The sequence below is a fragment of the Gossypium arboreum genome, chromosome 6 (assembly GCF_025698485.1).
Source record: "Gossypium arboreum isolate Shixiya-1 chromosome 6, ASM2569848v2, whole genome shotgun sequence".
In the NCBI taxonomy this organism is placed as follows: Eukaryota; Viridiplantae; Streptophyta; class Magnoliopsida; order Malvales; family Malvaceae; genus Gossypium; species Gossypium arboreum.
This window is the reverse complement of record NC_069075.1, coordinates 8,369,671-8,441,759: the sequence shown is the minus strand read 5'-3', so window position 1 is coordinate 8,441,759 and position 72,089 is coordinate 8,369,671. Positions and strand designations below refer to the sequence as shown.

The following is a 72,089-nucleotide window of genomic DNA, read 5'->3' as shown; positions in this document are numbered from 1 at the left end:
CTTTAAGAACCTGCTGACTGCTGACTTTGTGACGTTGGCATATGAAGCAGCCTCTACCCACTTGGTGAAGTAATTGATGACCACAAAGATGAATCGATGCCCATTAGAAGCCTTCAGTAAAATCAGCCTAATGACGTCCATGCCCCACATTGAGAAAGGCCACGGAGAAGTCATGACATGAAGGGGTGAAGGAGGTACGTAGATCTTGTCACCATAAATAGCTGATGCAATCTCCTTCCATTGTAGACCAGTAGTACTCGAATCTCATGATTTGCCTGGCCATTGTAAACCCATTGGCATGCGTCCCGCAGACACCGTCATGGACTTTTTCCAGGATTTTCTTAGCTTCAACAGCATCAACACATCTTAACAGTACTTGATCTTTCCTCCTTTTATACAGGATTTCTCCATCCATGACATAGTCACTGGCTAGCCTTCTCAACGTTCTTTTATCTGGCTAGCCTTCTCAACGTTCTTTTATCATTTTCTATTACCTGGTTAGGGTATTCATGATTCTTCACATATCATAAAATATCATGATACCAAGGATAATCATCTCTTTCCTCTTCGTCGTTTATATTGCAACAATGAGCTGGAGCCTCATAAATACTCGTCTGGATCGACTTCATATTCTCTTATCCATTTACTCTGATCATAGAAGCTAACGTAGCCAAGGCATCTGCCATCTTGTTTTTGTCTCGCGGGAGATGATAGAAAGTGATATCATCAAACACCTTAATTAGATCCCGAACTAGCTCTCGATAGTTGATCAACTTTAGGTCTCTTGTTTCCCATTCACCTTTGAGCTGATAGATCACCAGTGCAGAATCCTCATACACCTCTAACACCCTAATTTTAAGTTCGATGGCTGCACGGATTCTCATGATACATGTTTCGTAGTCTGCCATGTTATTTGTGCAATCAAAATCCAATTTGCAAGTGAACAGATAATGATCTCCACTTGGGGATATCAAGACTACCCCAATTCCATTACCAACGGCATTTGAAGCTCCGTAAAAATTCAGTTTCCACGGATGATCTTCTAAGGTGTCCTCTTCGGTAGTGGCCACATATATTAGATCTTCATTTGGGAAATTAAAGTTCAAAGGTTCATAATCTTCCAAAGCTCTGCTGGCTAGAAAATCTACTATTGCACTCCCTCTCACAGCCTTTTGACTCACATAAACTATGTCGAATTCGGAAAGCAGAATTTGTGATAAACATGCCAAATTGCATATTTTTTGTGCTTAATTTGGTTTATTGATGAACTGAACCCTGCTAATTAAGTGTTTTTATGATTTAATGCTTGTTAGGGATGCAATTGATCAAAAGCAAGCTGAAAAGGGGCCAAATTAGAAGAAAATTATTGGAATGGGCCAAAGCGAAAAGATGGAGCAAGCCAAGGACTAGTCATAAATTTGACTTTGTAAAAAGCCAAAAATAGGAAATTCTATTTTAAGTTTATTTTAATTTTATTTATTTTTAATTATTATTATTTTAGATTTTATATTAATTTTCTTAAGCTATTTTTAGTAAACTCTATCTATATAAATAGGGGGTTTTAGTTCTTAGGAAAGGATCCATTAATCAATTGTCTTTACATTCCTATTTCATTTTGGAATTCCATTATCCACCTTGTTTTTCTTTTTCTTAATTCAATTGAGCATTAGATTATTTTGTCTTCTTTTTACAAAATTTGTCTAATTCTCTTTGCAAATATTTTTCCTATCCATTTCCACTACCTTTTTCATATAATTTCTATCATTTCCATAACCTTCAAGCATGATTAAATTCATGCCACACTAAACCCCTTTCAGTTTAAGTCGGTGTTAACCCCGTCAAAAACCTGTGAGTTACGAACCCGAGCTGTTTAACTCCTAACTTTTGATATTTATTATTTCTCCGGATTAAGAGTATAACTTCGTCAACTCACAAAGTCAAGACAACACTAAGTCAAAAAAAACATCGTTTGAGTTAGTGTGGCTAGACGTACAGTTGGAATTCCAAAAGGATCGATTGTCTAATTGGTCTTCCGTGAACACATTGGCGTGCCAAGTGGGGATCGCTGTTTGGTTCTGTCAAGTGAAGTAGTAACCGGATTTAAATGCCCCAACGTTTGAGGGCATTGGTTCGAGCTAGGCTCTTCTAGAACGCAAAGTTGCCGGAGTTCTAAATCACGAACGTTTCGTAGGTTGTTCGATCGATAAGGGTTAGTTATAGGACGTTCCATAACTAATTTACACAAGGAAAAGTTGGTGTCCGAGGCGTCCTTGGTAGCTATAACTAGCTCATTGGAAAAGAGGAGTTTACCTAATTTCGAAGAACGGGTCAAAGAAGGGAAAACCCGTACTTAAGGCTGAGCTAAGTTTTATTGATTTTCCTTTAAATTATTTCGTTATTTATTTTTATTTCATCTTTTACTTTTTACTTTTTACGTTTTCTTGTGTTTATTTCAGGTTTCATATTTTACGTAATCTGGTCAAGAAACAAATAATTTTCAGTAATTCCAGTCTCTATGGGATCTACCCTACTCCCTATACTGCTTTAATTTACAAACTAGGTGTAGGTTTATATTGGTGGAATCGACAGCCATCAGTTTTGGACTGGCAACACTTACAATTGTTTAAATTATCTTCATGACCAGATCTTCATCCGAAGATCTTGAATACGACCCAAAGATCAAGAAATCAGCACGACCACAACGAAAAGAGACATAAGCTCTTAAACGTGCAAGTAAAGCAGGAATTGAGCTAGGACAAGGGATCCTAGAATCCGACGTTGAAAAGTTAAGCGAAGTAATTCGAGCAGAGGCAATTCGACGTTGGAAACGAGTCGAAGAGGTTGAACTTGAGACCGAGCCACTTTTTAAAACAAAAGGCAACCTCGGTGAATCAGAAAGGATGGCAAACCGAACCATTCGTCAACTAGCCACTGCTCGCAACGAGCAAACACCATTATGCATTAACTATCCAACCGGAGGAACTCCTTTTAAATTGAAGTCGGGCTTGATTCACCTTTTGCCCATTTTTCGATGCCTGAAGAATGAAAATCCACACATTCACTTGAGAGAATTCTACATGGTCTGCTCAAGCCTAAAACCCCAGGGAGTACACGAAGATGAGATCAAACTTCGGGCCTTTCCTTTTTCTTTAGTTGATACAGCAAAAGAATGGTTATTTTACTTACCTCCCGGTTCTATCACAACGTGGGATGACTTATCTCGTGTATTTCTTGATGAGTTCTTCCCAACACGAAAGGTAGAGCTTAAGAGGGACATAGTGGGAATTCACCAATTGGAGAGTGAATCGCTCTACGACTACTGGGAACGGTACAAAAAACTGTGTGCGAGTTATCCTCAACATGGGTTGACCGAATAATCACTTCTTCAATATTTCTACGAGGGTTTGCTCCCTATGGAAATGAAGATGATCGACGCTGCCAGAGGAGGAGCGCTTGTCAATATGACCCCTCAACGGGCAAGAGAGCTAATATCTATAATGACAGCAAATTCTCAACAATATCGGCCAAATTTGGAACCAACAAGACGGGTTAATAGGGTAAACATTTTTAACTTTAGAAGATAAATTGGATAAGCTTACGAATGTTGTTCAATCTTTGCTTACAGAAAAGAAGATTTGACCCCACTATGTGGAATTTGTACTACGTCTGAACACCCGACGGATTTGTGCCCAATCCTTAACGATAATTCAACGGCACATGTAGATGCTATCAGAGGTTTTCCAAGACCTCCGCAAAGACACTATGATCCTTTCTCCAACACCTACAATCCCAGGTGGAAGGATCATCCCAACTTGAATTACGAAGCTAATCCTCAATATAATCCACCATACCAATCGAGACCTCTGTAACCACCACCACAACACAAGCCGAGTACATCTCTAGAAGCTATCGTGAAAAGACTTGCCGCCGATGCTGCAAAATATCAACAGAGGAAAGACGCATCAATACAAGAGTTAACTAATCAAGTTAGTAAACTCTCGATGGCAGTTAATCGCTTGGAGTCTCAAGGTAAATTACCTTCCCAGACAGAGCCGAACCCTCGGCAGAATGCTAATGCAATCACTCTTCGTAGTGGAAAGGTTCTGGAAACAGTACCAACTAAAAGTCATAGGCAAGACAAGGAACAGGAAAAGCAGATCTCCGATCCAACAATCAGGCCAGAATTAGAAGTTCAGAAACCAGTTGTGATGCCACCTCCTTTTCCAGGGAGGCTTGCAAGGGATAAAAAAGAGAATAAGGAAAAGGAAATCCTCGAGACATTCAGGAAGGTGGAGGTAAATATTCCTTTACTCGATGCTATCAAACAAATCCCTCGTTATGCAAAATTCCTCAAGGAATTGTGTACTAGAAAGAGGAGGTTAATAGGTAATGAAAGAGTAAATGTAGGAGAAAATGTCTCCGCAGTGCTGCAAAAGAAAGTTCCACCCAAATACAAGGACCAAGGTATGTTTGCTATTCCTTGTGAGATAGGCAATGTAGGCATTAAGAAAGCTATATGTGATTTAGGGGCTTCCATTAATGTTATGCCTTATTATATTTATAAGCTGATTAACGCGGGTCCTTTAAAAGAGACAGGAGTAATAATCCAGTTGGCGGACAGATCAGTCATCTATCCCGAAGGGCTGCTTGAAGACGTCCTTGTTAAAGTTAAAGAATTAGTTTTCCCTGCAGATTTCTACATTATTAGTATGGAAGATGATAATTCAACTAATTCGTCTGACATTTTGCTTGGAAGGCCGTTGCTAAGTACCGCGAGCGCAAAAATAGATGTTCGAAGTGGAACGCTGACCATGGAGTTTGATGGCAAAATTGTGAAATTCAATATCTACGAGGCCATGGGTCATCCTAACTCTCTATTAAATATTTCTAGCATTGATATTTTAGATTGTTTAACTCAATCTTATTCTGAATATCATGACTTTGATGAGTTGGAAACTGTCCTTTACAGAAACATTGACATAGATGTTTTACATCATCTCGAAGGATTCGCAGTCATTGAAGATCCGTTACAAGAAATCGTCAATCACTTGGATATGTAACCTTCGTTGACAAACCGAGGTAACCAATTTGAACTATTACCATCCCAAACTAAAATGTTACCCTCGATTTTGCGGCCACCGATCTTGGAGTTTAAAGCATTACCGGACCATTTTAAGTACGTCTTTTTGGGAGAAAAAGACACCCTACCAGTAATAGTGTCAAACAAGTTAACCAAAGACGAGGAGGAAAGTCTAGTTCGAGTTCTGAGAGATTATAAGGAAGCTATTGGTTGGATGATAGCTGACATAAAAGGACTAAGTCCATCCACTTGTATGCACAAAATTTCCATCGAAGACAACACGAAACCAAAGAGGGGTGCTCAAAGGCGCCTTAATACACCCATGATGGAGGTAGTAAAGAAGGAGATCCAGAAACTATTAGATGCTGGAATGATATATCCGATTTTCGACAATAATTGGGTTAGCCCGGTTCACGTCGTGCCCAAGAAAACTGGCGTGACAGTAGTGAAAAACCAGTTAGGTGAGCTGGTCCCTACACGAGTACAGAATGGATGGAGGGTTTGCATCGATTACAGAAAGTTGAATACAGCTACCCGAAAAGACCATTTTCCACTCCCCTTCATCGATCAAATGCTCGAGCGATTAGCCGGTAAGTCCTATTATTGTTGTCTCGATGGGTACTCAGGATTTTTCCAGATTCCAGTGGCTCCGGAGGATCAAGACAAAACAACTGTCACATGTCCCTTCAGAACATTTGCGTATAGACGGATGCCGTTTGGACTCTGCAATACTCCGGCCACCTTCCAAAGATGCATGGTGAGCATATTCTCTGATTACGTCGAGAAAATCATCGAAGTCTTTATGGATGACTTCACGGTATACGGTAACTCTTTTAACGAATGTTTCAATAATCTTGCTAAGATAGTACAAAGATGCCTAGAATTTAATCTTGTTTTAAATTATGAGAAATGCCATTTCATGGTTGACAAAGGATTAATTTTGGGTCATATAGTTACCTCGAAAGGAATCGAGGTCAATAAGGCAAAAACGGATATTATTAACTCGTTACCTTACCCCTCATCAGTGAGAGAAGTTCGTTCGTTTCTTGGCCATGCAGGATTCTACAGACGATTCATGAAATATTTCTCGAAAATCGCGCGACCACTTTGTAGTCTGTTACAAAAGGATAAAGAATTTGAATTTGACCAGACTTGTAAAGACGCGTTTGATGTGCTGAAGCATAAATTGGTCTCCACTCTCATAGTGCAGCCACCAAATTGGAACTTCCCGTTCGAAATCATGTGTGATGCGAGTGACCAAAGTGTGGGAGCTGTTCTTGGCCAAAGAATAGGGAAAGAGCCTCATGTTATCTACCATGCTTCGAAAATTTTGGATGCTGCCCAAAGCAATTACACAACGACCGAGAAAGAATTATTAGCTGTTGTGTTTGCTTTAGATAAATTCAGATCTTACCTATTGGGAAATAAGGTAATTATCTTTTCTGATCATGCAGCTTTGAAATATTTAATAAGGAAGAAGGAGGCAAAACCCCGACTGATCAGGTGGATTCTACTCCTACAAGAGTTCGATTTTAAAATCCGAGATAAGAAGGGAAGCGAAAACCTAGCAGCTGACCATCTGAGTCGATTACCGAATCTAGTAGACGACACACCATTGAAGGACAACTTCCTAGATGAAAATCTGTTTTCAGCAAATGCAGTTCATCCTTAGTATGCAGACATAGTAAACTATCTCGTCACAGGTACTGTTCCTTCAGATTTCCAAGGTCTAAAAAAGATAAGATAAGAAAGGATGCACGATATTACATTTGGTACGACCCTTACCTTTGGAAGCATTGCTCGGATCAGGTAATACGACGTTGTGTAGCAGAAACAGAGGTACAGCCTATCTTAAGTTTTTGTCATTCTTATGCATGCGGAGGGCACTTTGGACCTAAACGCACCGCACACAAAATTCTCGAATGTGGATTATTTTGGCTAAACATATTTCGTGATGCCTTTTATTTCTGTAAAACTTGTGAAAAATGCCAAAAAGTTGGTAACCTTAGTCGTCAAAATGAGATGCCGCTTACTCCTATTCATATTTGTGAAATTTTTGATGTGTGGGGCATCGACTTTATGGGTCATTTCGTTTCTTCTTTCGGTAATTTTTATATACTTTTAGCTATTGATTATGTCTCTAAGTGGATAGAGGCAAAGGCCACTCGAAATGATAATGCTAAGACCGTAGTTGACTTTCTTAAAAATTCTATTTTTTCCAGGTATGGCACTCCACGAGCATTAATCAGTGACAGAGGAACACATTTTTGCAATAAGCTCGTAAGTGCACATATGGAGAAATATGGAGTGACTCAACGAATTGCCACAGCTTACCATCCGCAAACAAACGGGCAAGCTGAAGTGTCAAATCGAGAAATCAAGTCTATTTTGGAAAAGACGGTTAAACCTAACAGGAAGGATTGGAGTTTAAGACTGAATGACGTACTTTGGGCCTATAGAACAACTTACAAGGGATCAATAGGCATGTCACCTTACCGACTTGTTTTCGGTAAACCGTGCCACCTCCCGGTCTAGTTAGAGCATAAGGCTTTTTGGGCAGTTAAGCAATGTAATATAGAAATGGAGTCTGCGGGAAAATCTCGGAAATTAGACATCCAGGAACTCGAGGAAATTAGAAACGATGCATATGAAAATGCTCAAGTTTATAAAGAAAAGATGAAGGCATTTCATGACAAGTTCATCACTAGGAAGCAGTTCTCAATAGGACAAAAAGTGCTCCTATACGACTCCACTTTAAAAATCTTCGTTGGTAAGCTTCGATCCAAATGGATAGGACCGTTTATTATTACTAATTTATTTGCGAATGGTGCAGTGGAAATTCAAAGTGAAGAGACACGAAAGCGCTTTAAAGTGAATGGACAACGACTAAAACCCTTTTTCGAGAATTGTTCTCGATGAGCCAAAAGTTTGAATAACAGGTCGTCGAGCTAACGACGTTAAAAAAGCGCTTTTTGGGAGGCAACCCAAATTTATTTTCATTTATTTTTAGTTTAAGTAAATTAGGATGTAAATAAATAAATTCTTATTTAACTTAGTCAATTTGATGTTTTCAGGAATACTGTGGAAGTAATTAATTTTCAAAAAGACGAGTAAAGAAGGTGGCGTGGGCACGACTTGCTAATGTGGTGATAGTAATAAAAAAAAAACCATCATCCACTAAAAAATTCCTACCCAAACCTATCTACCCACATACCTAAATACCTAAAACCTAAAAACCAAGTTACCCACATAAACCAAAACCTAAAATCAACCCAATAACCAAATCCAAACCCATTTACCCACAAGCTAAAATAACCCAAACCCAAATACAAAACTACCCATTTCCTTTAAACCCATATAAATCTAAACCCAATACCCATACACACTCAACACCCACACAAAACCCAATACCCAAAGTTGGCCCAACCTACACCTAAGCCAATTACCCTACCCAATATCCCAAATAAAAATTAAACAAAAAAATAAAAATAAATTCAAACACTCAAAATCCCTAAATTCCCAAATCCTCTCATATTCTTCCTCTTCTCTACAAACAACACATAACCCGAAACCAACCCAAGCTGCCAACCGTCATCACTCCTTCACACGCCATCCGCCATACCACCACACCTCGCCACCCACCTAGCCTTGCGCGCTCTTTTCGACCACCGCGCCCCATCTCTACTTTCTTTTCTTTTCTTTTCTTTTTTTCCTCCCTCTTACCACCACCATCTGACGCCCTTCCCACCGCCGAACCACCGCTCAGCAGTGACCTCCCACCTGCGACGCACCATCATCGCCGAACGACGTCTTCCACGCGCCGCCGTTCCGCTCCCCCCAACCCTCATTTTTCCATTTCTTTGAAACACCAAAACTCCCACCCCACATTAAACGACGTCAACATCAACACCCCTACCTCCACCCTCCATAAAAACAGTCTGAAATCACCCCACCAACATTCGCAGCCGCTGTGCGCTGCCGTCGTCTGCCGCCGCCAAGTCAACCGTCGTCGAACGACCAGAATTGACTACTCGGGACACTCGCATGGATACCATGGTCTGAACTCGAAACCAAGCGGCAGACAATACCCCAGTTTCACTTAATCAAAATTGACACCGTTTCTCCGTGCCTTCTATGGTTGAGTTAGTCGACGACGACCCTCCTCCACCTCTTCCGAGACGAAGTCTAACCCTGGCCGACACAAGCACTTCGGGCAGTCCAGAGGAAGTCGAAACTTCTAACGTCCATGTCGAGCCTACACCCACCGTTGTTGAACAAGTCTCTCAACACCAAACCCGAAATCATCGACGGTCGACACGTGAGCCATCGACGCCCCCGCATAGCAGTACTGAAGCTGCTGAACGAAATTCCCCACCCAACTCGCCTAACGAGCATGTTCGACCACCCCGAGCAAATCAACGCAACAGACGTAGTCGAGCAAATGTTATTCCTGCCGATAGTCGTTTGCGAGGATTTCTAGAGTTTTCGACATCGGAACAGTAAACACGATAGAACGCCATCCGACAACACTCGCTTCCTGTCTGTAAGCAAATCGATTTCCCTACTCTTGAACTTCTAGATATTCATGATGCAGTGCTCCATTATTTTGATGCTATTGGTTGGACTTTATTTGCTAATATTATTTGTGATGCATATTATGAATTAGTATATGAGTTTTATACCACATTTAGCTTCAATATAAATGCATTGCAAACTGTTGAAACACAAAATATAGTGTGCTTTCGTTTGCTTGGAAAAGACTTTTGGATGTCTGTTTCAGAATTTAACATTGCCATGGGTTTCATCGACGTTAATGACATTCAATCCGATGCCTATCATTCTGCTCTCTTAGATGTTCCCAATGACTTCGATGCTCAGCATGTTTATCATGTTTTAACTAATTCTGACCAACTTTATAATCCAAAAACCACAAAAGATTTATGGGTGCATGAGCCTGCTTTAAAATACATACACCGATTTTTAGCATTTTTTTTTCAGGTAGAAATGACTCATCAGCTGTTTTGACTAAAATTGAACTGTTCTTTTTGTGGTGCATGCATCCGGGTCTTAAAGTTAATTTAGGATATTGGTTTGAGTTTTGAGTTACAACCGTCCACTTATACTTGGATCATTTATTTCAAATTTAGCCTTTCGACTTTTTGAGTCTGAAATTGATTTCGCAACCTTCACATGTGCATATCGTATGGACCACCTAGATATACATTGTTTGGATTCTATGGGATTGCTTGTCGGCACCCCTACTTCATGTTATTTTGTTCCTCTAGGTACACGACCTGCTCGGAAAAATAGAGTTTTTCGCAAACATCCACACACTAATACGAGAGAGCAAGAGGAACACCCTTTGACTGTGGAGGCCCATTTAAGTCGAATCGAAGCTAGACTTGAAACAATGGAAACACAAGTCGCTACCATCCTCAATATCCTACAAAGTCGCGACTCTCAACACCAATGATGTCATTAAAATATACAGGAAGTGTTCTGAACTTTTTCATTTTTAATATATTTTGAGCTGCTGACTTTATTTTACATGCTTGAGGACAAGCATAGTTTAAGTGGGGGGTTGGATTGATATGTTAATTTTTGCTGCATGTCTTTCTCTTTTGCATGTGTTCAATCTTACGATGAATTCTTTCGACAATTTATTCAACATTTGAGCCTTAAAACCTCATACTTAGACGATTTAAGCAATTGGGCAAATTTCAAATTAAATGTTTAAGTATATAGATTGGTCGACATTTAGGTTTTAAAATTGGTATATGTAGCTAGAATTTTTTTTTCGCATGAATTGATTGATTGAATAAAATATGTTTGCTTGTGCATAAATAAATTAATAAAGGTTCGACTATGAATGAAGTTTCAAAACGTGGTGAATTGAGTAACTGTATAGGTGGTGCTTGGTTGTCATCTTGTCTCGCGTAAAAAAGTTCGAGTGACAAAGCTGAACACCCCATAAAAAAAGAAAAAAAAAAGAAAAAAAGAAAAAATAATACATAATAAATAAAGATCATCTCGTTTGAACCGAGTAATCGGGATAGGTGCTTGGGTTGTCATCCTAGTTCGCGTAAAAGGTTTGATCTTGTCTATTAATTTTCGATGCATAGTTAATTAATAATGTCATGCAAATTATGGGATTCAATCTCAATTTAGCGAAATTGTTTAGTTGACATATTTCAATTTTATGACACTTGTTGATTAAAATGTATATTTTGAACATTTATTTCTTTTTGCCTATGTTGTTTGCATTAATTGAGGATATGGAAAAGGGGCTCGATTTTTAATAAATTGTGGAATTAATTCTAATGTTTGAAAGAACAACATGCTTGAGGTCAAGTATGAGCTAAGTAGGGGGGATTTGATAAACATGTCAAATTGCATATTTTTTGTGCTTAATTTGGTTTATTGATGAACTGAACCCTGTTAATTAAGTGTTTTTATGATTTAATGCTTGTTAGGGATGCAATTGATCAAAAGCAAGCTGAAAAGGGGGCCATTTAGAAGAAACTTATTGGAATGGGCCAAAGCGAAAAGATGGAGCAAGCCAAGGACTAGTCATAAATTTGACTTTGTAAAAAGCCAAAAATAGGAAATTCTATTTTAAGTTTATTTTAATTTTATTTATTTTTAATTATTATTATTTTAGATTTTATATTAATTTTCTTAAGCTATTTTTAGTAAACTCTATCTATATAAATAGGGGGTTTTAGTTCTTAGGAAAGGATCCATTAATCAATTGTCTTTACATTCCTATTTCATTTTGGAATTCCATTATCCACATTGTTTTTCTTTTTCTTAATTCAATTGAGCATTAGATTATTTTGTCTTCTTTTTACAAAATTTGTCTAATTCTCTTTGCAAATATTTTTCCTATCCATTTCCACTACCTTTTTCATATAATTTCTATCATTTCCATAGCCTTCAAGCATGATTAAATTCATGCCACACTAAACCCCTTTTAGTTTAAGTCGGTGTTAACCCCGTCAAAAACCCGTGAGTTACGAACCCGAGCTATTTAACTCCAAACTTTCGATATTTATTATTTCTTCGGATTAAGAGTATGACTTTGTCAACTCACAAAGTCAAGACAACACTAAGTCAAAAAAGACGTCGTTTGAGTTAGTATGGCTAGACGTACAGTTGGAATTCCGAAAGGATCGATTGTCTAATTGGTCTTCCATGAACACATTGGCGTGCCAAGTGGGGATTGCTGTTTGGTTTCGTCAAGGGAAGTAGTAACCGGATTTAAATGCCCCAACGTTTGAGGGCATTGGTTCGAGCTAGGCTCTTCTAGAACGCAAAGCTGTCGGAGTTCTAAATCACGAACGTTTCGTAGGTTGTTCGATCGGTAAGGGTTAGTTATAGGACGTTCTATAACTAATTTACACAAGGAAGAGTTGGTGTCCGAGGCGTCCTTGGTAGCTATAACTAGCTTATCGGAAAAGAGGAGTTCACCTAATTTCGAGGAACGGGTCAAAGACGGGAAAACCCGTGCTTAAGGCTGAGCTAAGTTTTATTGATTTTCCTTTAAATTATTTCGTTATTTATTTTTATTTCATCTTTTACTTTTTACTTTTTACTTTTTACGTTTTCTTGTGTTTATTTCAGGTTTCATATTTTATTTCCCCCCCAAACGTCGCGGGCACGACAACTGCCTAAACACTAATCTGGTCAAGAAACAAATAATTTTCAGTAATTCCAGTCTCTGTGGGATTGACCCTACTCCCTATACTGCTTTAATTTGCAAACTAGGTGTAGGTTTATATTGGTAGAATTGACAGCCATCAATTTGCCATCGGGCCATCCTTCCACTCAAAGCAGCTGACTCCATCATGTACTTTAAAGGGTCCAATATTGAGATTAACCAAGTCATATGGTATAACATGTACTGCTTCAATCTCCGAGTGGTCCAAACCAAGACACAACATAATTTCTCAATTGACGATTATCTCATTTCACACTCAGTGAATTTCTTACTGAGATAGTATATCGCCTTTTCTTTCTTTCCTATCTCATCATGTTGACCGAGCACACATCCCATTGAATTTTCAAATATTATCAAATACAATATCAACGGCTTACCAGGGTTAGGTGGCATTAGCACCGGTGAAATATGGGGTCATATTTCTCAGTCAGCTATGAAATGAATCGGGCAATATAATTTAGTCTTCCTAAGAAAACTCGAACTTCTTTTTGAGTGCGCGGCGGAGGCAATTTTTGTATAGCCTTGACTTTGTTAGGGTCGACCTCAATTCTCTTTTTGCTGACTATGAAACCAAGTAGCTTCCCTGACCTAGCTCCAAAAGTACATTTTGTTGGATTGAGCTTTAGCTGAAACTTCTTCAATCTCAAGAACAATTTCCTCAAAACCTGTATGTGCTCCTTTTCTGTTTGGGATTTTGCGATCATATCATCGAAGTAGACCTCAATTTCCTTATGCATCATGTTGTGAAACAAGGTTACCATGGCTCTTTGATACATTACTCCCGCATTCTTTAACCCAAATGACATCACTCTATAGCAAAAAGTCCCCTATAAGGTTATGAATATGGTCTTTTCCATGTGTTCAGGATGCATCTTTATCTGATTGTATCTAGAGAAACCCTCCATAAAGGAGAACAACGAGTTACTTACCGTGTTGTCCACCAAAGTGTCGATGTGAGGCAGGGGGAAGTTGTTCTTTGGGCTAGCCTTGTTTAAGTCCCTGTAATCTACAGTCATCCTCATCTTTCCATCTTTCTTAAGGATGAGGACAACGTTAGCTACCCATTTTGAGTAATTAACAACTTGCAAGAACCCAGCATCAAATTGTTTTCGGACATCTTCTCTTATTTTTACTGCAACATCGGGTCTCATCCTTCGAAGCTTTTGTTGAATAGGCTTGCACTCTTTTTTTATAGGGACGCGATGCACTGCAACATCAGCACTTAACCCAAGCATGTCCTGATACGACCATGCGAAGATATCTTTGAACTCTTATAGTAAATCAATGAGGTCCCGTCTTGTTTCCTCAGTTATGCAAGTTCCAATGTTCACCTCTTTCCCCTCTTCTAAGGTTACATTCTCGATTGTCTCTTTATGGGGTAGAATTTGTTTCTCTTCTTGTTCTACCATCTTTAACAAATCTACAGTCTTCATCATCTTCAAAATCCTGAGATCCCTCCAGACACACGCCTTGCTCAAAAAGGAACTCCGGGTTTGTAACAGTATCACTCATGCCATTGATATCTAGAGACCTATTGTAGGAACGAAAGAATATCCAACAAACAAATGAACCTAAGTATAACTTTATTTGTATGGTATGATTATAAATGAAATCTAAGAAAATAAAGTTTGCTCAAGATAAAAGAATATTTGCTCAGAATAAGACATGAAAGTGTATTTATATTGAAATAAATGTTTTGAACATGACCCTATTTCGCAAAAGATTATTATTGCTTCTAGGCTTTAAACAACAAGTGTGTTTTGAGCATTACTCTGTATTAGCACTAAAAACTACAGGAATTTCCTTCGTAGTGTAGTTGTTTAGATCATTTCCAGGCTCGTAAGGGCGAATGCTTGCTAAATCATGTTTCATCAATTTCTCTTCAGATATGACATTGATATTCAAATTTTCCGTTGCATCTTTAACTGTTCCCTCTCTTTTCATCTTCAATTTAGGATAAATAACTCCACTTAAGACAAATGTATAGGATATATGGGGAAAATTCATTGATTCCCACTCGACTTCTGCCCCATTCAGTCTTACTCTTCGTCTCTTCTACCTCATTTCCATCTCATTTCTTTTCTGCTTTGCATCTGGCCTATACCCTAAGCCAAAGCAATCTTGTTTATCAGCCAAAACCGGTACCTCAACTCGTCCATGAAGATACTTTCCAAGTTCTCTTCCAGGCAATGCTCCCTTTCTCACTGTAAATTGCAAGCTCATCCTCGTAACTTCAAATATTCTTGGCATTGGGACCCTGCCCCCTTCAATGATGAAAGTTGCATTTACAAACTCCAATGACCGAAAGGAACACTCAATTGCTTCATCATCATTTTCTATATACAGTGCACTACTAGTAATGGATGCAATAATGTCATCCTCAGCATTTATCGTTATCAAATGGCCCTCCGTCACCAACTTTAACTATTGCTGCAATGATGGCGGTACTGCCCCTGTCGAGTGAATCCAAGGCTTCCCCAACAAGCAATTATAAGAAGGCGTAATATCCATCACAAGGAAATCTACCTCGTATGTGTTTTGTCCGATCAGCAGAGGTACCTCAATCATTCCCATCACTTTCCTCTCAGTGCCATCAAATGTCCTCACTATGTTCTGGCATGTCTTCATATGAAAGCTGTCTATTGGTAACCTATTTAATGTGGATAAGGGCAAAACATTCAGCGCTGACCCATTATCAATTAATATCTCCAGCAGTGTATATCCTTTGCAGCGAGTGGTGATGTGCAAAGCCTTGATGGATCCCATGCCCATTGGTGGTATTTCATCGTCACTAAGGGAGATAAAGTTATCGACGCTTATGTTGCTGATAAGACGATCTAGCTTGTTCACCGAGATGTCTTCAGCAACATAGGTTTCGTTCAACACCTTCATCAACGCATTACGTTGTACCTTTGGATTTTGGAGCAGAGTTAGTACTGATATGCGTGTCGGCTGCTTGTGTAACTGTTCCACAACACTATACTCACTGTGTTTTAAGAACTTAAAAAATTCTTTAACTTCATCTTCGGTTACTGGTTCATTAACCAATGGTTTTGTCTTCTCTTCCCCTTGTTCAATCATCACAGACTTTCCTTTTCCAGGCTCGTCTTTTATACTTGGCATGCTGACCAGACTCTCATTTCCTGAATATGTCACATTACAGTTGTAATTCTAAGGCACCTTTTTGCTATCCTTATAAAAAAAAGCCGTAGGTCTCTGAATTACAACTTTCGGTGTAATTTTTGCCTCAACTTCATTAATTTTTGGTCGCGTAATAATCACCACCGGGTGATTGACCTCAAAAACCCTCTCTATCAACCCCTCATCCGAGGTGCATACATCTTCCTTCTTAGTAAACTCAAAGAACTCCAGTTCTTTGTTGTCCATTAGAGCTTGTACCAGAGCCCTAAATTCATTACATGTTTCTATCTCATAGTCCTCCTCTTTATGGAACTCACAATAGTTCCCTGCTTCTCGGGATTTTCTCCGAAAGTCTTGCATGACTAGACCTTTCTCTACCATCATCTTCAAAAACTCTCTCATCGGGGTTCTTACTTCTGCCACATCCAACTTAATTCTCCTCCTTATATTCTTGACTATAGTGTTTACCCCTTTATCAGTATGATTGGGTAACAGATTTTTTACACCAGGTGCATCATTGAATTTCACAACACCCATGTTGATGAGCCTTTCGACTACCCTCTTAAAAGAGGTGCAGTTCTCTATCAAGTGTCCCGCTATTCCAGCATGATATTTACATTGAGCACTTGCATCATACCACTTGGGGTATGGGGGTTGCAGTGGTTTAAGTAGAAAAGAGATACGATGTGTGCATCAAACAAACTTTTGTACAGCTCTCGATATGTTACTGGAATGAGAGTAAACTGAGGCTTCTCCGTGTTCTGCTTTGTATTGAGCTCCTGCCTTGGCGAAGCTTGCTAGCCCATGGCTACCACTTTCAGTTGATTTACCGTGATTAGTTTCGTATAACCCATGTTCACATTGCTAACCTCATTTTCTTTTTTTTTCGGGGCCGACCTTCTGGTGCTTTCCCCTGCCTCTATCTTTCCGCACGTTATTGCATTCTCAATCATTTCACCAGATATAACTATATCTGCAAAACTCTTAGTTGCGCTTCCCAACATGTGATTAATAAAAGGTGCGTTCAAGGTATTAATGAAAAGCATGGTTGTTTCTTTTGCCAACAGTGGGGGTTGGAATTGTGTAGCAATCTCCTTCCATCTCTGAGCATATTGCCTGAAACTTTCATTTGAATTCTTCTCCATGTTCTGTAATATGATCTTATCAGGCACTATGTCAGTCACATGGCTATATTGTTTCATAAAGGCCTGTGCTAAGTCTTTCCACGATTTAACTTGGCTACGATTCAACTGATTGTACCATTTGGCTGCAGCCCCAGTCAAACTATCCTGGAAATAGTGGATCAATAACTGATCATTATTGACATGACCAGTCATTCTTTGACAAAACATCGCGATATGAGCCTTAGGGCAACTAGTTCCATTGTATTTTCCAAATTCTAGCATTTTGAACTTCGGAGGGAGTACCAGATCTAGGACCAGGCTCAATTCCTTGGCATCCATTCCTCAATGATAATCAGCGCTTTCCAACGCCCTAAATTTTTCCTCCAACCATTTATATCGGTATTCTAGTCACTTTGGAAATTCTGCTCCTGCCTTTCCTACTTCCGCGACCTCATCAAAGTCAGGGACTGTAGGATTTGCCGAATGGTCTTCGAGGTTAGAACATGAGCTTGTTGGGACATTTATCGGTGCCGAAGTACCAGTCTGATATTAGGATTTGATACTGACAGACACCTTTTGCAGAGGCAATAGGGTATTTCTTGGGGTAAAACCCGGAGGGTAAGTGTAACACCCCGTACCCGAGACCGTTGCCGGAGTCGAACACGAGGTGTTAACGGACTTAATTCATTAATTAAACAGCTCATACAATTCATTTTAAAATTTCCAGACAAGCTGGCTAACTGCATCACAGTCGCTTTAAAAATCATATCTCGAGTTACAAAACTCGAAATATAATTCCGTAAATTTTTGCTGAAACTAGACTCATATATATATCTACTAATTTTTTTCTAGAATTTTTAGTTGGGCCAATTAGTACAGTTTATTAGTTAAAGTCTCCCCTGTTTCAGGGTTCAACTACTCTGACCTCTGTGTATTACGAATCAGATATCTCCCTGTACAGAGCTTCAATGACTATGCCGTTTATCTATAATAAAACTAGACTCAATAAGGAATCTGTACATATAAAGCATGACTTCTAATTATCTTTGTAAAATTTATGGTGAATTTCCAAATTCAGAACAGGGGATCCAGAAATCGCTCTGGCCCTGTTTCACAAAAATTTAAACATCTCATAAAATATAGCTCATATACCTGTTTCGCTTATTCCATATGAAAATAGACTCATCAAACTTCGATTCCATAACTTATTCATTATTTAATTCCATTTCTACTATTTTAGTGATTTTTAAACTCATGTCACTGCTGCTGTCTGAATCTATTTTATGGTAAATTTTACCTATTTCATGGTTTCCATGGATTAGCTAGCAATTTGACATACATAATACCAAATATGATCATGATTAGCCATTCCAATGGCTAATCATTACCAAGCATTTCTATTTCCATACCACTCAATAACCATATCATAAGACCATATATACAAAATGATTATAATGCTATACATGCCATACTCAAAATATACAAGCCATTATGCCAAGATGGTATACGGATAGTGTGAGCGTGCCTCCGACCGTTTCCGATTTCGAGCTGGCTTGTCAACACTACAAGGAATGAAAAGGAGGAGTAAGCATAAATGCTTAGTAAGCTCACATGCAAATAGCAAGTAACATAACCATATAAGCAAACATAAAACATCATTTGCATAATCATCACCAAGGCATTCATATCACCTTTTCATTTATCATCTTACCATATTGTTGTTATATCGAGTTTTCAACCCGAGGGTTAAGTACATACCTGTTCAAAGTATCCATTTCACAACACTTACCAATACGTCCCTTTCATCTTGAGTATTCCTCCATTTGAGTAGAACTTTACCCGTTGAACACATCGAATATAATTCGGATACATGGAAAGTTTGCACATAAGTGCCACATATGTAGCCAAGCTACCATGTAACCCGCCCATAAGTGAACTCGGACTCAACTCAACGAGCTCGGCGTTCGCATCCATAAGTGAACTCGGACTCAACTCAACGAGTTCGGATGCCTAGTTACATCTCACGAACTCGGACTCAACTCAACGAGTTCGGACGCCGCATCCATAAGTGAACTCGGACTCAACTCAACGAGTTCGGATGCCCAAATATCCCAGTGACATGTCACTTGTATCCTAATCCATTCCTAAGGTTCAACGGGACCTTTTTCCCAATCATGTGTCTCAACCATCTTCTACGGAATGCCGATATCGATACTCGGTAGTATTTCATATTTTCCAAGTATATCACATAATTTGACATATTATCAAACAATTATCACAAGTATAATATTTCATAATAATTATCATATCATTTAAAAACATTAAAACATTTAAAATAATAACTATGTTACCAACATTTACATATGAACTTACCTCGTATGCGAAAATGGCTATTTTTACCATTTCGTCCACAACTTGGTATTTTCCCCATTTTAGCCCAATTTCAGTTTTCCTTGCTCTATCATTTAAAATATAGTCTAATTAGGACTCACATTATTCAAATTGACCCAAAATCATATTTTGGAAAAATTACAATTTTGCCCCTAAACTTTTGCATATTTACACTTTTGCCCCAAAGCTCGTAAATTAAAATTCAGCCTATTTTCTTATGTTTTATGACATGCTGATCATTTTTCCTTCTATGGCAACATCAAATTCTCACTCTAACATGTACTTATGACTATTAGGTATTTTTACCGATTAAGCCCTTTTGCTCGTTTTCACTTAAAACCGAGTAGCACAAGTTGTCTAACATAATTTAAAACCTCATATTCTATCATAAAACACCAAAATACACAAATTTCACCTATGGGTATTTTTCCAAATATAAACCCTAGGTTAAATTATTGCTAGCATAAGCTAAATCGAGCTAAGGGACTCCAAAAACGTAAAAATCATTAAAACGAGGCTAGAACGGACTTACAATCGAGCTTGGAAGCTTGAAAACCCTAGCCATGGTTTCTCCTTGCTATATTCGGCCATGGGGTTGAAGATGAGCAAAATTGGCTTTTAATTTTGTATTTTAATTCATTTTACCCTAAATGACCAAAATGCCCTTACTACTAAACTTTCCAAAATTCCATCCATGTCCAATTTTTGTCCATAGACTTAGAAATTGGTAAAATTACTCTTTAAGGACCTCTAATTAATAATCTAATTCAATTTTATGCAAAATACTTCTAGAACACAAGTTTTGCAATTTATTCAATTTAGTCCCAAATTTCAAATTAAGCACTTTATGCATAAAATTTCTTCACGAAATTTTCACACAATCATGCAATCATATCATAGACCTTAAAATAATCATAAAATAATTATTTATATCTCAGATTTTGTGGTCACGAAACCACTATTCCGACTAGGCCCAAAATCAGGATATTACAGTAAGCTAGAATTCCGCTATCATCTTCAGCATTGACCATGGGACTCTTCCCTTGTTCTGGCCTTCCAACTAGTAGCTGAGTCAATTCACTCATCATACTCCTTTGAGATTCTAGCATTTGATCTTTTATATCTTGCTAGACCTTAGCTAATTGCTCTTGCATTTGCGCTTACATCTATTCTTGCATTTCTTTCTGCATTTGCTCCAATTTTTCCAACCTTTAATCTATAGCTTTGGTCTTTTTCTGTGTGTAGTATTGATGTTCTAGGGTAACTATAATATAATTTTTTTAATTAATTAAGGTTCTTTTTGTGAAATTTAATGCACATGATGCAATGAAATGCAAATGTATGAGATAAATGTACAACTAAAGAGACGTCGATTCTGATTCAATTTCATTTAAAAACTTTATTAAAAATTAAAATCCTTTACATAAAACAGATCATATATACGGCTTAGCCCTAATGCTCAAAGTTTTAACTTTCTTAAGAAGGCAAGCTAGCTCACGACCCCGGTCTAACTCATACTTTACACTTAGCACATCAGCTTGAACTGCTAAGGTCTGTAAATGATTGGCCACTTCTCGAATTTGAGCCACGGCCTCACCCATGATATAATCACTTTCCCTGACTTGGTCTTCTGATCGATGGAGCTGTTCTTTCCACTGCTCATTGTTCGACTCAAGGAATTCAATTCGAAGCTCACAGTTCTGTAGTGTAGTCTCAAGTTCTCCCACTTTTCCTTTCAAATCCTCGATCCTGTTCATGCTAACCCTTAATTCAATGTCAGAGTTACGACCACGATACTGATGCAGTGCCTTCTCTAAATCTGCTACCCGAGCTATCAACATCTTCTTCTCATCTTGACCTTCAACCAAGCTCTTTTTTAAAGCATTTTCACGTGCTCGAGCATCATGGAATCTCTTCTCCCATTGATCTGTTCTAGCCTTTTCTTCCTGAATTTTCTGTCGCCACTGTTCTGACGTCTTCCCCAATCCGGCAGTTCTCATCGACATACGCAGTTTCTTGTAATCAGTTTTCAAACTGTTCAAGTCTTCCTCAATTCTTCTTTTCCCTTTCCCCAACTTTTTAGCCTCGAGTTTCTGAACATCGACATCCAAACTCAAATGCATCTTTTCTTCCTCCAACTGTTCTATCTTTTTCCCTAACTCCGTATTTCTCTCTTCGAAGTCCCGTTTTACGATTTCAAGCTCGGAGGGTATTACTTGCAAATATTATTCCATCGCACGAACATCCTCCAAACTCGGCTCAGGGATATTATCATTAACTTTTTTACTCAACCACCCCTTATATTTAGGAGTCGTCATTGATCCAACAGCCAATCTCTTCATCCGGCGTGTCTGTTTCCAAGCATCAGAAATCTCTCGAACCTTCTTCTTATAATTGTTCTCCCTATACGCGAACTCACTCTGGGCTAATCCATGTGTCATCGGTATAAATTGCCTTGACTTGTATTGTCTTAAAACGAGCAGAGGGACATATCCAACAGTTCCCTAAATTTCAGGCAGGGGTACCAAATCAAAACTTCCACACCGATAGAGGATCTCATCTGGAATAAACCAAGAAGCTCTCCACTCAACATCTTCTTCCTGAAGATTTCGGAGGAGCGCGATCTAATTTTCTTCTGATATGTCATCTCTCCTGGACATGGCTGTTATCTCCTTTAACGGGGAATAACTCTCAGAGAAAACCCGGTAGAAAACTTTATCCACTTTCCAGAAATGGCTGTGGAACCAAGCAAGCAATTGCACACACCCTATAAATCTTCCCTCACTTGCTCTTCAACATGCATTCAAAGATCTGAATGTCTCAACTAGAATTGCAGGCACCGGTGTGACCCCTTTGTCAAGTAGATCAAAGAAATCGGTAATTGCTTCATCTATATGTCTTAAAGCTTTGGGAAAAATCACCAAACCATAGATACTCAAGGCGAAGGTGTCAACTTTCCTTTTCATGTCCCGATGTGCTACAATCATGTCCCTCAGACTTACCTATGGAATGCATTTACCATCACCTTTTTGCTGAATTCGGGCTATAACCCACTGTTCACTCATCCCGGTGATACTCATTAACTTCTTTATAAAAGCCGGGGCACTAGCAGGCTTGGACTAAATTTTGTCGACTTGAACCCTTGGACAACGAAGCAAAGCTATATACTCCTCCACAGTAGGCACCAAGTCCACCTTCCCGAAGGTGAAGCAACTATACGCTGGGTTTCAAAACTGAGCCATAGCCCGGAACAAGTACTTGTCCACCTTGACATCGAGTAAGTAGGGCAAGTCGCCATAACTTTGATAGAACAACTGCTTATTCTCATCATCCCAATGAGCCCTTATATCCCTCAACTCCTGGAACTCGTTTTGGGTCACATTGATGCGAGTGAAGTCCAACAACCCCGATGTATACCCTTCAGTTAGGCTATCCCCTTTCTCAAGTTGCATCTTCTCTGACTACATACGGACAGCCGCATTATCCTCTACTTTATCAAGGAATCCACTCTCTATAATTAGCTTTTTAATTTAGCAATTGAACAAAAATCGACACCTCTTTAATATGAAATGACATACAAACATAACCACAACAAAACACAACAAGTTAGTATCGAAAAATAAAAAATCAAAGCAAAATAGAAAATAATCAAACACCTAACTGGGTAATCGCTAGGGTTCAACATAGCTCTACCTAGGGCGGCTCCTAAAGTTCACTATATATAGCTCAGTTCTAAGAAAAGGGTACCTGAACCAGCAGATTCCTCAACCCTTATCCATTATAGGCTCATTTGGATTGAGTTCAGTTCAAGGGAATACATTTCCTTATGGCCATGCGGAGGTGAAAACCTCATGAAGACATAGGTACGGATGTATCCCAGAAGTAGTCCACTAGTCCACGTGGAGGTGAAAACCTAACGAAGGCGTAGTTTCTCACTCCCACTTAAAAAAGTGCGACCACAACGGTCATGCAAGATGATGCGAAGGGATATATAAAAAAAATAATGCAAAACACGAGTAAAATGACAAAGACCATAAAACCCATGACATGCAATAAAAGGAACGTATGTTTAAAAAACCAAACTTTTAATTTTCAACAAAAGGACAAAAAATAATCAATTTTACGGCTTGACTCTTTTATTGTCCCTAGTGGAGTCGCCAAACTGTCGAAATCGTTTTTATTTTGAAAAACAGGAATCGACTTTTCAAAACGAAGTATGGAGTCGCCACCGATCCTTTTTTGAGGTGTAATCGGATCACCTTGAGATTGATCATTTTAATAAAACATTTAATTTATTAAAACAATAATTTTAGGTCTACGAAAATTGAGAAAACAGGTTCGGAAGTCGGTTACGCACGAGGAAGGGTTAACACCCTCGTAACGCCCAAAATTGGTACCAATTAATGATTTAATGTCCTATCATTGAAATCTGAAGGAAAAATGTTAAAATACGATCCCCTTAAAAATGCGTAAACAACTCGAGTTGGATTTTAAGATTCACTTGTTCCAAAGGAATAAAATACCACATCCAGCACGTTAGGACACGATATTTTAAGCCTTCAAAAACTGAGATCGCCTCAAGATTTCCAAAATATGCGATGAATACGATCCCCTTAAAAATGTGTGAACAACTTGAGTCGGATTTCAAGATTCACTCGTTCCAAAGAAATAAAATACCACATCCATCTCGTTAGGACACGATATTTTAAGCCTCCAAAAACTGAGATCATCTCAAGATTTCCAAAATATGCAACAAAATTTAAAAAAAAGGGTATTTGGTTATTTGGTCAAACGGTAAATCCAAACCCAGCACGTTAGGGCACGATCTCTCGAATTTCCAAGCACGAAACATTGCCTTGTTTTGGGAAAATTCAAATAAACATTTATAAAAACCGAGTCAAAATATACTTTTTTGGTTTGTTTGGAGATAAAAACAATTGGTGTTGGGCGAAAAGTTGGAATTTCAAAATCATGATGCAATAACGAGCATACAAGCTTAGTATTGGGCATGAAATAAAAATTCGAGGCAATAATATTACATGAATAAGTAATGAGAAACACAAAGGAATGAGTTAAGGTACATGCAGTGGCAACATATTATATGCTATATAAATCATTAATAATCGAAAGCTAATAAATTAAAAGCCGACTTAGAGGAAATTCCATGCAAATTACACTAAAGAAATATCAAGTTTCAAAATAAAATTAAATGAACAATTGGGCAGAAAGAAAATATAAAAACATTACTATACAAACAACACAAAGATTTTAAAACAAGTCATATATACAAGGATTTTAAAAGAGAAAAAAATATAAATAAATAAAATATATTTAATAAAATACAATTGAACTTTAAAATAAATAATATACAAAATAATACACATATTAATTTACATAAAAAGACTTAATATAAATAATTGGTGTATAAGAATACAAATATATAAAAAGTATTTGAATTAATAAAAGTGATGAATAAAGTTTATATAAAAAAAGCTTTCTAAAGGGAAAAAATATATATATAAAATAATATAACGTCAATAATATATATATATATATATATAACTAAATGATGTGTAAATAAAAAAACGTATGGGGATATTTAAATTTAGCACAGTGAAATAAAATAAACACATATTGAAATAGTAGGTAAACTCAATTGAAATAAACTAAACTTAAAAGAGATAATTTATGAATAAATAGAACATCAAATTAAAACTAAGGACCACAATTCAATGCGCACAAATTCACAAGGACTGAAAACGCAAATGATCCAGATCTCCAAAACGCAGCGCAGGCCAAATAGCAACAACACAGAAATTTCAGAGAAAAAATGAAAAAACAAATAATATGCAAATAGGGCCAATTGAGAGCTGGTGCGAAAGTGGGGGACTAATTGCACAAATCACCCATTTAAGAGGAAATGCGCGGACTTCCAAACCCTCTGCTTTACTTTTTCCAAACCCCATGCTGTTTTACTTTATTATTTAAACAAAGCCTATTTTAAAATATATTTTTTTTGCTTAAAAAACGTTTTCATTTTGTTCTTGAAAAACCTAAGGCCTTGTTTGGTTCACATGAATGGCTTAGCCATTCCTCCCTTATTCAACACAATGATCTTATTCAGGGGTTTGGTTGGTCAGAAGCCTATTCAATGGAATAGCTATTACAAAGATTATTCCTCAAAATCACCGAATAGCAATTCAACGCCATCACTAATGAATGGCTATTCAACGCTTCCAGTAATACAAAAAATTATTTTTCTTTCCTTTTCTACCCATCTCACATCTCTTCAAATTCCCTACTCCTATCTGAGAGTTTTTCAACAAATCTATCGTGCGATATGAAATTTCTCTGTTTTATTTAAACTTTTTCTTATTACTTTCTATTTACCCTCACCATTCTCCCAATATACCTGTATAGAACGTTTGGAGTGAGCAAGAAGAGGGGTTTGAAAGACCAGCAGCAGCAGCCATGGTGAAGAAGATTAGCGTCACAAATAAAGCCTTGATTCCAGGTTTAATCAAACCCTCAAGAATGTCCAAGGGTACCTCTTTTTAATCGTTCCAATTTCCCATTACTTTTCTTCCTCTATTTTCTTTCTGGTTTCTCAATGTTGATTTTTGATTGTTTTTTTTCATTGGATTTAGAGAAATACCTTTTGATCTTTCGAATTTCAGTTTTGATTCTGAATTCCTGTGGAAGAATTTTTCCTCTTTTAGGAGAAATTTTAATTTCGCAAAAATTTTCAATTAGGTTTATTGGGTTTAATTTGTTGCGGTTTGCACTTAGATTGAAAGAGCCTTTTGGGAATTAAAGCGAGATCTCACAAGTTCTACTTAATGGCATGACCTAGTTTTTTTTCTTTTGGAAGATGATCCTTTCATCTTTGTGCTTAGATCATAGTATTTATCTATTTTTCCCTAAAAAGTCTGATATTTTGGTTTATGTTGTAATTTGATCATGGCATTGTTGTTGAGGAATCATAGGCATCACAGGGGGTTCAAAAAGGGTTGCTCATTGTCTTTTAGCATGGAGGGAGAGGCCATGGATTTGGCATATTAAATAGTTGTTTCTTCATATTAAGAAGTTAGAGAGGTAGGAGATGGTTAAAGTGGTAAAGGCAAGGAGAAATTTTGTGCTTGTAAGGAAGAATTCGGTAAGTATTCCTTGAAATTTACACACACTTACTCATTTAGTTAATTGTCAGGTCGAATTAAACTAGTTGGTGACTTCAATTAAGTTGTCTGAATTTTATTATTAAACTGTCAATTAGTTGCTGTTGATATTTGGTTAGGAGCAAATAAATCATGTTGGAAATTTGAAGAAATGGTTGTAAATAAAAAAAATGATTGTTGTTGGTTATGGTGTGAGTTTAAGTTATTTATTGAATGATTTATTGTACTCTAATGCTGGTATGTGTGATGAAAATTGAAGGAAAAGTCTTGATGATTGTTAGTTGTTGAGTGAACTGTCGAGGAATGCAAACTCCATGCATGCTGTCAGAATATGACTTTTTGCAATGAAATTAAGGTAACCTGCTGCTGGAATTGATTAAATATTAATGTCCTAAGCTGAAATTAGAAGATGTCATAGTTATAATTAAGATTTCCTAGTGCTTGATCTTGATTAAAATGTAAGCATTTATGCTGTAAGTATTTATGTTGTCTTAAACCATTATCTAAAGTGGATTAATTGTCGTAATTTAAACGGTCTTAATAATGAAATTGTGGTATCTTCAAATGACAAATTAGGAGGGGTTATAGCTGTGATTTATAGTGCTTTGGTGCCGTGGTTAAAATGTATAACTCTGGGATTGATATTGATGATGTGTCGTTAATGAGTAAACTACGTTTTATTTGCCGAATGACTTGTTATTTTAGAAGTACAAATTGAGTGTTGCTAATGGTGAGTTTTCTTTAAACTCGTTTTGTTATTTTCATGCTTAATATATATATATATATATTAAATTAGAATTGATGTTTCGGTTTTGACTTAATGGCTGAAAATGTTCTTTAAATTTTCAAGGCTACTTACTATCTGGCATTAGCTAGATTCGTTTATTGTAAGTTTAAATGCTGCTCGGAAATAGTGTAAAAATTACTGCTATCCAATTTTGTGCCCTTATTTTGCTGTCCAAAATTTGAACAAATTAATGGTTCTATTTTCATGTTGATTGAGGGCTGTAAAGACAGTCTCATTTGTTGCATTATGCTATTCAGTTTTGGGATCAAATAATTAAGTATTATTGGATTAAAAATCATGGATTGTTGTTGTGATGAACTAATAAATTTTAATACTATTGAGTGTGTTCTTGCGGGATACAAATGCCCTGCATGTTGCTGTCTTGTGCTGTCCAAAATAAGACAAATTGAATGTGCTTGTGAATGAGTTTTTCAAAGGAAACTTTGCAAATTCTCATGTTTAAATTCTGAAGTTTGCATGCAGGTAAGCTATGGTTGTAGGGGTTTATAAATCGAGTTTAGTAGCTAAAATATTATGTTATTCTTACTAAGTTCGGTTGTTAGTAGTGAAGTGAAAATTTGACAATTAAATGCTTAAATGATCATTGAAACTACACTTGAAAGCTCATTATTCCAAAGATATAAATTCTTATTTGAATGTGTTGTAATATGTAGAGCAATTGGTCTGCTGCATGTATGAAATAAAAGAAAAAATAGTTGTTAAATATTAGTTTTTGTTGTTGATCGAAAAGGTTAAATTCGTTGTTAAAGGGATGTAAATTGGTGTTAATTGTCATCGGATACGGCTAATAAAACAGTTTGAATGTGATGCTATTGTCGATTTAATGTAAAGTGAACTTTTTTCGAAACAAGCACATTATGATTGATCTTGGCATCGATAATAATAAGATTAACTGGCTCTCAAGGACGAATGTAAGTTCGGAGACATCATTGGGATCAGATACCGTGAGGCATGGAAAGGCCGTGGTTTGAAAGATTACTCGAAAAAGTATCGCTATTGAGTATTCTTCCAACATTTAGTTGATCAGAATGTAAATTGTATGTAGATATGTGTGTCATTTGCAATGTTTGGTTGCATGAATGTGGAGGATAATCCAATTTGTGATGAAACTTTGAAATATATATTTTATGTGCTCTTTTGATGCTTGTTTACATATAGCACCTTAGCTTGGAGTGACTTTCCTTACAGCTTGTTTGATAAGGAACAAGTGTTTTAATTTAACTATATAAAATATAAATGATATGTTTATAAATATGATAATATGTTGATTCAAACCATGGTTGTAGACGAATCTTCCAATTAACTCAATTGAAGATTATATAAACTTGATTTTTATTATATAAAAGATAAAAGAAATTTAGTAAAGGAAGAAAAAGAGTGCAAGGAAAAATAAATGGATAATGGAACATTTAGCACATTAAATATGTGTTTAAAAATAATAAAGTAGTTATATATTATTTTTATAATATTATATATTATGATTTTATTAATTCATAATTTAATAATAATATTAAGAATGTTATTAAATTATATATTATTTTATTAAATTGTATTTAATAATACTTATGTTAAAATATGATTAAATTATTTATTATTTATTATTATTTTATTAAATTATATTTAATAATAATTTTATTAAAATTTAAAATAATAATCATTTATCTAAAAAATTCTACTAAGGGTATTTTAGTCATTTAAGTCTTTTTCCTTATGCTATTACAACATCTATTCCATTCAACCAAACACAAGAATACTATTACAACTCTATTCCATTCCATTCAACCAAACAACTGAATTATTCATTACAGGTCTATTCTATTACAGCTCTATTCCATTACAACTCTATTACATTACAGCTCTATTCCATTCCTCCCAACCAAACGTGCCCTAAGTTTTGAGATGCTTTCTCAGCCCTCTCACTCCCTATTCAGCCGAATTACCCAGGCCCTCAAACACTGTAGCTTTCCATCGCACACGCCGCTGTGGACAACCAACGGAAAACACTTTTTCCAGGTGAATTGGGAAGTATATCTATCCTTCCTCCTTTATTACCATTTTAGTATATAAATCGTGGATTTGAAAAAAAATAAAAAAAGAAAAAGAAAAAAGCAAAAGAAAATAGCAATAAATAACCACCTTTGAAATATCTTGGTTGCTCTTTATTGATTTTGTGTGTATTTTGTATTCTATTTCTCTAAAAAAATTCCCATTACACTTAAAAACGAAGGCTTTTATAGCCAAAATACAAGCATTTTTTTGGCTATTTTTGCTCAACTTGCAGGTCATGAAGACGTGGGTGCAAACGTGAAGTAGGGCGTGCGTGCGTGGCGGAGGTGATTGTGGCTGAAGGCTGCGGCGCAAATGAAGCTTTTAGGGATTTAGGGTTTCAGTTTTCTAATTGCTTAGATTAGAGCATGAGTATTGGGCTTATGTAAACGAGCCAAAATTATTTGGGGTGTTTTATGTAATTGGGCTGGCTAAAAATTGGGACTATTGTTTTTTGTTTTATTTTTTGTATATGTATGGGCCCGGGCTAAAAATTGGGTCTACAATTTGGATCAAATTTTATACCTTAACTTGACATTACCATAGAGATCAAACCTATGGATCGGATTCTTATCATCATCTACAATCTATTTTGGGACTTTTAGATAAATTGCCCTCCATTATTGGGTTTAAAATCTAGTATAAATTGGGAAAATTACTTCGTTAGCGGGTTTAAATAATGGTTACTTTTTTTTGGTACACTCAATTTTTCTTTTTGTTAATTTAGTTAGTCCAAAAGAAGAAAATGGTCAAATTAGTCACTCCGCCATTAAATAGTAATGGAAAGATTAATTATACATTTTCACATATTATTTTAGGTGACTAAAATAATAATGACCCCTATTGGAAATGACTAATGTGGAAAAGCACCGCCAGCATTCCGTTACAAGATAAAGATAGAGTGACCAATTTGATTAATTTATTTTTTTAGAGTGACAAAATTGATAAAAAAAGTTAAAACTAATCAAAATAAGAACGACTTCTATTAAGAATTTAAGAATGACTAAAGGAGCAATTTACCAATAAAATTATTATATTTAAGTTTAAAATGCTTTTAAAAATTTAAAACTAATTAAGTATTAATATCTAATTAAAAATATTAAATTACATTTTATCATATAATAATATAGATATTACTACAACCTTACCTGTATTTAATTTTTTTCTTTTTAAATTTTGCGGTGCATTTAAGATTAGCCTGAGATGAAAGCGTAGTTCACGTAAATTGACACATCTATCGGCTCTAAACGAGCCGACAGCTGACTCATCACTGCTTATAATATCATTATTGGTCAAATTCTGTTATTAGTCTATGTACTATATGAAAATTATGCATTTAGTTCTTATACTTTAATTTCATCAAATTTAATCCTTAATACTTTAAGAATTTTGAAATTTCAGTTACGATCTAATTGGTAGAAATTAAATATATTAGGTCAAATTCTACTAATTGTTATATAATATGCGTAAGTTGCAGATTTAATCTATATTCTTCAATTTAAATTTTTAACTAAAATTGTATGACTTTTGTGTGTTTATTAAGCAAAAATAACGAACGGACATGACATGATATAAGTGATAATATGTTTGCTATATAAAATTTTGGAATTATTTGATCAAAATTCTTATTTTAAAATCCAAAAATATAAAAATTAATCAAATTAGAGTTCATAGATTAAAATCTATAATTCACTCATAATATAGGGACTAATAGAACAATTTAACCATGATTATTTTGAACCTATTTTGATAGACCTTTTCTCACAAAAATGCAGCTTTTAAGAGAGACGTTAAACCAATGGCACGTGCCCCATCTGTTCTTCTTCGTCTTCAGCTCAAAAAATCAAATCCTTTTAACCCACTCACCATCACTCACTCTCTCAGCGAAGGTCTTCCCGTTGTAACTCAAAGCTTTTAGCCTCTTTTTGGGGTTTCTGTTTTCAAAGATAAAGAAAAGGGTAGGGTGTTTTTTTTTTTTTTTAAGTTAGCAAAGTATTTAAATATGGAGGCTTCAATGAAGAAGAAAGATAATTGGACCGAGTCATTGTCTGCAACTGAGTTGAGGAGCTTTAATGACGGTGGTGAGTCGAAAGAGAGCAGTTCTAGTATTTGTAGTAGTAGTAGTAGTTCCAGTGGGTCCGTTTCAGCTTCTTCTCTTTTGGGTTTGCCTATAAGGAAAGCCATTACTACTGCTGCTGGTTCAGTGTCAAACAACTTAGATGTTTCTAATGGAAATGGAGATGAAGATGAAAAGTATAAAAAACTGGGTTCAAAGATCAATGGTTAGTAATGTTGTTTATAAGTTTAAAAATTTGCAGTTTTTTATTTAGTTTTTTTTTTTAAATCTAATTGTAATTTTTTTTCTTTGTAAATTTCTAGTAGAGACAGATATGATGAAAGAGAGGTTTGCAAAATTGTTGCTTGGTGAAGACATGTCAGGTTCAGGAAATGGGGTTTGCACAGCCTTGGCCATTTCAAATGCCATCACCAATCTTTGTGGTATACCCTCTTATAATGTTGTATGTAGCTACTATATTTAGATCCTGGGTTCTTGTTCCAATTTAATTTGGGATATATTGCATGTAGCTACTGTATTTGGGCAATTGTGGAGATTAGAGCCCGTTCCTGAGGAGAAGAAATCACTGTGGAAAAGAGAGATGGAATGGCTTGTTTGTGTTAGTGACCACATTGTTGAGTTCATACCCTCTTGCCAAAATTTTCCAGATGGAAGTAAGCTCGAGGTATTGCTCTCATTCTTCTTTCTTTTTCTTGAAATCTCATTTTAAATATTCGTGTTTGATGTATATATAGATATAAAAACTGAAAAGATCTGTATTTGATGCTTATTCATAGCAATCCCCGAGCTCGAGTGCCTTAAAAGCTTTGAACATTCACACCCGAGTTTGAGTAGCATTTCACCAAAGATAAAGTTTCTTGTCCTTTTAACTGTTCCTTTTTTTTGTTTTTCATAGGTCATGACTTGCAGGCCTAGATCAGATATTTTCATAAATCTCCCAGCCCTACGTAAACTCGATAACATGCTTCTGGTAAGAACTAACAATGCTTGCTTTCGGGTTCGAGTTTGAGTTCAGAACATGCTAGCTTTGTTATGCAGGATGTATTAGATGGTTTCGCCAATACAGAGTTCTGGTATGTTGATCAAGGGATTATAGCCCCGGATGCCGATGGCTCTGCCTCGTTCCGGAAAACTCTGCAACGCCAGGATGAGAAGTGGTGGCTACCAGTGCCCCGTGTGCCTACTGGTGGTCTCAGCGATCATTCGAGAAAGCAATTGAATCACACTCGCGAGTGCACGAATCAAATATTGAAAGCTGCTATGGCAATCAACAGTATTTCTATATCCGAAATGGAAGTTCCGGTTTCGTATTTAGACACACTCCCGAAGGTCAGAAAACTAGACATAATTTGCTGTCTTGTTATGTTCTCCGTTTGGGGACAGCATTCCAGTCTACGGACAATGGCACAAGTTCCTACTTGAGCTCTTAAATGTTACAAACTGTTATCAAATGTGTCACACATGACATAGTTCCCAAAAATTGTGTTGCAGAGTGGAAGAGCTTGTCTTGGAGATTTCATTTACAGGTATGTAACATCTGATCAATTCTCGGCAGAGTGCCTGCTTGATTTCCTCGATCTATCATCGGAACATGTTGCACTTGAGATTGCGAACCGTGTCGAAGCCTCAATATACGTGTGGCGTCGAAGATCTTATTCAAAGCCTCCAGTCAATCCGAACCGATCAACTACAAAATCATCATGGGAAATAGTAAAAGATATGATGGTTGATGGAGATAAAAGAGAATATCTAGCAGAAAGAGCTGAAACTCTCCTGCTTTGCTTGAAGCAACGATTCCCAGGTTTGACGCAAACTACGTTGGATACAAGCAAAATTCAGTGCAACAAGGTTTGAACTTCGAACCCTTTTCTGGAAAATATCTGGTTTTGCTGAAAGCTGCTTCATTCTAGTCCCGAATGTTATTCAAACTATTCCTTATTTTAAACTTGCAGGATGTTGGAAAGTCCATTCTTGAAAGCTATTCAAGAGTTCTAGAAAGCCTGGCATATAACATTGTGGCACGGATCGACGATTTGATATATGTCGATGACTTAACAAAGTATTCTGAGAATTTGTCATCGGTTCCTACTACAGTTAGTCTAATCACTTACAAAAAGGTCCCGGTCGTGCCTGTCTCAAGCACTCCATACAAAACAGCAATCACCAGACCGAGCTTCTCTCCTGCTGCACCCCTGATCAGCCCTGCAGGGGGAGAAAGAACTCCATTTCTCAAGGAGAACCGCAACAACAACAACAACAACAACAGCAAGCCTCATCGCCGTGGCATTGGAGTTAAGAGGGTCTTGACTAATTATCTTGGAGTTGATCCTAGAGCAAAGGTCTGCGGCAATCCAACCGATGATGGTTAATCAATAATGAACTCCAAGACTACAGATATGCCAGAGAACCAAAAGGATGAAGTTACATCAAAACAATCATCGGTACAGCATAATGGGACGAGTATGCGGCAAAATCGTCCGTGATATACTGTCAGTTGAGATTTTCTGAAGATGCAAAATAATACAGATGTGATAAATAGGAGGGAATAGTTGATGATAGAAAACTTGTTGGGTGCAGTAGAAGAATGATATTTATGTTCCACATTGTTGTAGTAAATTAAAAAGCAGGTTTTGGAGGGTATACATTTTTTTAGGACGTTAAACGTGAATGTAACCGAGAATGACATGATATCAAAGTTTATAGGTCATTGGATGTTGGTTCACTTCACATGCTTTCTCCAATTATAGCTGGAAAAAGTGAAAAAGAAGGGGGCATTCCGAGAATTGAACTCGGGACCTCTCGCACCCTAAGCGAGAATCATACCACTAGACCAAATGCCCTTTCTCTGTTGATGTGATATTAAACAAAATTTGAGTAAAGAAAATAGGGAACTCTAGCAATTTATTTTTGGGTAAACAGCTTGAGTGGTCCTCCAACTTTTGGATAAGTTCTATTTTGGTCACTCAACTACAAAACTTCCAATTCCATCAACAATGGTTTTAAAATTTTAGTCAGACTTCACGGAAGGTTGACGTGGGTATTTTTTAATTGGCCTAATAATAAATTTAATCTTTCAATACTTACACATTTTATCAATTTGATTTTAAATTTAAAATTCAACAAATTTAGCTTTTAATATTTACAAAATTTGTCATTTAATTCTAATACCAAAAATTAAATAATTTTAACCCTAAAATTTACAAAATTTGTTAATATCAATCTCAGCCCTTAGATATTTGGTTTTACTTTTTAGCCGTTTTATTTAAACATTTTATGTAAAAATAATAAAATAAATAAAATACTACTTTTTAATTATAATTTTTAAGTAATTTCACTAATCGAACACCAAATTCAATCATAGAGATAACTAGATTATATCTGAAAAATTAAAATTTCAATGTAGCATATAATTTTTAAGTTTTATTACCAAAGAAAGCAAACTGAGACATGAAGCAGCCAATTACATCGTACAAACATGGAGTTAACAAAATAGAAGGATGTTCAAATAAACACAACGATGGGACTCCTCACTTTGTGTTCACCATCGTCCCACACTAAAGCACCAGACATCATAGCTTTATCCATTGTCCCTTCCACTATTACTTCAAAAGACAGCTTTTGTCCCACCGACGTGAACGACAGAACATCGGGGTTAACCCTGATTTTCAACGTACCTGTCGGAAAACTCAGGTTAGCTCTGTAAACCGCCGTCGGAGATCCCACGTTTGTGGCGGTCCTTTTGAAGGTACGACTGAATGGTTTCAATGGCGAAGTGGAAAGACCAAAGGAAGGGTAGTTTAGTTCCGAAACTGTCCCATTAGTGTCTTTAGGACAAGTGGAGTTGTCTTTGGATAATAATTGTATTAACCGAGTGGCGTATCCTTGTCCGCATAAGAAGTTTATGTAATCGGTTTCATTGGCATCGTATACTAGACCTGGATTTGCAGCTTTTAAGGGATTCAAATGGCCTGAACCGTATGCAAATTCAGCTTCCATGTTGATGCCAGACCTCATAGGAGCGGCTGCAATTAACATTTCAATTGGAAAATTAAGTAAAAGTTGTACCTAATCGAACTATAAAACATATTTGTTATGAGGTTTATAATTAATTACCTGTGGTCATAAGGGCAGATTGAATAGCAGCAGGAGACCATGTGGGATGAAATGATTTAACGTAGGCAGCTGCACCAGAAACATGAGGACAAGACATTGATGTTCCTGAGATTATGTTGAATGTCACGAACCTGTTGTCGCCTGGAATTGAAGAAACAGGAGAAATTGAAGACCACGCTGCTAGAATGTGAACCCCTGGTGCTGATATATCTGGCTGCAAACAACAATTTAATGAAAAAAAAAAACCATCAATCCTACACAAGTTTCTGCAAAATCATATACTATGATATATGTGGAAAGATTTAGATAAAAATATTAAACTCAAAGTTTTATCATTCAAGAGCAAAATCACGCTCGGCCTTACCTAACCATTTTTTTTCTAAATCTATAATATATTGTTTTATTTCTTATATTAAATTGTAATTTATATCCCATCAAAAAAATATTTTAAGTTATCTATTTTAAAATTTTAATAAAAGAAAATACTAGAATACTATAATTTTAAATATTATATTGTTTAGAACTGAGCAAGAAAATAAAAAATTAAAGATTGATCCAGATCGAGATGTTTAGATAATAGAATACAAGTTAAAATACCATGGTTACCCTAACTGAGCCGAATACTACTTTTTGTTTAATTTATAATTAATTTTAATTTTTATATAATAGTGAATGTCACTTAAAAGTTTTATATAGAAATATTTTTGAAATTACCATATAAAAGTTATTGTTATTTTTATTTACTTGAAAAATAATTTTTCTAGAAATATTTATAAATTTTATCAAATAGTATTCAAAAGATAAAAATAAAACTTATTTTGTCAAAATAAATTTAAAATCTAAATGATGATAAATCGATAATCGAATTGAATTATGATGAACGATTTAAGAAAAACGACCAAACTAAACTCAACTCATCCCTAATATTGATAAGCTTAAATAAATTTGGATTAAATATTTACTAATACGAGTAGACTTGAATTAAATTGGTCGACCCACGAATACTTTTATCTTTTCTTTAAAAGATGTTTATATTTTATATATTGGACACAATTATTGAGAGAAAAAAAAAAGTTAAACCATTAAATTTTCCATCAATTTACCTTAATAATCTCAGGTGTAATCAGATTCGGACCTCTCGACGAGAAAGAGATGATATAAGGAGCCAATGAGTCATTAACCTCACTACTCCTGAATATAGTTGCTGTTGGAGCACTACAAAAACATATAGGCAAAGTCTTACATGATATTCGTTTGTGTATTAATTTTATATTCGTATCGAGTAATCGTACCTAGTGGAGTTTACGTACTGAAAAATGTTGCGACCGTCAACGAAGTTAAAACAAGATGCAGGCAAAGGAAAAAGGTTAGAATAGTCAATGCCGTCCAGGTCTCGAGCCACGGTCCCAGCTGCACCAGCCGAAAGGGCTCCTACCCCGTTAGCGCGTATAGTATCACAAAGAACAATCTTACCCTTCACTAATTTTTTATCCAATGAATTAGGAAAACATAATCTGCACTTCAACAATTGGATAATTAAAATATTAATGGTATAAAAAGATATGAAAAGATGAAATATTTTAATTTTACACGTGTAACTGGATGAATTAAAAAAAAAAGAAGCTAAGTTTATGTTACCTGGATGATCTACTAGATGCTGTAGTAGTGTTTGGTGCGTCTCCACCATAAATCATAGGGTACGTTTTATTCTTGAGATCAAATGTATTTATTGATACTCCCTATATACAACCATACTTATATATTTATATGATAACTATCATTATAAATCATAAAATTGATATATGATTATAAATCATGTATGTATTTATATTACCTCATAAATCTTCTTGTTGCCAAGTTGAACCTTGGTGGAAAACTTGCGATCGATGGTGCTAGCTGCCACGGAAAGCGACCACGGTGAGAAATTAGAGATCGTTGAACGTCCAGGGCCTTCATTACCCGCCGAACTTACAGTTAGTATACCGTTTTTCATGGCGTGAAAAGATGCGATATCAATTGCATCTTCGAAATAGTCTCTGGTCCGTCCTCCGCCGACTGAAATTGATATAATGTCGACTCCATCAGAGATCGCATCATCCAATCCCGCGAGAATGTCGGCATCCTGACAACCATCGGACCAACATATTTTGTACACTGCGATGCGTGCCGATGGAACCCCTCCTCGAGCTGTTCCTGAACCAAAGCCGTAGAGACTTGCACCGTCGACTAAATTCCCGGCTGCCGTGGAAGCAGTATGAGTCCCATGACCGTCGGAGTCTCTCGGAGATTCAAAGTCATCCGGTAAAAACAGTCCATCGCTGCGGTAATATTTTGCACCTATGATCTTGCTGCGTTTGAACATATAGCCATATTAGTTAGACATTTGAAGCACTAAGATTTCTCCTATATCGAACATATACTTTTATCTGAAACGCACCCCTAAACCCAGTAACATAACCCAAAAAAAGAAACAAAATTTACTTGTTGCAAGTGAAATTGTCTTGTGGTAGAAATTGGCAACTGCCTTTCCATTTGGAAGGAGGTGGACCAAGTCCTTTGTCATCAAAGCTTAGAGATTCAGGCCAAATTCCAGTGTCTAAAATTCCAATGATAACATCACTTTCCATGGTTGCTCTTTCAACTTGTTGAGGGAATCCCATAAAATCCCATGACCTTGTTGTATGTAGTTTTCTCTTTTCATTTGAAAACACTGATACTACACCCTTCATTCCTGAACATATCCAAACAACCAAAATTCAAATTAAGCTCGAAGATCTGCATCTTAATCTACATAGTATTTCCGCTTTGACTTTTAAAGTAGACCTATTATTATAACTCAAACTTGAAATTTTAATTTGTTTAGCTTGAATATGAACTTTATCTAACTTGATTTGATATAAAAAATAAACAATATAAAACCAGAGGGGCATGCTAAGGTCTTGACCCTCACCTTGGTTGAATGAGAACTCTTTAATCCTTCTCAAAAAATTGTATTTTTTTGGCCTCTTCAAAAGATTAATAATATAATTTAAGCTTTTTAATATAAAAATTTTAACGTTAGTCCCTTCAAAATTTTATAATTTTATTTTGGATCTCTAAAAAATTCATGGCTTCACCCTTAGAATTGGCTCAACTTAAACTAAAAAATGAACCAAACTTAAGTGCCCAAATTCAAATGAAAAAACCCAAAAAGCTCAATTGAAAAACCTGAATGATTCAATTTTGAAATTGATCTAATCTCAAAATGATTCAAACTCAAAATAATATAAAAATTTTAAAACCTAAATTGACTCAATCTAAAATAATCAAATTTGGAATCAATTGAATATGTCCGGTTACAAGTCTACTTGAAAATATAGCGCTTTCTTTTTTACTTGAAATTCTTATAATTTTGTCTAAAGTTTAACAATCTAACCCTTAGTTGAATCATTCAAATCATCTGTTAAGTCAAATTGTTTCGCTCAATTTAAATGTTGACCTAATAATAATTAAATAATTAATTCAAAATTCATAAATATTATAAAATCCAATTTTTTATTTTGATTTTTAGTTTTTTTTTAATTGAACCCAAGTGATTCACTCAAAAATCAATTTAACTCTTATTTTCAGATTGATACATTGATCGGTCTTGTTCAACCAATTCGACTATCAATCTAATTCGATACAAATAACACTGCTTTTATCTCATAAAAATCAATTGATAAATACAAACTAAAATGTTTGTGTATATATCATAATGGATTTGAAGAAATTTTAAATGTGAGGTTGGAGTGCTACACTTACCGGCCATTTTTTGTGCTTCTTCCTCAGTCAAATCCACCACGAACCCATTAAAACTCTTCTTGTAGCTGTACAGCACTGTCTTCGACTCACTGCATCCATTCCAATTGCATGCTCAATCTCAATAACCAGTAGTAGGTTTCATTTTGTTTTGGGAATAATTTAAGAGACTTTAAAATTTCATATTTACTATCTAAAAAAATTTATTTGTCTCGCTATCTGTTCCGTTAAAAAAAACTGCTCCACTCGGAACAATTTAATTTAGAATCCATTGTATGATTTGAACTTTATCACTCTACTTTACTTTAAAGATTCTCTTTAAAGAAATTAAAACGTTAGAGTATGAGAATATATATTTTCTTATAATTATATTTTAATATAAGGATAAAGTTAGAAAACTGTTTTAGAGAAGTCGGAGATAAATAATAAATTATTGATAAAAGGTATAATTTTATCATTATATTAATATATAATTTCATAAAAATTTAAGAAATTAAATAATAAATCTATTATTAGGAGGGCTAAGGCTATTAACTGCGCTTTTACCTTGGTCCCTGTTTATATATATATACGATATAAACATCAGATAGGGATATTTAAGAAAAAAATCAGAGGTAACATATGTTTACACACCTGCCAAAAACATCTTGTACCATGCTGCTATGAAGCAAAGCTGTGGAAGTTCCATCTTTAAGTCGGTCACCCATATACACAATATAGCTCTGAATATTCACCGATTACAATTTTTATTTTTCTTAAAATGAAGTTCATCACCAATGGAAATTTTAGAAAAAAAAAATGACAAGAAATTAAATTCAGTATTAACCTTTCGATTGGCATTGGCGTTGGATTGAACAAGATGAGATACTGCTTTGGTAGTAAGAAGAGCTAAAAGAAAGCAATGAAGTAGATATTTTCCTCCCTCCATTGAAGCAATGCTCACACAAAAATAAATAAGAAACTTTTCCAAGTAGTATATTTATGGAGAAAAATATATGCTAAAGTCTTAGTCTTTGTGGAAATAAATAATATTAGAAATTTAAACTTTTCATACTTTTTTTTGTTTTAATTTATATTTGGGATAATATTTAAAATTGCATATAAATTTGTTGGATAATTACTACAAAATATTCTTTACTGTAATTTTAGTAAAATGTGAAAGGTTTAGAGAAAAGAAATATGAGAAAATCAAGAAGAACGAATGAAGCTCTCATTTTGTTGCTTATAAAAAATAATGACCTCCTATTTATAGGATTCGGATAAAGTGGTTCAAGAAATTCAAACGTCATATTGCAATGACTAGATTCTAACGGTTATATTTTTTGCATTACCTTCGTTATAAATTATATTTAGGATAATATTTAAAATTGGACATGAATTTTAGTTAAATATGTAATGTTATAATTATTTTTTAAATATAATTATATTTAAAAAGAAATTGTATCTGAATTAAATTTTTAATTTTTAAAAGTAATGGTGTATTATGTCTATTTCCTAACATGGTAGCTTATTAAATAAGTGTTCCTAAATTTTTATATTCTTGTGGATATGAACATATGAAATGTCACAAAAGATAGGGAAATGGAATAAGGAATCGGAAAAGCCAGCTTTATTTCAATTAAATTATTGACCTACACATTTTGATTTTTCTTTAGTATCAATAAATTGGGGGTCACCAATTGCTATAACTACTTACCTGCTTTTCAATAATTGTTATCTATTTCATTAGAAATGGAGAAAAGTATTTTTGAGATTGAGAAATTATTAGGTAAATTGTTCCTATTAAATAAATTATTATTTTATTCGATAATTTATTGTATAATAATGTTTTAAAATTTTTTCCTTAGGTATTACTTAAAGGTGAATTCGATAGTATTTTTAAAAAAATTAGAATTATCTATGATAATTTTGAGTTTTAAGTTTTCAATTTTATTTTAACAAAATATGTATATATATATTGAAAAATAAGTTTCATATAGAATTTTAGGTATTTTCAAAGGATTTGAATAAGTAACAAACTTAATCACGAAGTTAGAATAGGAGAAAATAGGTAAAATTCTGTTATTAGACACTATATTTTGAATAAGTTGTGGATTTAGTACCTATATATTAATTTAGTCATTTTAATCTCTATACTTTTAAAATTTTAATCTTGGCCAAATGAAAACTATCATATTAATTAAGTTCTGTTATTTTTAAAATTTGACACGTTAAACATATTATCGCATGTGTAATGTCATGTCAACTTGCCATCTCCATACATTACTCACAGAAAAATAATTACTAGATTTAACAGTTGTCGTTTACATTAAGATTAAATTTTCGAAATTCAGAAAATATAATACTAAGAACGATTCAATTGGAGAACATAAACTAAATCTCTAACTTTACACATAAAACATGACTAATAATAGAATTTAACCAAATAGATTTAATTGCTATTATTTGGTTAGGATTAATTTTTAAAAATTTAAAAAGTAAATAGACTAAAATTGATCAAATTAAAATATATGTACTAAATCTACAATTTATGTAAAATACATGTTGTAATGGCAAAATTTGACCGGAGAAAATATGATAAATGAGTTTGATTTTAGCTTGTATGTGGTACAATGACATTATTTGGTTTTATTTGGCATTATTTGGTGGCGTGTATGGGAAGCAACCAAAAAAAGGTAAACCTCATTAATCCCACATTCAACTATTAATATATTTTTATTTGTCACTTAATTACATATTTGAGAATCAAATAGATAAAATTTGTATATAGAGAAATTGAATTAATTGAGTTAATTTAAAGTTAGGATTAAATTGATAAAATATATAAATTTAAAAGTTAAATATATTATTATACCAATTAGATAAAAGACATCTTTTATATTAACAATTTAATAATAATGTTAGTTATAAATTTGTAAATTTTTATACTTTGGTTGACTACTTGATATATAAAATTTTTAGTTTTCATAATCATTTTTCCAAAAATTATTTTTCAAATAAATAAAAATAATTAATAACTCTAATATAAAAATGATTTTTATATAACATTTTAGCTAAAATTCTAAAGGGTGTGGAAATAAATAACAAGCTTGACTACGAACTAATTTGTCTCCCAACTTGTCCTAGATAGACACAGTATTAGAATAGGAGAAAATATTACAAATCAGTTTGATTCTAGTTTAAAGAGGTGAAATGACCTCTTGGCATTATTTGTCGGTCTGTATGGGGACGCAAGAAAAATATTACAAAGTCATAATTTCAAATTTAAATTTTCATGTTTTTAACGTTTATCAATTTGGTCGTTTTTAAGTTAAATTTAGATATTTATTTTTCAAAAGAACTAAATTATTTTTCTTAAATAAAAATTCTGATTATAATATTAATTTTAATAATTTTGGCCTGTCAACTCTTACTTGTACTTTAGTCGACATGATATTATGCCAATAAATAATTTAAATTTTATAAAAATATTTAAAATTAAAAATATAAAATTACGATTGTTCTTGCATTTTAGCACTTTTTATTTTTATGAAGAAATTAAACCTTAATTTTTTTCCAATTAAAATGTTAAATCACCGTTAAAAAGAATTTATAAATAATTAAAATAAAAATTATATTTTTAAAAGAACTATAAAATTTTCAAAAAGAAACCCATCATGGGTTCTTGGGAGTTGGCATCGTAGGTGTGGAATCTTTCCTCACAAGGTCTTAGATTTGGAAAGAAGCCGATGAACAGTTCAAATAAGGGCTAAGGCTACTCCAAAGTCCAAACAAATAGACATCCCATTTTTCGGTGGGTGGGTCGTCCCTCAGTGACTCCTTCCATTCAACCCCCCCGCCTCCCCTTTTCTTCTCAACTAACCCACATTTCTTCACCACTTCCCTAACATGTTTTTAATGGTTATTTAACATTTTCCATCCAAATCTACGCAATTTTAAAAAAAAAATTAAGATTAAAAGATGAATTTTTTTTTTAAAATAAGAGTCAAAATGGAAAACAGAAAAACATTAATTAAGGGTTAAGGTTGACATTAAAAAGCCTTTCGAGTACTAATTCTTAATTAATAAGCAACAGATAAAATTAAAATCTACATTTTCAAAGGTTAATATGTTAAGGGTAGACTACATCATTACTCACTAAATTATAGTTAAGTTTTTGTCTTGGTCATTTAATTAAAAAAATTACAATTTTGTCATTAAATTATTCAAAAGTTTTCATTTAAGTCGCTGGACTGTTAAAATCGATGCTATATGGTTTTATCTATTCGCACTGTCTGCACCAATCAAAAGTTCTCTTTCCCGTTCTCTTTTGCAGTGTTTTTTTTCATAAAACAATTTTGGACATCATGAATCTGCGAACCAAAATTCAAATAGCTTTTTTTTTTTTCTGATCTTCGATACTAACTATCAGATCGACTTGAACCAGAGGTATATTCTTCTACTTATAGATGGGTACTAATCCATCATATCAATCATCATTTGGAGCTTGTTGGTGGAACTTTTTTTTTTAAAAAAAGACCTAATAGCTTAGTAACTTAAATAAAAACTTTTGAATAATTCAATGATTTAAATGAAAACATTCGAATAACTTAATGACCAAATTGTATCTTTTTTGGTCACCCAACTATTCAATTTTGTCTTTTTTAGTCACTAGCTAACTAACGGTGGTAGCTTTTAAAATTGACATAATAGCAACTTTAACACTAAAATTTATAAATTATGTCAATTTAGTCTTGATTCTTAAAAAAATTAACTCTCAACATTTACACAATGTGTAATTTGTTTTTTTTTTTTTTTTTGCAATTTTGCTTTTTTTTGTGACACCGAAGGTTAATTTTAAAAGAATGAGAAAAGATTAAAATTATTATCTGAGAATTTTTTGGTATTTCCATTTTTTGTATATTTTCAATCAAATTCAATTAATAAAATTAATTTTTTTTAGCTTTTTAGGTGAAAGGGTCACAAAAAAAACTTCAAAAAAGACCAAATTACTCAATATGTAAACGATGAGGGTTAGATTTTTTTTGAATCAAAACTAAATTGATACAATGTATAAATGTCAAGGGTTAAAGTTACTATTATGCCAATTGTTAGCCTAATGGTGGCCAAAAAAGACAAAATTGAATAGTTTGGTGACCATTTTGTAACTTTCCATAGTTGAGTGACCAAAAAAGAACAAATCAAATAATTAAGTGACCATATTGTAACTTTTGATAGTTAGGTGATCAAAAAAGAAATTTACTAATAGTTGAGTGACTAGAATTGTAGTTTATGCAACTTTTATTGGTACCATATAAGACTTAATCTCTAACCTGTATACAAATAAACCCTTGAAATTTAAGTTATATCTAAATAAAACTCTTAATATAAATCATTATTTCATTTACAATAAGAGCTAATTCAAATACAAATCAAAGTATAAGAACTTATTTGGGTACAAACAAAAAACATAGGGACTTATTTAATGAATGTAATCTAGTTCAAGGGCACTTTTAGTAGTTTAGCCTTTTCAAATTTCAGGTTTTCACAGCTATGATATTGAAGCAAATACAACTATTGGACTCCTCGCTTTATGCGCACCATCATCCCACACTAAAGAACCAGAAACTATAGATGCATCCATTGTTCCTTCAATTATTAATTGAAAAGACAGCTTTTGTCCCACAGATGTAAACGACAAAACATTAGGGTTAACTCGGACTCTAGCTGTTCTTGTCGGAAAACTCACTCTTGCTCTATACGTCGCCATTGGAGATCCCACATTCGTAACAGTTCTATTGAAAACACGACGAACAGTTGTTGAAGAAGAAGTGAAAACAGCAAATGAAGGATAGTTTAGATCCGAAAGTACTGTTCCATTTGTTCCTGCAGAGCATGTTGCATTATCCCTAGTAACTTGTCGAAGAAACCGAGTGTCATATCCTTGTCCGCATAAAAAGTTTATGTAATCAACTTCACTGGAATCGTAGATTAAGCCTGGGTTTATAGCTTTGATTGGGTTCAAATGGCCTGATCCGTATGCAAACTCAGCGTCCGAGTTCATGCCTGAACTCATAGGGGAAGCTGTAGTGATAAGGGAAGATTTGATAGCAGAAGGAGACCAAGTGGGATGAAAAGATTTAATGTAGGCAGCTGCGGCAGAAACATGGGGACAAGCCATTGATGTGCCTGAGATTATGTTAAATGGAACCCATCTATTATCGCCTCTGTTTTGGGAAACTGGTGAAGCTAAAGACCATGCAGCTACAATATCAACCCCTGGTGCTGACAAATCTGGCTGTAATTATTACCACAAAAATTTAGAAAACTTTGGATTAGGTTAAGGTTAAGTATACTATTAACATATTTTTTAAACTCGAAATATAAACTTAAAATTTTTTAAACTAATTCATATTTATAAATAATTAATTCAAATCTATTTTAAATCTGTTTATATTATTTTTAAAAATAAAATATATATTTATATTATTTTTAATTTAATATTTAATAATTTTATATATTTTTATTTATTAAAATTTTATATATAATTACCTAACATTTTTAATGTTTAGATTATAGTAGTATAGATTTAATTTTTATAAATTGCATAATATATAAAAATAACATAATATAAAATATTAGGAACATAAAAATTAAGCCGGACTTGGGTCTTAAATGTTCAAGCAGAAACTCAACTTATATTTTAAACGGGCCTAATTTTTTTTACCCAAGTCATTTTTCAGACCTAACATTTCTTGCCAAATCCATTCAAATTTCAAGCAGACCTTCGAGTTTGGATGAATAACCCGATTTATGAACAGGTCTAGTTTAGATTAAATCAAGTAAATTGCTTGTGGTATTTAACTCGATTTTTGAAAAAAAATCAAAATACAAAATGAATTAGATCGAATTATTGTCACCTTCAGAAAAGGCTATATGAATGGAGATTATTTAGTCATAAAGTTTACCTTGAGTATTTCGGGTGTAATCGGATTCGGACCCCTCGAGGAAAAAGATGCTACATAAGGAGCCCTAGTGTCATTAACCTCATTGCTCTTAAATATAGTTGCAGTTGCATTGCTGTAATGGATATGTGCAGATGATTTTCAGTTCGTTTACGATTTTAAAAGAAAAGGTACGAAATCGAAAGACGAAACCCGAACTACAAATTACCTCGTCGAGTTTATATATACGAAAATCTTGCTGCCGTCGACCAAATCAAGATGAGAAGCAGGCAAAACAAAAGAGAATGCAACATCTTTTGGTGAATTGTCTTGCAACAACGCACCAACTGCACCAGCTATTAATGGTCCTTCCCCGGAGACGAACCTATCACAAAGTACAATTTTGCCTTTCACCAAATTAGGGTCCAATGAGTTCTCCAAGCAAATCCTGTAAAAGAAAAATTCGATTAGTTTCAGTATCCGGCTGTTATTGATATTCTATTTTACTCGGGCTCAAAGATAATGGTCAAACATGGGTATGTCACATGTTGAATTTTTCATATTTGAAGGATTATATCTTTGTACCTATGTTTGAATGTGTCAAATATATTTTAAGGATAGTGTCTCATAATATGTGATACATATGAATTATTTAGGAAAAATAGGAAGTAAAAATACATGGTTGATATTACCTTGATGAAGATGATGTATAATTTCCTATAGGGTTTGGTGCATCTCCACCATAAATCATAGGGTATGTTTCATTCTTGAGATCAAATGTATTTATTGATACACCCTGAATACATTTAAGAGAAAGATGAAATGTATTGTAAGAGTCCAAATTACTAGCAATAAAATCAATTGAAGAAAACACGTTGTTAGGAGAGATAATCATAAACTTCAAAAGATTATATTTTCATAGATTATAAAATAGAACATAATTTATATCTAATGGTCATGGATAGTATAGAAAATTTATTATTTAATTTTAAAATCTCTCGATTAGATTGATTTAATCATCTTTAAGAGCTCACGTTCTAGAGATATTTTAAGATTATTTCTAAACATATTATGAGACAATTTTATTAGTAGTTAAGTTTGTTACTTATTTCAAAACCCTTAAAGATTTTTACTTTCCATTGAATACAGTAGGGACAATTATTGGCATTACCTCATAAACCACATCGTTTCCAAGCTTAACTCCGGTGAAAAACTTCCGATCAATGGTGCTAGCAGCCACTGAAAGGGTCCATGGCGAAAAATTCGTGATGGTTGCTCGTCGGGGACCTCGATTACCGGCAGAAGTCACTGTCAAAATGCCATTTCTCATTGCATGAAAAGCTCCAATCGCAATCGAATCACGGAAATAATCTTTAGGAGTTGCTGATCCGACTGATAGAGATATAATGTCGACCCCATCGGCAATCGCATCGTCAAACGCCGCAAGAATGTCGGCATCAGAACAACCGTCGGACCAACAAATTTTGTACACCGCAATGCGTGCTGACGGAACTCCTCCGCGAGCTGTTCCGGCACCAAGGCCAAACAAGTTTGCCCGGTTAACTAACCTTCCAGCAGCCGTGGATGCGGTGTGAGTTCCATGGCCTTCTGAGTCTCTTGGAGAAATGAAATCGTTTGAGCCAAATAATCTATCACTTTTGTAATATCGTGCTCCTATGATTTTACTGTATTCAAATAGTAATATTGGTTAAAATCAAGTCGGGATGGCAATATAGCGGAGCAGAAGCGAGAATATTTTATTTACATTCGTCTAGCTTACATAGAGCAAACAATTACGAAATCTATATTTAAAATTATAAACACATATATTTACGTTGTTTTAAGGTGCATACTTGTTGCAAGTGATATTATTTGCATCTTGGCAAATGCCTTTCCATTTGTCCGGAGGTGGAGAAAGTCCTTCGTCATTAAAACTTTGGGATTCGGGCCAAATTCCTGTGTCTAAAACTCCGATGATGACATCACTTTCCGAAGTTGCTCTTTGAACTTGTTGTGAGAAGCCCATGAAGTCCCATGATCTTGTTGTATGTAAGATTCTCTTTTCATTTGGAAACACTGATACTACACCATTCATTCCTAAATGTTCAAAGATAAGTATATTAACAATTACTTGAAAGCTTCACGCTTTTGTCTTGTAAAAAATATGGAGTTGAAGGTGTTATAGAAATCACGTTCACTCACCGGCCATTTTCCGTGCTTCTTCCTCCGTTAGCTCCGCCACGAACCCGTTAAAACTCCTCTTGTAACTACAAAGCACCGACTTCGTGGCGGATTCGCTGTCAATTTATGAATTTATATTCGCTGTCAGTTAATGGTTTTTTGGAATTTCGATTATTAATTAATTCGGTTCAAAATTAAATAATTAATCAAATTAATTGAATTAACCAAACTCATTAATTAATATTACGTGTTAATTTCAAGACATTAATTTTGGTTAATTCAATTAATTTTCAAGACAAAACATATATTTCAAGTTAATTTCAATGTAATTTATTTTATATATTTTATACTTGTTTAACCAAAAGAAAAAAAACATATAAATTTTGGTTAATTAAGTTAACCGACTGAATTAACCAAAATATTTCAATTCGTTAACGATTAAAAGATTATACAGATTCGATTAATTCATTTAATGTTAATTTGGTTAAGTTAATAACCAAACCGACCATTTGAACACTCCTAATTATAGAGATATATGCTTGATATAAATAAATTTAATTTTAAAAAAAATCAAATGATCATGCTCATACTTATATTTAATTTAAATATATATCAAATACGAATATTTAAGAAAATAATAATAAATTATATATAAATCGAATCAATAACAGTTAAATCCGAGTAATTAGTATTGATTTATATACGTACCTGCCTAGGACATCTTGTAGCATACTGTTATGAAGTGAGGCTGTTGCAGTTCCAACTTTAGGTGGATTTCCATGTATATAACATAGCTCTGCAAATTCGATGGTTTTAATATATATATATATATATATATATATATATAAAAGTTTCTTAGCAATGATCAATTTGTCCAAAAATTAGAAATAAATTAAATTATGTTCATATTTGTCACTCACATGGGGATTAAATAATAAAACAATTAAAATACCATCTTACAAAAATCTTTTACATGCATGAAAAAACTTTAGAAGAAAAATGAATATATACATATCACGTACATATCTATATCTGATACTAACCCTTGAATTGAAAATAACATTAAAAAAGTTACCCTTTTATCTGATTGAGACACTCCGATGGTAACGAGAAGGGCCGAGAGAAATCCATGAATGAGAAGACAATGAAGAAGAGAAAATCTTTGGCCATCCATTTGAAACAAAAGAAATTTTGCCAAGTATATTAACAAATGTATTAGCTATTGGTTTTTATAGATTAACTCAACAGACTCGTTCCTTAAAAGAGCAACATAAATTAATTTGTTTCAGCATTGAATTATTCAAGAAATTTATATCCTATTTTATTATTCTATGATTATTTCTAATATGTTAAGTTAAATGTATGACGTGCATGTACAAGCCAAGTAAAATTTAGGATAAAGTATACCTGACTCAATTTTGATTAAAATAATATTTCAGTCATTAAATTTTAAAAATTACAAATTAATCACTAAATTTTACGAAAATAATAAAATAGTAACTAATGGCCATTTTCGTTACAAAGAGCTGAGATAGCCCATTAACTAGCATGTTGGATGTTAACTAACTATGGTGGAAACCCAATTTAAGAACCCTAATTGCTGGAAGAAAAAACAGAAGAGAATAAGAAGAAAATGAGAAGAAATGGAGATACCTACTTTGATTCCAGTTTGCTACTGTGGAAACTCAACTCATACAGAGACAAAACTCAACTCAAAGATTGTAATTAGAGCAAGAAGCTTCCTCAAAGATTTGTTGACTAGTTTTCTGATGTTTTCGATTGATGTTGTTGAAATCCAACGTCGCCAAAGTTGAGGATTTAGCGGGGACAAGAAACGAATCATCCAACGCCGTAGCTATCGTCCCAGTAGGGCCAAAAGGATCAAAAGTGGACGGAGGGTTAAGCTCAGAGAGCGTGCTCTCAACCCAAGTCGGCAGATCGGAAGGATTATAATGAACAGTTTCAGAAGCAATGTGAGAAATCCTATCATCTTGAACATTACACATAACCTCCTCCAACTGCTCAAGCTTTTGAGCCACTTGAGCCATGTCTGAAGTTTTGACCTTGTAACCCAATACTGCCAAAAGCTCATCCATCCCATAGTCTTGTTGGGCGGCTTCTTCCTCCCAAGCCTTGGCCTTTCCGGTTGAAGGACCGTCGCGAAGAGTAGAGGGGTTTGGGTTGGGTTGGAGATGATTATGGTCTCGTTAGGATCGTGACGAGAAATTGGTTCGAGATACTAATTTATTATTTTTCGATAATATTAGTGACTGTTTTGTTAATTTCGTGAAGTTTAATAACTGAGTTGTAACACTTTAAACTTTAGTGATTGAGATGTTATTTTAATCAAAATTAAGTGATTATCGATGCATTTTACCCTAAAATTTATGTACAACTTTTCAAAAATAATTATGTAGAAACAGACATTGAGAATAATCGCTTGGTTGCTGATATCATAATTATTTTTAATTTTTATATTTAAATAATCATATTTTATATTTATATTAAAATGTCAAAGGTATCTTTGGGGCATATATTTAAAAAATGAAAAATATATATATTTGTATATAAAGACATTCAAGTACCAAATATAAATATATTAAGAGGTGTATTTGATTTTCCAATTTATTATATATTTAAAAATACATGGGGATATAAATATAGAAAAGCTAATTCATACAAGAAATCAAAAGATTAGGTAAAATATATATAATTTTTAAGAGAAAATTAAAAATATAAAGAACAATTCAAAAATTATCCACGGTTGGTCATATTCTTAGTTTATATATATAAAGATGGAAAGTGATATTTTTCTTAGTTTGGAAATAAAAATTTATTTAGAATTAACAAGTCAAATCATAAATCAAGCAGCCAATTCAAATAATTAAGGAATAACAAGGACATGTTAACTGGCAAAATAATAGTCAAATTGTGGTGGCAGTCTTAACTTTTGCACCCATACCCCTACCTTATTTATAGTCTAATATTTTGAATTAGAGGTGAATATTTATATGATTTCAGAATTTTAATTTTTTAATTTATTTACAGAATAATTTTAAGGTTATATTTCTATGTGTTTTAACATGGTTGGTTATAAATAATTTTTAATGTACATTAATAGTTATCCAAATATTAGTAAATTTCTTTTTGATTATTTAACTATAAAAAGTTATAAAATTATAAAGGGTTCATGGGCTGGCTCGACCGGTCTAAAAATCCTTTTACTATTAAAATTAATAAAATATATTAAAATATATTTTTACTTGCTATTTTATAATTAAATATTAATTTAAAAGTTTTTTTATTTAAATTAAATTTGAGTTAGGTCGGCCCAAAGTGTAAAAATCATTGTCTAAGTGCAATCCTAGTCGGGTCGGGCCACATGGGCTACCCGACCCTTGGGCAGACCTACAAAATGGTCATGTGACTATTAGTACATTTTTTTTATCACCCAACTATAAAAAGTTGTAAAGATGTTCACCCAACTATTCAATTTTGTCTTTTTTATCATTAGCTAGGTGAAGGTAGTAGCTTTTAAAATTGGCATAATAGCAATTTTAATTCTCAATATTTATAAATTACGTCAATTTAGTCTTGATTTTAAAATAAAATTTAGCCCTCAACATTTACACATTGTGCAATTTGGTATTTTTTTTTCAATTTTTCTTTTCTTTGTGACATAAAGGGCTAATTTTAAATGAATGAGAAAAGATGAAAATTATTATATTGGATTTTTTGGTGTTTCCATATTTTATATATTTTCAATTATATTTAGCTAATAATTTTTTTATCTTTTTAGGTGAAAGGGTCACAATGAAAAGAAAAGCTACGGAAAATACCAAATTACACAATTTGTAAATGTTAATAGTTAGATTTTTTAGAATCAAGACTAAATTGTCACAATATGTAAATGTTGAAGGTTAAAGTTTCTATTACGTCAATTTTAAAAGTTATCACCGCTAGGCAGCTAGTGACCAAAAAAGACAAAATTAAATAGTCAAGTGACCATTTTGTAACTTTTCATAGTTGGGTAAACAATTTTTTTTTTTTACCAATAGTTAAGTAACTATTTTATAACTCTTCATAGTTAAATGACCAAAAAAGAAATTTACTAATAGTTGGGTGACTAATAGTGAGTTTACCCAAAACAATAGCCCAAACAGAGAAACAGGTCTATTATAACGGTACATGGAACGAGCAACAGAAGCTTCCCCAACAATCTCCCACTTGACATTTTGACAAAACTAAGTGGTGAAAACTTCCTCTGTATATATGCATCATATCCAAAAGAATGTAGCATGATACGAATAAAGCAATAAAAAAGCTTTTTCATAGCTCCCCCTACGAATATGCACAATAGAGTTTCAACACAACAATTCCAAGTATTAAAACAAATTCAAAAGTAGCAAAATCCAACAATTGCATACGCTATAAAGTTCAAATAAAAAACATCCAGTCTTTATCCACAACAGTAGCATTCAAACACACGAGTAACCAATAGCTATCATCAAGAACCAGACTCTCTTCCCCTTTTTGACAAAATGTCGAACCTCCCCCTTTTACCATGTCGAATGCTCCAAGTCCTGAAGTAGGTTAGTGAGGTGAGCCTTTCATGTGTTGAGTTTTTAATCCTCCAAGTTAATGCTATTAATTTTGGTTCTGAGCACGACCATTACCTTGCCTTTTGAGTCGCGATAGCACTTTGAGTTCCACTAGCTTCTCCTATTGCAACAGAGGGTGGAATAAACTCTCTTAGTACCAAGTCATTCATTCGACTTGGTTTAAACAGTCTGCTGGAGATTTTGTGCTCCAAAATCCTGTCCGATAGAACATCATTATTCAATTTTATATTCTTTTAAAGCATCAAAATTTAATAAACAAGAGAGGGAAATGGAAGGAACTCACGGTTCAACACGGACTCAGCATGTTACCACTTGCTTAAAGATAAAGTCCCCAAGGTTGAAACGCACCCCTTGGCCCACTATATAGAGAAGTCGAGCTAGTGGCTTGTTAACAGAGGATTTATAAATTGTCGGCCACCAATTGTGGATGGTTATCTCGTGCAACATACAAAACTTAATTGTTAACCTCGTGGTCGATAAAGATGAACTCTCGAGACAAACTCACACAACTCATCTAGTGATAACACCAATAATGTGATTGAAATCTTGAGTGATGAGTTGGTCGTGCGCCGACGTGCATGCACTAGGGCTAAGAATCAACACACAATTTAAGAATTTAAAAGTGGCTTTGTAACACCCCTATACCAAATCTGACCTTCGGGACCCAGTATAGAACTATTACATTTGGTGCCAAAACGCTCTTGGCTAAACACTAGGTAACTTGAATATTTTATGACTAAATTTTAGCCTTTACAACTTATTAATATCATTATCGATGTTTGGAAACTTTGTCAGTTAACCGATTTTGCTTAGAAGTAAATAGAATAAATTTTTTATTCAAAATAAAGGGCAAGCATCTGTACCAAAATCAAAGGTATTGATACCTATAACAAGGTATTTGTACCCCTAATAAGTATTGATACCAAAATCGGATTCTAGAACTCAACTTTTTCAAAAATTTCATGTAGGTATCGATACCTATTGCCAATGTATCAATATCTTGGCTTGGGCACCGATACCAAATTGGCATTCTGTTTCTGAAAAACTCAATTCCAAACACCAAGTATCAATACCAGATCCTTGGTATTGATACCTTGGGTCAATTTTGCTCAAAAACATTTGGAAATTTTGTTTAAAACCCCCTGCAAATAGTTTGTACCATTTCAAACTTAAAAACCAATTCCAAAGCAGTTTAAATCGATTTAAAACAATTCTAATTCAACCACATATGCATGCATACATTTAAACTCTTCACAATTCATTTCAACTAATACAAAAGTAGTTCATTAAAATACCAAAATAAGTTAAGTTCTTAAAAGTTTGCAATTTAGTCCCTACCACTTGGAACACATTCAGTTTACCTATGTACATGTAATTCTAACTCAAAATATAATACATACTCTCTTGGAACTAAAGGATGCGATGAGATGAGAAGCCTAGGACCTCAACTACGACTCATCGGATGCCACTATACCTACGTGTTGAAAATAAATGCATTATGTCTGTGAAGACTTAGTACTACAAGAAATCTTTAAACAATAAAATTTCCAAATTTCAATAACAGACCTATATTACACTTCTATACAATAATTTATACTTATAATTAACAATAATCACCTCTTTTTAATTTCAATACTTACCTTATTATGCAAAGCTACTATTGTAGACCACATTTTTTATCCTTGCCCAATGTAGGCTTAACAGAACAAATTAGGACATACAAAATAAATGTAAAATTGCACTGAAGAACATAACAATGGTGCACCGAAGTGTGATAATAGAACAGTGGGCACCATAATGCTAATCTGAAAAGTGGGCACCATAATCAAGTAATTTTTCTATGTTATTTAATAGAAATAAACACGTATGGCATGAAAGTTTCATCATCTCTTACCTTAACCCTTTGAAATTGAAAACCTAATTCTTACTTTTTCTCTCCTTTATCACTTCTATGTAGATTCCTTTCCTAAAACTAAGGTACCCACTAGTCTTCTCTATTGTTTTTACTAAAGAAACACCAAAGGAAAGGAATATTTTGAGCTTAGATTTGGTCAACAACGGTGGAAGGACTTAAATAGAATAAAAAAGAAAGTTTGGTAACCATAAAATGGATGTGACATTTGAATTCTAAAAAGATGAAGAATATTTCATCTTTTCTTCACTTTTTCTACACAGTTCTGCAAAAAAAATTAAATGATTTTCACTTAAAATTGTCGAATTACTAATAAGTCCTCTAACTATCCATCTTTACACTTTAACCCCTAATCATTAGGCCTATAAATATCTACTTAGCCAATTACCATTTTACCTTTAATCATCTTTACAATTCTATGTATGAATCATATTTTTGTTTGGTAAAATTTCCTATTAGTCCTTCCTTGTTTTTCCACATTTTTCATGTTTTCTCATAACTTTCTAATTTCATACTTTCACCACAATAATTTCTATACTCTTTCAATTTAGTCAATGCTTCTATTCAAAATTTTCCTATCTAAGGAGTATTATCTAATTCCCTATCGAGTCTAAATACTTTCTAATTTCACACTTAAATTTTCTATTTGTTCTATTTAAAAAATTCTCCACTAATTCTTAACTCGATCCATCATTGTACCTAGCTTCGAGCCAAAACATAACATTTACAAGCTTACTACAAGTGTGACAGATCATTTGTAATATTTATAAGTGTTACAATAAAACACTTCAAGTATTCCAAAGATCGAACCCAAGGGATTGCCAAATTGGTAAATGTGCTTATCAAGTTAATTGCAAGTTAAGCAATTACTAATCTAATAAAGTCGAAAATTATTTGTGCAAATTCCAAAATAAATTGTTTATAAACTAAATTTAAATTATCAATTAAAAAAACTAATATAATTTCGTCCTTAATGCTTTAGACAATGAAAATGATAAAACGAAGGTCAATTGATTCATTACTCGCTAACTTGTAACGATGACAAGTTTCAACAAATTTGTGTGTAGGGCCCAAATTTTGCCCGGCCCAAGATACAGACTCAAATCACTAAAATTAAAAGGCCCGATTACAAGCCCAATGACCCAAATTTTTTCAAAAAATAGCAAACCCTAGGGTTCCATTTACCTACTCCGCAACTCCCACGCTTCAACACCCACGAACGGGTTCTTAGCTCGCACGTTGCACGATCATGCACTCTTCCTCCACGATTTCACAGCACTTGCGACTTGAGCAAAGAAATAGGCAGAAACTGTTTGTATTTTGGCTATAAAGCCTTCGTTTTTCATTGTAAAAGGGACAATTTTTTAATAAAAAATATACATAGAAAAATCAATAAGAGATCAGCCAAACGAATACACTTCAAAAGGTGGTTGTTAATCATTATTTTATTCCGTTTTTCTTTTTTTTTCCATTTTCATTTGAGTCTACGAAATACAAACTAATATTTTATAAAAGGGAGAGACGTATCTTTCGAGTCGCTGGCAAAAGAGGGAAAACTTCGGCCTTCCGATGGCTATTTACGGCCGCGCATGAGGCAGCGAATGAGATCTGGGTTTTAGTCCTTCGGCTAGGAAGTGAGGGAGAAGAGAGAATTTTAGGGTTTTTTTTTTTAAAAAAAAAAAGGGTAAAATGTTTTTAAAGAAAAAGGGGTCTTGAAAAAAGGTTTTGGGTTTTCTAAATCTTTAATTTTTTTTAAAAAAAAATAAATGTTATGTTTAATTTTAATAGCATTTGGGGAACGAAAAAAGATAGCCTGCGTGTGGACAGGTTGGATTTGCGCATGTTTCCCTTAAATGGGTAATTTGCGCTTCCAGTCACTCCCATTCGCGCCAGTTTTAAATTGACCCCTATTTGCACCTTATTCATTTTATTAAATTTTCCCTGTAATTTATGCGTTGTTATGATTTGGTCCTCGCCCAGGTGCTGAGTTTTGGAGATTTGGGTCATTTTCGTTTTCAGTCCTTGAGAATTTGTGCGCATTAAGTTGTGGTCCTTAGCTTTAATTTGATGTTCTAGTTATTTATTAATTATCCCTTTAAGTTTGGTTTATTTCAATTGAGTTTTCTATTATTTCAATATGTGTTTCTTTTATTTCAATATGATCAATTTAAATATCCTCATACATTTTCTTTATATTTACACATAATTTAGTTTATATATATATATATATATATATATATATATATATATATATATTATTGCGTTATATCATTTTTATAAATATTTTTTCCTCCTTTACAATTTTTTTATATATAAACTTTATTTCGTCATTTTATTATTTCAAATACTTTTTATATATTGATATTCTTATATACCAATTATTTATATTAAGTTTTTTATGTAAATGGATATATGTATTATTTTGTATATTATCTACTTCATATTATTTATTTTAAAAATCATTTGTATATTATTATAATATTTTTTCCTTTTTATTTTTTAAATTCTTATAATTATTTACTGTTTTAAAATTTTTGTATAGTTTGTATAGTAATGATTCCAAATTATCTTTCTTACTTATTATTTATTTTATTTTATATTAAAACTTGTTATATTTCATTTGTGTAATTTGTTTGGAACTTCCTCTAAATTGGTTTCTAATTCATTAGCTTTCGATTATTAACGTTTGTATTTTCATGTAACTTAGTTCTTTGTATTTTCCTTTTTATTATTCACATAATATTATGGTTTCATATATTTATTTCATGCTCAATTCAATGCTTGTACGATTGTTATTTTCATCGGACTTTAAAATTTCAAGCGTTTTTTTGCCCAATATCAAGCGTTTTTTTACCTTTAAATAAACTAAAAAGTGTATCTTGAGCTGGTTTATAATTGTTAATTTAGAAACTCCTCAAAATAATGTAATATTTCGTGTTTAGAAATTCGAGAAATCGTGCCCTAACGTGCTAAGTTTCGTTTTTTTTCTTTTGGCCAAATAACGGAATACCCTTTTAAGATTTCATTGTGCATTTATTACTGTTGTGTATGTTTTAATTTGTTTTTTATTTATTTTCATATATTGTCCCTCATTTGTATAATTGAAATTTTTGTGAGTGTCACACTGCAATTCAAATTTTCAATTTGTTGATCCAAAATTTCCAATTTATTTTCAAATCAAATTGATACGTTTTGAGCCGGCTTTATAAAATAAGAGAGATGTTTGATGTTAGGAAATTCGGGAAATCGTGCCCTAACGTGCTGGGTTTCGATTTTCTGTTTGTTCAAATAATTGAATATCCCTTTAAAGTTTTGTTTGTGTTTTCTAAACTTCAAAACAAAGCAATGTTCTATGTTTGGAAATTTGAAAGATCGTGCCCTAACGTGTTGGGTTTCAGTTTATAATTGGACCAAATAACCGAATACCCTTTTTTTTTTAATTTTGTTGTGTGAGGTAATCTCAGTTTTTGGAGGCCTAGAATATCGTGTCCTAACGTGCTGGATGTGATATTTTATTCCTTTGGAACGAGTGAATCTTAAAATTCAACTCGGTTTGTTCGCATATTTTTAAAAGGATCGTATTTCAATATTTTTTCAAATTTTCAATGATAGGACATTAAATAGTCAATTGGTACCAATTTTGGGTGTTACGAAGGTGCTAATCCTTCCTCATGCATAACCGACTCCCGAACCTTTTTCCTCGAAATTTGTAGACCTAAAATTATTGTTTTAATAAATCAAAATGTTTTATTAAAATGATCAATCTCAAGGTGATCCGATTACACCTTAAAAAAGATCGGTGGCGACTCCATACCTCATTTTAAAGTCGATCCTCGTTTTCCAAAATAAAAATGGTTTCGACATTGTGGATTCAAACACTACCATAAGAGAATACTTCTCAAAATATGTGAAAACATAATGTTTTGTTGTTTGACGACTTTGTTACTGGTTACATTCTCACTTCTTTTTTGAGCAAGAATATTGAAAAATTCTAGCAACTTTACTTTACTGAACTCTTCATCGTTCTTGGAATGAACCTCTCGAAATCGCTTGGAGTGAATGTACGTATAATGACCTGATTTTCAGTGGAACCAAAAAATGTGGTTTCGAAACCCCATTTTCATAAACCGAGTCTGTAAATATAAAATAGGAATATTTACGAAGTTAATATGTGAATATAATAAAGAATGATCAGGTCAGGCAATGGGTGTTATAGTATGGGCCTATTATTTTTTCATCGATCTTTTACTTTCATTTTGCCTTTACCCATGCATGTAATTGTGCAAGTGTCTCACTTGCTTATTCAATTTTAAAAATTGGCTATTGGTCCGAAGAGTCATCATCTTCTTCTTCAGATTTCTTAGTTGGTTCCTTCGACAATTCTTATTCTTCCTCTTCTTGTGATGAGTCAGAATCTTAGCCGAAGGTGGAGTTTTTTTTGATTTCAACAATAGTTTCCATATCTTTTGCTACATTATAAGTTTGCTCAATTTGGGCAAGAATAGCATCAATTTCTTTAATGGCTGCAGTAGACGATAGAAGTATATGAAGAGTCTCAGCCCCTATTTTGGCAACAAAACATTTTGACGAGGATGGGTGGGCAGAACTTTGACCTCCTGTGGTAGATCATCAACAACTTTGATGGGTAATATTAGGGACTTTCTGGGTTTCCTTTGCACTAAACATTTCACCCTTGGCATGTTTTCACCAAGAGAACAAAGTAAAAATAGAGAAGAAAAAAAAATGGAGAAGTAGTAGAGATGAGGAACAATAATGGTAAGGACTAAAGACCAAAAATGAGTCTTTTCTTGTTTTCTTTAAAAGGATGATAAGTCTTTTGAGTATTGAAAAGTTTAATACCTAACATAATTTATTCCAAAACAAAGACATGAGACGCGACAAATTAACAATGAAGGAAAGAATTACAAAAATACCTCAAATATGGCACAGCCCAAGAGACCCTCTTAGGCTTTCCAATTGACTTACATTCAAACTTTTTGTAAAGATATCTGCCAATTGTGAGATATATTTTAACTCTATCATCTTGTTTTCAATGAGTTCCCAAATTAAAGTGATGTTAAATCTCGATATGCTTTGTAATGCCCCTAACTTGATCCAATTTGTCGGATCCGGATCTCAGGTGTTACTGTACAGAACTTTTACCTTTAACGAAACACTTGACAAACTTTCTTGTTGAACACATTTTTCTCATTAATTTAAAAACTAATAGTCTTATTATTTAATAACGCAGAATATATTATTGTTACAAATTATTACATCAGATTTAATACAACACTTAACAATATTGATGTTATTGAAAGACAGACTAAAAGGGCACAATCCTAACTACTACACACTCCCATTGTATACATAATAGGCCACTTCGCCACTTTCTTGGCACAGCCCTAGCGTTGTTTGTCCAGTCACAATCTTTTAGCATTCAAACTTGAAACATAATTACACACAGATAAGTTCGTAAGAACTTAATGAGGGTAAACTCAGATTTACCTTATAGGAGGATGATATACAGAATCTGATAGACCATTTTTTCCATTTACTCTTTCATTATCACAAGTTTATGCTTTGGCGAGTACCATACCCTTTTCATACACTCATCCATACACGCCAACTAGTACACTCTTAATCATACCCATTTCTTTTTATCTTCTGACCTCAAACTTTCTAGGACATTCTCTAATCTCTTCTTGATCATGATTCCATACAAATACCTTTGAAGAGCAATATGTATAAGCTATCTCTTCAAACTCAATTGTTGGTTATTAACGAATATATAAAAAATCGGCGAATTCTCATTCAAACTCAACTATCAACAGATTACCAAATCAATCCCTATCTAGTTTATTCTCAATACCAAATCTTATTGTCAGAACTTCACCTAAGATAGTTTGATGGTATTCATTTGTATTCAATAATTTAGAGTCATTCACATTCCATAATATTTTAGAGCAAATCAGAACACAACAGAATGGTAGATACCCTTCCATACATACAAATTCATACCTTTTATTCAAGAGCATCTATTTTAGTCTCATTCAACTACAGATTAATTCTATTTCGCTCATTTTCATTTTCATTATATATATATATATATATATATATATATATATATGTTGAACTTATCATTTCATAATCACAACTTATATCGTACTTACTACATGACGAACGATCACTTTGCGCTATGGTGTTTTAGTTGAACAGGCTAGAAAGTCAATTAGAATATGCCACAAGACTTCTTATAGAATACGTTAGAAAACATCGTACTGAATGTGCTATAACGGTTTCATACAAAATATGCCATAATGATTTCATACAGAATCTTGTGTTTATGATCCATTCATACAATCATTTCATATCTTGCCAAGGGTCATAACCTTATGGTTTACATATATATTGATGTATTGCGATCTGTCATTTCGATTCAAATATATCGAAGGATACATCATGAACATACATGTCATTTCATATCCTTGTATCTCACGGACTCAACCACATAGACTTACACACATTATGTATCACGATCTACCAGTTCAGTCATTAATATACTGAAGACAACGCCATGAGTTTTTTCATATCTCAAGGTGCCATGGGTCATAACCACATGGTCTTTCATTTCACTCATACTGTGACTTGCCAATTTGGTTAGCAATACCTGCCCTACCAAAGGCATCATAGAGAGACTTAGGTATAATAATCACTTACCAAAACTTATTCACATATCAGATAATTTATTACCTTCCAATCTCAAATTGTACTTAAACTAATAAATATATATATCAATATCAATATATTTTGACATAATTGCATTCATATAGACGTGTACATATTACATTCTTACCATACTTTTCATGAATACTGATTCATAATTTGGTCACTTTCATTTAGATATACTTTTTATTTGAACATTTCGTTATAAAGAGTCAGTATAGAGACTCACCTGACATTCACATACAATAGCTTGAACTCCAGACTCACACATTCATCAAGAAACAAAAACAACCACTGCTAACTGAACATATGAACACCATTAAAACTCATTCATATACAATTTACCATCATCTCAAGCACATACAACCCCCATGCAGAGCCTTATTTCTTCATCTTACTGTTCATGCACCCATACAGACTTAATCTTTCAAGACTTAACATTCAAAGTTGTAATACTTACCAGAAGATAGAATAATCACCGGTTAAACCAAGAATCTTATCCTTAAGCTTAATGAGAGAACTACAATGAGCTCCAAAAAGAATCAGATAACAGCATTTTAGAAAAAGGAAGAAGAAAACTCTCTTTCTCTAATCTCATTCACATATATATAACCCAATTTCACTTACAGGAGTTCAACATGTGTCACCTGAATTCAAAGTTTGTCTTTTATATATAAGGACCTATAGAATCTGAGAATGTTGTAAATGAAAATCCAATATTTTTAAATACCTTGTTAGTCTATCCAGTTGGTTCCTAACTAAATTGCCTTACAACTTAACTTGTACAATATTTCAGACAAGTTGGGCACACTATACCTTTGGCATGAACACATATATTAAATACATTTTCACTTAGTTGTTATTATACTCTAACTAACATAGAAATCTAGCATAGGGCCATCACTAACTTACACATTGATTGGAATATGCCAAAAGAAACAATTAGATGGGTAGCACTTTGCCAAAACAGTTTATTCCACTAAAACCCACTCAAATCTTAGGTCCGCCAGATTCATGGTATGACATGTTTTGTGTGAGAGTGTAGCATCGGGTTTAAAAAAATATTGATTGTGCTCATATTGTCACAATACACAATTAGAATGTGGGTTCGAACGTGATAGTCCTGAAGAATTTGTTTCACCTAAATAAGTTGGGTACAGCAACTTCTGGTGCTATATATTCGGCTTTAGCTGTTGAGAGGGAGATGGAATTTTATTTCTTGCTATGCCACGACACTAGGTTATTTCCCAAAAAGAAACATCCTTCGAAGGTACTCTTTCGGTCATCAACACTACCGAACCAATGCATATCATTATACCTAACGAGAGCCATATTTGTATCCTTAGTGAACCAAAGCCCATAATAGGTAGTGCCTTTCACATATTCAATAATTCATTTCACTACTTTAAGATGTGATTCTTTTCAAGTTAGCTTGAAAGTGAGCAATATACCAACATTTTGACAAATATCTGGCCTGCTAGCTATCAAATAGAGTAAGCTTCTAATAATGCTTCAATGCATTGTACTATCAATTGAGACACCCTCCTTGTCTATACCAAGCTTTTCACTTGATCCATTGGGAGTCCGAGCATTCCTGGCTTACTCTAATTTAATTTTTTTCACCATGTTAGCTGCATATTTTTCTTAATTTAAAAATATACCTCAATTTAGCTGTTTAACTTGTAGACCAAGAAAGTATGTGAGTTCTCCAACCATGCTTATCTTGAACTCAAATTTCATGAGTGGAACAAACTCATTCCTTGCCTTTTCTAAGTTTGAATCGAAAATAATGTTGTCAACATAAATCTGAACAAAAATCATATCCTTCACGCCTTTCTTTATGCATAGAGTTTTATCCATGCTTCTCCAACATAACCTTGTTGTAACAAGTATTGGCATTCATACTAAGTTCTTGGAGCTTGTTTTAGCCCGTATAATGCCTTTGCCAGTTTGTACACATAGTCCAGATAATGTGGGTCAATAAACCCTTTAGGCTAGTCGACATAAACCTCCTCATTGAGCCATCCATTCAGAAATGCACTTTTAACATCCATCTAAAACAATTTTATGTTAAGGTAGCAAGCAATAGATAATAAAAGACGATTGATTCTAACCTTGCTACTAGAGAAAATATTTCATCAAAATCCACTCCTTCAACTTACATGTACCCTTGATCTACAAGAAAAGATTTATTCCTTGTGATCACTCCATTCTCATCAATCTTGTTCTTGAAGATCCATTTGGTACCTATTACTTTGTACTCTGCTAGTCGTGGTACAAGTGTCCACACTTCATTTCTAACAAACTGTTGTAACTCTTCCTGTATGGCAGCTATCCTGTGTTCATCTTGTAAAACCTCCTCTACTCTTTTAGGTTCCAATGTTAACATATGGCACCCCATGTTGATCATCTCTCGAAATTTTATTTTCTTTCCTCGAGTTCTTCTACTATCAGCAATTTCACCAATAACATATTCAGGAGGATGATTCTTTAATATATTGGTTGGAGGGTTCAACTTGTGGCCCCCCATTTACTTCAACCTTAAGACACTTTGTTTCTGTTCCATCTTCTGTTACAACGGACTTTATTTTAGCAGTTGCTTCATCTTCAGGCAATTCTTCTAGAGACTTTGAGGAGTCATCAATAATTCCATTTATAGACTCTTATCACAATCCTGGTTCATTTATTGTAGACCTAGTATGCTTGACTGTTTGGTGAGTATCCTACAAATACACCATTATCGCTTCGAGGGTCAAACTTTCATTTGGCTTCTTGATCTCTTAGAATATAACATGGAGTACAAAAATTTTGAAAATAAGTAACCATCACCTTCCTTTGTTTCCAGATCTTATAGGGATTCATTCTTGTTAGTGGTCTTAAGAACACCCGATTACTAACATAACATGCAGTATTAACGACCTTGGCCCATACCTTATGTAAAATATTTTTTACATTAAGCGTCAAGGGTCATCTCTTATAAAGTTCAGCTCGACAATCCTATTCTTCTGAGGCGTCTTAGGGGCTGAAAATTCATGCAAGATCCCTTCTTGATCACGGAAGTCTTTAAACTCATAATTCTCGAACTCTTTTCCATGGTACTTCAAATTCGAATGATCTTTCCAATATTATCACCTTTTTTCATTTATGAGCTTTATACACAGATTCTTAAACACCTTGAAAGTTTTAGACTTTTCTTTTAGAAAGTTAACCTAAGTGTAACGAGAAATGTCATCAACACAAACAAAAACATACATCTTTCCTCGTAGGCTCTCTAGTTGCATAGAACCAATAAGATCTATTTGGAGCAACTCTAATAATCTTGTGGTAGTGATCTATTGTAATGAAGGATGGGACGAGCAATGTTTTTTTTTCCATTTAAGCAATTCCACAAGGTTTCGTAATAACTCCTGAAAGTTTTGGTAATCCTTGGATAGCTCCATGTTGCACAACCCTTTGTAGACTTTTGTAGCTTGCATGCCCTAGCCATTGATGCCATAGATCAAGCTCATTCATTGATTTCACAAAACATTTTTCTTCCTTTATGAGACGATGACAATTATTAAATGACCAAGCTCCTTTTATTATGCATTCATCGCTTGTGTTTTGGACCTCGCAATAATTCTTGGTAAAACCTACTAGAATTCCCTCATCACACAGTTGACTTATGCTGATTAGATTTGTAAAAAGTCCTTCCACAAGATGAACATTATTGGGCTTTGGTAATCCTTCAACATCTAAGACCTATTTTCCAGTTACTCTCCCATTTTGACCATCTCCAAAGGTTACTCTCCCTATATCACCTTTTTGAACTTCTTTCAAGAATTCTTAGTTTCCTAACGTGTGTCTCGACCACCCTCTGTCAAAGTACCAAATCTCCTCAGTTGTGGCTTTTAAAGAAGTATGAGCAATCAGAAGGCTTCTTTCCTTGAAAACCCAGACTTACTTCACTTGTTGTACCTTCCTGTTTCTTGGACGAACATTGTTGCCATCAAGTTTGTACTTCTTGAAGTCCTCTAGCAACTTGTAACAGAAAGGTCTTATATGACCCTCCTTACTGCGATAATGATAGACAAAAATCCTCTTTCTTTTTATGTTCTTCCTTTGTTCCTGAGGCATCACATTCATTAACTTTAACAAATATATAAGATAGTTTTGTGTTCATACCCTTCTTTGGATAACCAAGGCCACATCTCCCTATTTCAAACCTGTGTAGATAAAATTTTGTCAAGCTTTGTGCTTTAGAATCTCTTCAACGTCAGTATTGTATCTTCAAGTTCTTTATTAGCCTTTTCAATAACTTGATTCCTGATGAGAACTTCCTTTCTAAGGGCTTTCTTTTGACTTCTTAGGATGCACACTTCTTCTTGAATATCTTTATTTATTTCACATACCATTTCCATCTTTTTTTAACAAGTGAAAATAAGCATTTTCAATAGAACCCTTTTTACTTTGTTCCTCTGTCTCTTCTTCCAGTTCGGTAGTGAATGTCGCTTCTTTATCGGACTCAGACATATCATCTTCTGATTCTTCATCACTCCAAGTAGTGATAAGCAACTTTAGCTTCTTCTTTTTTGTATTTGCACATTCAATCTGAATATGTCTGTATCCTTTGCATTCATAGCATTGCATAGTCTTCTTCTTCATGAATTACCCTCTATTCTAGCTCTTCTTGGGCATTTCTTCTCCTTGTTTTATCTATTACCAATTTTTCTTGGCAAAATGTTTGAGTCTTGATGAAATTCTTTGACAAAAAGGCAATCTGCTCCTTGATCTGATCTATAGTTTCTGTGGAACTTTTTCCTGTATTAGTCGAGTTTCGAGCATTAAAAGCAACATTAATTTTTACCTTATTTCTTTGAGCTTCTAGCAAGTTCATTTCGGATGTTCTGAGAGATCCAATCAACTCGTCTTACTTCAGTGCAGCAATGTCTTTTGCTTTTTCTATGGCAGTTACCTTGATTACAAATCGTTCTGCCAATGAGCGTAAGACCTTCCTTACCAACTTGGTTTCTAAAAATTGTGCTCCTAAGCAGAAGGCTTCATTTGAGATGTCATATAGACGGGCATAAAACTCTGAAATTGTTTCTTTTTCCTCCATCTTTAGATTTTCAAACCGTGTGGTCAGCATTTGCAATTTGAACAACCGGACAATTGTGTTTCCTTCATTCTAATTTTGAATACTTATCCAAGCATCTTTGGTCGTCTCACACATAGATATCACCTTGAATTACTCCATATCCACACCATTAAAGATGGCGTTAATAACTTGGAGTTTCCAGAAGCTATTCTTTTTTCTTCGATAGTATATTGCACTTTTCCTTTTGGTTGTAAAGTGCAATTTGTTCTAGTAATAGTAGTTCGAGTTCAACCTTCTTCAATTGCCTCGCAAGTATCATCGTCTATTGACATGATTAATGCCTTCACGAGTGCTTTCCAATAGGCATAGTTCAAAGATTCTATTAGAAGAGGGGCTCGTGAAACTAAATTACCTTTTTTAATAAGTTTCCATGATTGGAAAACTATCTCTTAGTTGTTTTTGAATAGTTTTTGAAGGCTTTATATTAATTAAAAAATAATTATTCTGCAGATATAATAAAATAACTTTGCGAAGTGTTTATCGTAATTATAATTTAAAAGAATATGACAACGTAAAGAAAGCAAGAGTAAAAAAGAATCTAAGGCAACCAATCTTTATTTATTCAATTCAAACATAATGATTTTATATTTACATAGCCTCTCTCAAGATAAATCTTTTATTCAATCACCAAATAATTCAAAGTACACTTTCTGTATTGGATAAAGCCCACAACTTCTTCTCCAAGCAAGTATATGCAGTCCCGATAGAGAACTCACAAATCCACAGCTCACAAAGATCGCTCAATAGTGATTTGATTAGACAGCAAGCACCTTAGTCAACTAAGTAAATAATTGAACAATAAAGTAACAAACAAGTTGATCGAAACCAAGAAGTGCATGCTTTTTGTAGAACTCAGCTTATAAAACTTGATGAATCCCAAAAGAGAATGACGCCTATTTATAGGCTCAAAGAGCATTAAAATATTCTCTTTTAAAACTGTTGATAAATGCTTTAGAAATTCCCTTCAAAAAATTCTGATAATTATCTCTAAAAAATAACACATTAATTATCAAGAGATTATAAGACTTCCATGGTTATCATACTACCTCAAGGAAGTTGATTGGGAGACTTAGACTTTTAATTGGACTCATGCTACTATTTTGTCAAACATGCCATAATAAAATGGATCAAACTTAGCTCAACTAAAACCTATATATGACCCGAACAAAGAAAAAGGTTTGTTATAACGGTACATGGAACATATAATAATAGTTTCCCCAACAGTAAACAAATAGTGATTGTAATTTAAAGTCAAGTTGTTGTTTATGCTTCTTACTTTCACGTAAAAAGAAAAATATTTAAAGCACATATATAGAACACGGTTGGTCCAGAGCCATATAGACCAATCACACAAGTGCTTATTATAGATGTGCGGTCAGGGCACTTCTTGTTTACGACATAACCAAAACACAAACCTTCGACAACATCCAACGATGGCTCCAAGAACTACAAGACCATGTTGATTCAAATATCATGATCATGATGTCGGGAACAAATCTAATCTCAATCATCTCCGAGCAATGTTGACCGAAGACGCCAAAAACTTGACCCAAAAAGAAGGCCTATCGTTCCTAGAGATGTTGACACTCGAAACATTTAATGTCGAGAAAGCATTTCAGACAATTTTGATGAATATTTATGAAATAGTATGTAGAAAAGCATTGGCCGCACAACAAGGTGGTTCCAGTACCGGTATTTCTCAAGGCACCACCATTAATGTCTCTAACACGTCGAAAAATGGAAGTAAATATAGCTTTTAGGTACATCTTTTTAAATACTTTGTTCTGAATAGGAAGATCATATTATACTAATATAAATAAAATAAAATTATTTTGTACATAATTTTTATATGATTAACATTTTAACTACACATATTAAATAACTGAAGTTATTTGGTCGGACAGATATAATTGGTTTTTGCTTCATAAGATATATATATATATATGATATAGATGAAGATTGAAATAAGGAATTAAATGGTTTAATTTGGAAACAATTAGGGTTTCATGAGAATTTATCAATTATTTCTTACTTTTCAATATAAACATGTCCAAATATTAAGTTACTCAAAAGTCCATCTATTATTTCAAAATGTACAGACAAAATTAGAGCCTAAAAATGAGCTTCACATAAAAATTCAACCCTTTAAACATGATGTTGGACTTGAAATCTAAAGGCTTGAATCTAGCTTAGTTGGACACATTTTTAGATTTATAGTATATTAATTTTTATTTTTATATATTACGTAATTTATATAATTTAAAAATTAAATATATAACTCTACAATGCAAATATTAAAAAATTTATTAAATTATCAATATTTAAAATTTTAATAAAAGGAAAATTTACTAAATATTAAATAAAACTAAAAATGAAAAAAATTTATATGTACAAATTTAAATAAAATTGAATTAACTATTTATAAATACAAATAGACTTTAACAAAATTTAAGACTCATGTCTTTGATCAGGCCAAGGTTAAGCAAATAAATATGACATTGATATCAACCCTTTCTTAATTCTATAATATATTAGGGGTTTTTATATGTTACAAAATCTATATCATTTGAAAATAAAATATACAAGTTAAAATGATAAATTCAACTCTCAATGTATTTTTGTTAATTTATCTTTTATAAACAATCAAATTGGATTTTAACATTTAGCAACACTCATGGTAATTCACGTGAAACTCATACACTACTATTTGTCTTATATGTATATCAACAAATAATTTAAAAATTGTAAAAGTATTAAAAATAAAAATAAATTCAAATTTTAAAAAAAAACATAAAATACATTTGGAGTCTACCATGTTTATTTAGTCAATATTTAAAAGTTGAGAACCAAAATTTAGCTTTAAAAATTAAAAGTCAAATTAACAAAAATGTAAACATTAATACCCCATTTAATTACTAGTATAATAATATAAGGAAAAAACTTATTTATCATATATGTATACAATAGTTAGACCTAAAATAAAAATATTTAGCACAAATTTAAGCTTCAAATTAAAAAAAATAACTAAAAATCTTGTAAAAAATAAAATGACTAAATATTACTAATTGAATTAGTTTATTGTTAATCCATAAACTAAAACGTGTAATAATACTCCTACCAAACTAATATAAGAGTTTATTTTATCATTATATCAATATATAATACTACAACGCAAATATTAAAAATGTATGAAGTATAACATGTGCATTTTGAAAGAAGAAACAAAAAATCATATGTGCCAACCTAAATGAAATTGGATTAACTATTTATAAATATTAATGGGTTTAAAAGAAAATTAAAACTCAATGATCCTACAAATATCTCTAGACAGGCAGAAGGGTTGTAAGGCTTAAAAGTAATGAACATAAAACTGTCAGTTGTCATCCAAAATGAATTGCAATGTTTTGCTGGATTTATCTCAACATGTTTCAAAAACAATAATTCAATTGTTGCTCATGTAAGCTATGCCAACCCCAAAATTCATAAAAGGTGTTTTTACCTAAACCAGCAACCCCCGAAAATCCGACAGCTCGGAAGCCATTAGCAGGCAGTTGGGAGACAGTGGAGACGTTGCCTCACTTGTAAAGAAAATGAACCGATGTCTGTTACACCAACAATGTAGGAAGAACTACGAGCGCATATGGAGATTTGGCCTTATTTCTTGATTAATCTCAAGACATCACCAACGAGATGCAAGGAACCAGTTACAAGGACCTAATCAATCAAGATAAGGGAATTATAAAACCCAAGAGAAACACAAACGAAGTGAGAGTTGTAAGCATTAAAGAAAAGAAAAAGCTACAACTGAACCACAACCTCGATGCTTTTTCACTAAGACCAAGGAGTATAAGGATATGCCTATAGGCTTTAGTTAAGTTTTTGCCGAGTTCTCCCTACCTAGGTTGACACTCATATTCAACACATATTCGGACATGGGTGTTGGATATGATGCTCTAAATATATGAAAAACTTCTAAAAAATTGAGTATATCTGACATTCATCGATCAGGTACTTTTCTGACAAATTATTCACTAAGCCTAACCAATTATTCCCAAGACAGTAGGCTACAAGTATTATATTAAAGACTCAGCAATTTAATCGACACAGATATCAACCATCATAAAAGACAACTCACAGGAGATCATCCATACTTTACTCTCAATTCAATAATAAAATAATGTTTCAGAGGAACAAGAGCCACTCAATGGCTCGATTCATGCATAATCCTACACGTTCCAATATCCTGCAAGGTTTTACAAGCTACACTTTCAACCACCACATCAAAACAAAGTAAGAATGCTAAGTTCTGAGACTATATCCAGGAACTCGATGTAAAGTACTCTAACCTTGTTATATATAAGAGGCAGGCAAATATTTGCAACAGCAAGCTTATAATCTCAAGCAAATATAATCCACAAAACACAACCATTACCTGAAAACGAACAAATCGATCCTTCTGGGCAGTATCCCTGAGCCATTTAATAGCTGATGGTAGAGAAGAAAAGATAGAACTGTTTTTACAACTCATAACGCTCATTCCTGTATCATCTTTCACTTCTTCACAAGCTTGGTCTGTGTTACTGGGCTCCCCTCCTAGTATATGGAGGAACCAATCATTATAAACCAAACCGAATTAGAGCACCCTCAGTTATGCTCCATGTCCACAATAAATTTGCACATTTTGTGATGATCATAAATAAAATCAGTTCACTTATATCATCAAACAGAAAAAGAGATTTGAATCCCAAGGAAGTAAATCCCATTGGAAATCAAAATATGGGGAAAAAAAAAAAACTTGAAACATTATGCGATGAAAAAGGTTGCAGTCTTAATTAGTTTAAAATTACAAATTCAACATAACTCACAAACTATGAATTTTGGGAAAATAAGAAGAATGTGATGCCATGCATTAGACTGGTACCTTTATCACTCTGCATAAGGCTTTCCCATGCTCTTTGAAGAGCAAATTGCCATGACAAATCAACTTGAGGATCAATTGTGGGTAAAGCCTGGGATCCAACCTTGTGATACACGGATATGTTTGGCACAAAGAGAGCCTTCTTGAAGCAGACACCTGAAGTATCAATTAATAGATTTTAGACTAAAACAGTACAATAAAGGATTAAAGCACCT

General features: G+C 33.8%; 5 protein-coding genes, 1 long non-coding RNA gene, 1 other non-coding gene and 1 pseudogene across 9 annotated transcripts in view; 2 read left to right on the top strand and 6 right to left on the bottom strand.

The window, feature by feature from the left end:
* The first annotated feature begins 4,001 nt into the window (after window positions 1-4,001).
* On the top strand, window positions 4,002-5,060 carry LOC108485342 (uncharacterized). The gene has a single exon (XM_017789156.1). The coding sequence runs from the start codon at window positions 4,002-4,004 to the stop codon at window positions 5,058-5,060; it is 1,059 nt and encodes a 352-aa protein (XP_017644645.1).
* Window positions 5,061-13,231: 8,171 nt separating this feature from the next.
* LOC108485343 (uncharacterized) lies at window positions 13,232-14,035 on the bottom strand. The gene is made up of 2 exons (XM_017789157.1): window positions 13,730-14,035; window positions 13,232-13,528 (listed from the first exon to the last, which is right to left on the bottom strand). The coding sequence occupies exons 1-2, from the start codon at window positions 14,033-14,035 to the stop codon at window positions 13,232-13,234; spliced, it is 603 nt and encodes a 200-aa protein (XP_017644646.1).
* A 17,229-nt stretch (window positions 14,036-31,264) lies between these two features.
* Window positions 31,265-34,284, top strand: LOC108484278 (rop guanine nucleotide exchange factor 5-like). 2 transcript variants are annotated; one of them, XM_053029460.1, is made up of 7 exons: window positions 31,265-31,767; window positions 31,868-31,984; window positions 32,072-32,226; window positions 32,458-32,532; window positions 32,601-32,891; window positions 33,054-33,410; window positions 33,515-34,284. In XM_053029460.1, the coding sequence occupies exons 1-7, from the start codon at window positions 31,488-31,490 to the stop codon at window positions 33,929-33,931; spliced, it is 1,692 nt and encodes a 563-aa protein (XP_052885420.1). In that variant the 5' UTR covers window positions 31,265-31,487; the 3' UTR covers window positions 33,932-34,284. The 2 variants fall into 2 exon arrangements, with proteins under 2 accessions (XP_052885420.1, XP_017643498.1); XM_017788009.2 differs by having other exon boundaries at window positions 31,865-31,984.
* Window positions 34,285-34,330: 46 nt separating this feature from the next.
* Window positions 34,331-34,402, bottom strand: TRNAP-AGG (transfer RNA proline (anticodon AGG)). The gene has a single exon. It is a non-coding gene; the product is annotated as a tRNA-Pro (tRNA).
* Window positions 34,403-34,912: 510 nt separating this feature from the next.
* LOC108485446 (cucumisin) lies at window positions 34,913-40,484 on the bottom strand. Of its 2 annotated transcripts, XM_017789284.2 has the most exons (11): window positions 40,282-40,482; window positions 40,089-40,177; window positions 39,459-39,547; window positions 38,157-38,406; window positions 37,659-38,023; window positions 37,510-37,571; window positions 37,314-37,414; window positions 36,968-37,189; window positions 36,779-36,890; window positions 35,676-35,889; window positions 34,913-35,584 (listed from the first exon to the last, which is right to left on the bottom strand). In XM_017789284.2, exons 1-11 carry the CDS (start codon window positions 40,381-40,383, stop codon window positions 35,064-35,066), a joined length of 2,127 nt encoding a protein of 708 aa, XP_017644773.1. In that variant the 5' UTR covers window positions 40,384-40,482; the 3' UTR covers window positions 34,913-35,063. The 2 variants fall into 2 exon arrangements, with proteins under 2 accessions (XP_017644773.1, XP_017644772.1); XM_017789283.2 differs by having other exon boundaries at window positions 37,510-38,023; window positions 40,282-40,484.
* Window positions 40,485-44,663: 4,179 nt separating this feature from the next.
* LOC108485345 (cucumisin-like) lies at window positions 44,664-49,733 on the bottom strand (annotated as a pseudogene).
* A 3,188-nt stretch (window positions 49,734-52,921) lies between these two features.
* Window positions 52,922-56,871, bottom strand: LOC108484419 (uncharacterized). Its single transcript, XR_001871246.2, has 3 exons — window positions 53,465-56,871; window positions 53,236-53,376; window positions 52,922-53,142 (listed from the first exon to the last, which is right to left on the bottom strand). It is a non-coding gene; the product is annotated as an uncharacterized LOC108484419 (long non-coding RNA).
* A 13,319-nt stretch (window positions 56,872-70,190) lies between these two features.
* LOC108486661 (folylpolyglutamate synthase) overlaps window positions 70,191-72,089 on the bottom strand; it is a 6,787-nt gene continuing 4,888 nt past the window's right edge. The window contains exons 14-16 of the mRNA XM_017790829.2: window positions 71,878-72,030; window positions 71,389-71,549; window positions 70,191-70,670 (exon numbers count right to left, since the gene is read on the bottom strand). Coding sequence (XP_017646318.2) covers window positions 70,611-70,670; window positions 71,389-71,549; window positions 71,878-72,030 — 374 coding nt within the window. The 3' untranslated portion in view covers window positions 70,191-70,610. The remainder of the gene's footprint in view (window positions 70,671-71,388; window positions 71,550-71,877; window positions 72,031-72,089) is intronic.

Bases quoted from the DNA above. Each gene is read 5' to 3' on its own strand.
- LOC108485446 (XM_017789283.2), bottom strand. From the start codon at position 40,383: ATGGAGGGAGGAAAATATCTACTTCATTGCTTTCTTTTAGCTCTTCTT. The intron at 36,891-36,967 runs GTACGATTACTC...ATGTTTTTGTAG, and splicing joins CAGTACGTAAACTCCACTAG to TGCTCCAACAGCAACTATAT. The intron at 35,585-35,675 runs GTAATTAATTAT...TGTTAATTGCAG, and splicing joins ATCTGCCCTTATGACCACAG to CCGCTCCTATGAGGTCTGGC.
- LOC108485342 (XM_017789156.1), top strand. From the start codon at position 4,002: ATGGCAGTTAATCGCTTGGAGTCTCAAGGTAAATTACCTTCCCAGACA.
- LOC108485343 (XM_017789157.1), bottom strand. From the start codon at position 14,035: ATGCTTGGGTTAAGTGCTGATGTTGCAGTGCATCGCGTCCCTATAAAA. The intron at 13,529-13,729 runs GTAAGTAACTCG...ATGATGCATAAG, and splicing joins ACACTTTGGTGGACAACACG to GAAATTGAGGTCTACTTCGA.
- LOC108484278 (XM_017788009.2), top strand. From the start codon at position 31,488: ATGGAGGCTTCAATGAAGAAGAAAGATAATTGGACCGAGTCATTGTCT. The intron at 32,227-32,457 runs GTATTGCTCTCA...TGTTTTTCATAG, and splicing joins CAGATGGAAGTAAGCTCGAG to GTCATGACTTGCAGGCCTAG. The intron at 32,533-32,600 runs GTAAGAACTAAC...TTTGTTATGCAG, and splicing joins AACTCGATAACATGCTTCTG to GATGTATTAGATGGTTTCGC.